The sequence below is a fragment of the Gorilla gorilla genome, chromosome 13 (genome assembly GCF_029281585.2).
Source record: "Gorilla gorilla gorilla isolate KB3781 chromosome 13, NHGRI_mGorGor1-v2.1_pri, whole genome shotgun sequence".
NCBI classification, from domain to species: domain Eukaryota; kingdom Metazoa; phylum Chordata; class Mammalia; order Primates; family Hominidae; genus Gorilla; species Gorilla gorilla.
The window spans coordinates 108,132,096-108,204,184 of record NC_073237.2 but is presented as its reverse complement, the minus strand read 5'-3'; the positions used below and the strand labels follow the sequence as shown (position 1 = coordinate 108,204,184).

The 72,089-nt window shown below is 41.8% G+C and overlaps 1 protein-coding gene across 1 annotated transcript; it reads right to left on the bottom strand.

Moving 5' to 3' along the window:
- Nucleotides 1-24,845: 24,845 nt before the first annotated feature.
- UGCG (UDP-glucose ceramide glucosyltransferase) lies at nt 24,846-63,460 on the bottom strand. The gene is made up of 9 exons (XM_019034091.4): nt 62,926-63,460; nt 45,123-45,264; nt 37,243-37,345; nt 35,319-35,420; nt 33,699-33,811; nt 30,514-30,692; nt 28,843-28,929; nt 27,855-28,044; nt 24,846-27,388 (listed from the first exon to the last, which is right to left on the bottom strand). The coding sequence occupies exons 1-9, from the start codon at nt 63,021-63,023 to the stop codon at nt 27,218-27,220; spliced, it is 1,185 nt and encodes a 394-aa protein (XP_018889636.1). The 5' UTR covers nt 63,024-63,460; the 3' UTR covers nt 24,846-27,217.
- Between the last annotated feature and the right edge of the window lie 8,629 nt (nt 63,461-72,089).

Here is a 72,089-nt window from a genome sequence, read left to right as displayed (position 1 = left end):
ACATTGCCTGAGCTGATGACTCAGGCTGAAGATCTCCCCCTCTAGCCTTGGGATACCTAGTGCATGGGATCAGACTCTTGCTTTGCTTCTTCCCTTGGGCTGTCATCACAAATTCACAATGCCCTGAAGAAAAGGAAGATGCTCAGGAAAACGTAGCCTCTGACCGAATCCTCCTCTCTAGATTGAAGGTTGCGAGTCAGATGTCTCTTTATCCTGCCTCTCCACCTACTACACAGAAACTCAGGTCTTGACAGTGACTCTGTGGCTCACAATCAGCCCCAGGATTGCTTGCTTGCATGGAGCCAGTGACAGACTGGAGCCAGTCGCTGGGAGCTACCAAGCAGCTGACAAACTGGGAAGCATGATCTTTGACTCATTCATCCATTACCCAACTAATCAGCACTGCATAGCTTGGGTGTTCACAGTGTGTCACCGCACACCAGAGCCACACCTCTCCATGGCTGGAACAGCTTGCCTTGCTGGCTCCTGAAGCATTTAGAGGATGTTTGTTGACTGGGAAGAACCAGTGCCTGGACTATTACCTAATGAGCTGTATCCACCAGTCATGTAACTCTCCAGTGTGAGAATTTGGTTGTGGGCTGATGTTGTGTCTTGGGCAATTACTTTGGATTTATCTGGAGCCACCCCTGTTGACAGTGGCTAGCACTCACACCTAGGATTAAAGTCTACTTATTATCAGAGGGCAAACACCTGTCCTCACAGTGAACACAACTACAATTACAGTCAGGGATTCATATCTCATTCTCTTTCAGCCTCTCAAGGGCACAATTTATTTTTGGCCTTGCTATTTTTCTGTCTGAATTATTTCCCTGCTATCCAGGCACTCCAGAACCCAACATTATTCTGTTCCATCCCACCACCACCATTATTGTCATGTCTGTAAATACACCATAGAACCATAAAAATTGGCACTACAGACAAGACAATGCACAGAAGGCTTGTCCATCATAAAACAGAAACTGCCATGATGTTTCAACTCAATATCATATCCTCCCCCACCTTAAATGAAGAGCTGTTGTAATGTGTGGCACAAACAATGGTAAGAAATTGGTAAAAGGCGGTACGTATCTTTATTTTTCTAGAAGATTCTAACATTGTCTTGGAATTCACCAACCTCAAAACTTTGTAAAGACATCATAATGAAATGCTGAAAGTGACTGAAAAAGGGCTGTACTACACACTAGTTAAAAAAACCCACAGTGAGGCCGGGCGCAGTGTCTTACGTCTGTAATCCCAGCACTTTGGGAGGCTGAGGCGGGCGGATCACCTGAGGTAAGGAGTTCGAGACCAGCCTGGCCAACATGGTGAAACCCCGTTTCTACTAAAAATACAAAAATTAGCCTGGCATGATGGCAGGAGCCTGTAATCCCAGCTACTTGGAAGGCTGAGGCGGGAGAATCACTTGAACCCAGGAAGCGGAGGTTGCAGTGAGCCAAGACTGTGACACTGCACTCCAGCCTGAGCGACAAGAGTGACATTCTGTCTCAAAAAGCAAAAAAAAAAAAAAAAAAAACCCACAGTGGATTCTGATCTCCAACTCCTGCTCCTCTTCAGATGATGCCAGTGATTACCCTAAACCAGTGGGGCAGGTTGGGTCTAATTGTTTGTAGGCAGCCCATGTCTCCTGGTCTCACACAGGATGCCCTGCACTGGGATGTCTGCCCGTTTCTGTAGGATCTTATTACTCAGCATCATCTTTCTGCACAAGCTGAAGCTGCAGTGTTTGGATGCTGAGTCTGAGAATAGCTGAGTGAGGCTGAATGCTCTGAATCTCCAACCCGAGGGCTGTGAGCATGTAATCTGCTGGGATTTTTCTCCTCTAGTGACTGTATTCATATATGTGGTGGCCAAGAAAAGGAGGTTTAAAGCCCCTCTGTCTGGAGGAGTTCCTTCCTGCTTGAGATCGGAACTGAAAATGACTCCTCCATTTGCACAATGCTCTGGTATTTCCTGGGCAACAGTACTACATGCTTCTGCAGCAAGAGTAACTTGAGATACTGCTTTTTAATCACTTCTTGCCCAATATCTCATATTACACAGTCATAATCCTCTCATACTCATTCATCAGAAAGCAGAACAGTTGGTGAATAGCTTGAGTTCTTCAACTGCAATCTGTAAGGGATATAGTGAGGTGGTATTTGTGTCGTTTTATTGGAGAAATCAGGGGAAGGTTTGATTGGGGAGATATCACCTACCTACATCATTTTCTTTCTTTCTTTCTTTTTTTCTTCCTTTCTTCCTTTCTTCTTTTCTTCTTTCCTTCCTTCCTTCCTTCCTTTCTTTCTTTCTTTCATTCTTCCTTCCTTTCTTTTTTTTTTTTGTTGAGACTGAGTCTCACTCTGTTGCTCAGGCTGGAGTGCAGTGGCACAATCTCACCTCACTGCAACCTCTACCTACCAGGTTCAAGTGATTTTCCTGACTCAGCCTCCCAGGTAGCTGGGATTACAGGCATATGCCACCACATCCAGCTAATTTTTATATTTTTAGTAGAGACAGGGTTTCACCCTGTTGGCCAGGCTGGTCTTGAACTCCTGGCTTTAAGTGATCCACGCACCTCGGCCTCCCAAAGTGCTGGATTACAGGCGTGAGCCACCGTGCTCAGTCATTGACTACAGCAGGAGACATCTCATATCGTGGGCTGCAGAGAATTCCAAAGAATGCTACTTCCTCATTAGAGCCATCTTTAATGGATATTTCCTGAAAGAAAAAGATTAAAGTTCAGTTTGCTACATGTACATCTGTAGAATGAACTCCTAGAAGTAGAACTGTTAGGTCAAAAGGCATGTGTATTTATTTATTTATTTATTTATTTATTTATTTATTTTATTTTATTTTTTTTTTGGAGACAGAGTCTGGCTCTGTCACCCAGGCTGGAGTGCAGTGGCACGATCTCAGCTCACTGCAAGCTCCGCCTCCCGGGTTCACGCCATTCTCCTGCCTCAGCCTCCCGAGTAGCTGGGACTACAGGCTCCCGCCACCACGCCCGGCTAATTTTTGTGGGGTTTTTTTGTATTTTTAGTAGAGACAGGGTTTCACCGTGTTAGCCAGGATGGTCTTGATCTCCTGACCTCATGATCTGCCCACCTTGGCCTCCCAAAGTGGGCATGCGTATGTATAATTTTCATACAGAGTTTGTGCCAATTTCTGCTTCCACCAGCAAATGTAGGAGAGTGCTCACTTTCCCACACTTTTGTAAATAAAATGGGCTTTCAAACTTTGCCAACTTTATAGGTGAAAAAATACGTTTGTGCCTAACTGTGAAAAATTCATCCTTTTGTCACTGGAGACTTTTTGGAAGAGAGGATTGGGTCCTGCCAATGTTTCCTTGTGGTTTACTCATACCTCCCAGGGTCCTGAAGAAAAATGGGGGTAGGCCAGGAGCAGTGGCTCATGCCTGTAATCCCAGCACTTTGGGAGGCCAAGGTGGGCGGATCACTCGAGGTACGGAGTTCGAGACCAGTCTGGCAAACATGGCAAAACCCCGTCTCTACTAAATATACATATATTAGTCGGGCATGGTGGTGGGTGCCTGTAATCCCAGCTACTGGGGAGGCTGAGGCATGAGAATTGCTTGAACCTGGGAGGTAGAGGTTGCGGTGAGCTAAGATTGTGCCACTGTACTCCAGCCTGGGTGACAGAGCGAAAAGCCTTCTTTTATTTTTCTCCAAAAGAAAAAGCAAAGAAAAGAAAAGAAAAAAGAAAAGAGAAGAAAAATGGGGGTAGAAGAGAGGAAGGAGATCAGGGAGAAGGAGAGAGGAGAGGAGTAGCAGAGAGCAGAAAAGGGGTGAGGAGCTGGGCACGGTGGCTCACGCCTGTAATCTCAGCACTTTGGGAGGCCGAGGTGGGTGGATCATGAGGTCACGAGTTCGAGACCAGCCTGACCAACATGGGGAAACCCCGTCTCTACTAAAAGTACAAAAATTAGCCAGGCATGGTGGCATGCGCCTGTAATCCCAGCTATTCAGTAGGCTGAGGCAGGAGAATTGCTTGAACCTGGGAGGCAGAGGTTGCAGTAAGCTGAGATTGCACCACTGTAATCCAGTCTGGGTGACAGAGCGAGACTCCATCTCAAAAAAAAAAAAAAAAAAGAAAAGAAAAAAAAAAGAAAAGAAAAGAAAGAAAGAAAGAAAGAAAAGGGGTGAGGAGGGTGAGGAAGTAGAGTAGAAGTAGGTTGGGGCAATCAGAGTGTAACTAGAGGTTATAGTTCCCAGCTAATCAGGTATGTTCTTGTTTTCTCTCCATTTGACTTATCTCCACCCATCAACACACCCATTTTCTACCCAGGTGCTTTACTTCCTGTGAGCAGAGAGTTGTGTTGTAGGTGCTCAATCATCTTGACTGCTCATGACATTCTCAGATCTCAAGACAGACACTAGACATGGATGTACCTACTGCCCAAGGAGTCCTTTCTAGGAGGGCCAGGGGGAAAAAAAGTGGAGGTAGTTGTTAGGGTAAACAGTGAGGCTTCTGACGCTGCAACACTGATTATTTGGGATGGGAGAAATGACCACAGTGAATTCTGGGCTAATCAAAAAGACCTCAGGTCTTACAACTGGGAGATAAAAACTAGTGGATCAAAAGTTTTAGTACTAATTTATACAGTTTGTGCAGAGTGCAATTGCCAGAGGAAAAGCTAATCTGTTAGGATCTTTGGGTTGTAAGGTACAGAGAGGTTTATCCAGATTGCTTTGAACATTGATGGTTTGTGAAGCTACACGTATAAGGCAGAGTGCTGGCCATACAGCCAGGTCTCTAATGAACCTTTATGCAGCTCAACCACTATCCTCCCCCATCCCCCGGGCCTAGAACATAGTTTGATAATGGGAAGATTACACAGCAGGGATCCCCAACCAGTACCAGTCTGTGGCCTGTTAGGAGCTGGGCAGCACAGGAGGAGGTGAGCAGCAGGTGAGCAAACAAAGCTCCATCTGCATTTACAGCCCTGCTCCATCACTCACATTACCACCTGAGCTCTGCCTTCTGTCAGCTCAGCGGCGGCATTAGATTCTCATAGGAGCGCAAACCCTATTGTGAACTGCGCGTGGGAGAGACCTAAGTTGAGCTCCTCATGGGAATCTAATGCCTGATGATCTGCCACTCTTTCCCATCACCCCCAGATGGGACCATCTAGTTGTAGGAAAACAAGCTCAGGGATCCCACTGAGTCTATATTATGGTGAGTTGTATAATTATTTCATTATATATGACAATGTCAGAATAATAGAAATAAAGGCTGACACAGTGGCTCACACTTGTAATCCCAGCACTTTGGGAGGCCGAGGGAGGTGGATCACCTGAGGTCAGGAGTTCGAGACCAGCCTGACCAACATAGTCAAAACCTGTTTCTACTAAAAATACATAAATTAGTCGGGCGTGGTGGCAGGTTCCTGTAATCCCAGCTACTTGGGAGGCTGAGGCAGGAGAATCACTTGAACCCGGGAGGTGGAGGTTGCAGTGAGCCGAGATCATGCCACTGCACTCCAGCTTGGATGGCAGAGACTCCATTTCACTAAAAAAAAAAAAAAGAAAAAAAAAAAAAAGAAAATGCACAATAAACAGAACGCCTTGAATCTCCCTGAAACCATGCCCCAACTCACCATCCCATCTGTGGAAAAATTGTCTTCCATGAAACTGGTCCCTGGTGCCAACAAGGTTGAAGATGGCTGTTATACAAGATTCAGTGTGGGTCTAGCAATTGGGTGATCACTCCCCTTCCCTCAGCAGCAGGAGGAGCCAATGGCTGCTTTAGCACCTCACCATCCTTTTGATTCAGCTTCTCCATCTTTTCCTCTGCTATTCACATCTTTACCTGAAAAATGTTCTCTTTTTTTTTTTTTTTTTTTGAGATAGTCTTACTCTGTCACCCAGGCTGGAGTGTGGTGGAGTGATCTTGGCTCCACCTCCCTGGCTCAAGTGATCCTCCCACCTCGGCCTCATGTATAGCTGGGACCACAGGCACACACCACCATGCCTGGCTAATTTTTTGTATTTTTTGTAGAGACAGGGTTTTGCTATGTTGCCCACATTGATCTCAAACTCCTGAGCTCAAGCCATCTGCCTGTCTCAGCCTCCCAAATTGCTGGATTATAGGCGTGAGCCACTGTGCCCAGCTGCAAAATGCTCTTTATCTCCATCTGACCCTATACTGTCTGCTCACTCATAGCTTCAGGTCGTCTTACTGCCTCTTCTGTGTGTCTTTCACCTTTTGTTCCTCTTACCAATTGTTCAATGCCCAATATCTCCTATTTTAAAATTCTCAAATGATCCCTGGGGTCCTTTGTGGCTCTGCTGATCTAATTTCATTCTGCCAGTCCCCAAATACCATATCTGCTCTTTCAGGCTACTTGTCTTCCCTCCTATATGATTGCCATGTTACCTACTATTCTAGAGAAGACAGCAAAGACCATTGTCTGTCAATGTTTAAAGGGAAAAAACGGTCCCTTCTATCCCATCTCCCATCAGAATGGATTGCACTGCCAGATCAGCTGATGGCCCCTGATAGACTCAGAGGATGTTGCAATGTGAAAGGCAGTGTGGAGAGCGAAGAAAGCTTGTTCCCCATTCTTCATACTGTCATGGAGAAGGGGAGAAAGTATGGGCAGACATGTTCACCCCCATTTTCCTCTTTTCCTTCACACAGTCCTCCAGAGGGAGGAAGAGTGACTAACTGGAAGAGTGAGGATGGGCATGTTCTCAGCCTACTCTCGGCAAACTCAGATTCTGTGCTCCTCCATGCAGAGAACTTACCCGAACATGGTCTCACTCTCAGAAAAGGAGGACTACGATTTTGGCAATAAACAGTAGGAAGCCTGGGGAGATTAAGCCATGGTCTCTTTTCTCAGTTGGAAAGCTAGTCTTTTGATCTTGAGATGGAGTCTTGCTCTGTCACCCAGGCTGGAGTGCAGTGGCGCGATCTCGGCTCACAGCAACCTCCACCTCCCGGGTTCAAGCGATTCTCCTGCCTCAGCTTCCTGAGTAGCTGGGATTACAGGCACACACCACCATGCCCAGCTAATTTTTTTTTTTTTTAAGATGGAGTCTCGCTCTGTCGCCCAGGCTGGAGTGCAGTGGCACGATCTCGGCTCACTGCAAGCTCTGCCTCCGGGGTTCAGGCCATTCTCCTGCCTCAGCCTCCCGAGTAGCTGGGCCTATAGGCGCCTGCCACCATGCCTGGCTAATTTTTTGTATTTTTAGTAGAGATGGGGTTTCACCATGTTGGCCAGGCTGGTCTCGAACTCCTGACCCCGTGATCTGCCTGCCTTGTCCTCCCAAAGTGCTGGGATTACAGGCATGAGCCACTGCACCTGTGCATTGACCTGTGTAACTTCTATGATGATGTTGCAGTTGCCCTGGAGTTGGCTTAGGAAGAAGGGATGTGGTTAATTAGCTCATTTCCCAATACAGTGTCATTCCCGGGCCTGGATGCTTGGGAAAGTACCCGGTGCAAGCTTTAAGTACAAAATAGGGTGGTTTGCTTTAAGAGTCCTAAAGCAACCTGAGGAACAATGCAAGATACCCTGCAGGGTTATCAGCCTCCTACAAGGGAGTCCCAGGCCCATGACTATCCAGAAAGATTCTCCATTCCTCATTTTCCTCTATGGCTACCAGTCAATTTCTGAGGTTTGACTGAATTATCAAATTCAAATCTGCCCAGATGTCAGTGTTATCATTTTCGTGTCTCCTGATGGAAATATTCTTTGATTGGTTACTAAGACCTCTAAACCAGCAGAGCCCATAGTTGAGGAAATGAGAATGAAAAACTATCTAAGTGGGTTATTAGATGTAATAATGAACGATGTTAACACTCATTTCTTTTCTTTTTTGAAACATGGTCTTGCTCTGTCACCCAAGCTGGAGTGCAATGGTGTAATCATAGCTCACTGCAACCTCGACTCCTGGGCTCAACTCTCACTTCAGGCACGTACGTGTCTTACCCAAGGCATCGAAAATACCTGGTATGTCTGGCCTCCAAGTCCTGTTAGCTTTTTTTTTGTTTTTTGTTTTTGAGACAGAGTCTTGCTCTGTCACCCAGGCTGGAGTGCAGTGGTGTGATCTTGGCTCACTGCAGCCTCCAACTTCCAGGTTCAAGCAATTCTCATGCCTGAGCCTCCCTGGTAGCTGGGACTACAGGCTCGTGCCACCACACCTGGCTAATTTTTATAGTTTTAGTACAGATGGGGTTTTGCCATGTTGGCCAGACTGGTCTCAAACTCCTGGCCTCAAGTGATCTGCCTGCCTCAGCCTCCCAAAGTGCTGGGATTACTGGTGTGAGCCACCACGCTTGGATGATATTTTGAAGACTTCATATAAAAATAAGTACCTCAATAAGTTTTATATTGACTACATATTGAAATGATACTATTTTAGATATCATGGATTCAGTAAACTGTGCTTTTAAAATTAATTTCAGCTGTTTCTTTTTACTTTTAAAAAATGCAGCTACTGCCGGGCGCGGTGGCTCAAGCCTGTAATCCCAGCACTTTGGGAGGCTGAGGCAGGCGGATCACGAGGTCAGGAGATCAAGACCATCCTGGCTAACACGGTGAAACCCCATCTCTACTAAAAATACAAAAAATTAGCTGGGCATGGTGGTGGGCTGTAGTCCCAGGTACTCGGGAGGCTGAGGCAGGAGAATGGCGTGAACCCGAGAGGCGGAGCTTGCAGTGAGCCGAGATCGTGCCACTGCACTCCAGCCTGGGCGACAGAGCGAGACTCCATCTCAAAAAAAAAAAAAGTTAGACATGTGGCTCACATTATTTTTCTGTTGGACAGTGCTGCTCTAAAGGCTTAATTTGCTTTTCTTACCATAATAGCCCTCATGACTTGGGTTAGAGAGTCAATTTGGAAATTATCCCAATTGTTGAACTTATTTATTCCAATTGTACACTCAACCACAAGATGAGTTTGGGGTCTTATTAGAGCCCAATGTGAGACTAATTGGAATCAAAGCTTTATAATCTTATCATGAGGCTGCCACTGACTGGTAATCCATGACAGTGTTCTAGTCTCCCATTATTTCAAAGCCGAAGGTTTAGATACTTTCCTTCCCTATGTGTACATCTACCCCTATGAATAGCTGTCTATTTGGAGAAGTTGAGGGGGAGGAGGCTGAATATATACCTGTCATGTTACCACAGCCTTTTTTTTTTGAGGATATGCACCTTTCCTTTTATTTAAGGGGCTCAGAGTCTCTGAAATTAATCAGACCTGGGAATTGAGTGAGGAGGCAGGATTCTACGGTGGTGGTTCAAGTAAGGCCTCTTATCACCAAACTTGGAGTTTTTTGGTTTCATACATCAAATAAAACCTTGTGGTGGGCTACCCATCTGTTTCAATTCTGGATCTTCTGTTTAGGTAATTAGGTACCACCAAAGAGTCAGACTATTCAGATGACTACGTAAGTATCTTTGGCAGTTATGACAACTGTAGATTCCATGCTTTCGAAATGAAGTGCTGATGTTTGGCCTTGCTTGTGTGTTCTACTCCCAATTCCATCACCCTTATTGGAATTAGGGAGACTATGTCATCCCATAAGGAGTGCAGTTCATCCCATTTGCATCCATGGCCTACAACTGCTTTACAGAGATTCTAGCTCTCCTTGCACCAATGCATTTCTCAGTGGTTTGGTGATGTGAATATATTGTTAGTCTTTACTGGAGGGGCATGAATTTTTTTTTTTTTTTGAGATGGAGTCTTGCTCTGTCGCCCAGGCTGGAGTGCAGTGGCATAATCTTGGCTCACTACAACCTCTGCCTCCCGGGTTCAAGCAATTCTCCTGCCTCAGCCTCTTGAGTAGCTGGGATTACAGGTGCCTGCCACCACGCCTGGCTAATTTTTGTAATTTTAGTAGAGACGGGGTTTTGCCATGTTGGCCAGGCTGGTCTCCAACTCCCAACTTCAGGTGATCTGCCCACCTCAGTCTCCCAAAGTGCTGGGATTACAGGCATGAGCCACCATGCCTGGCCTAGAGGGGCATAATTTTGAGGTAGGTGAATCACATATGATAAATCCATTCCCAAGTCCCCATCTTCCTGTCTTTGCATTCCTTCCTCTACATCGTAGGCAGAAATTTCTGGCCTCTTGGCTTCATTTGGTGTGGTCTATCTTTGAATCACAGTTTCCTGTCAGCCAACTGAGAAAAACAATTAGAATCACTCCTAGCTGCTGGAGCTGGCATTTTCATCCAAAATCTCTGGAAAGAATACCATATTAAAAAATTTAGCCTAACCTGCCAGGTGCAGTGGCTCACGCCTGTAATCCTAGCACTTTGGGAGGCCGAGACAGGTGGATCACCAGAGGTCAGGAGTTCAAGACCAGCCTGGCCAAGATGGCAAAACCCCGTCTCTACTAAAAATACAAAAATTAGTCTGGTGTGGTGGCATGCACCTATAGTCCCAGCTACTCGGGAGGCTGAGGCAGGAGAATCGCTTGAACCTGGGAGGCGGAGGTTGCAGTGAGCTGAGATCGAGCAACTGCACTCCAGCCAGGGTGACAAAGCAAGACTCCCTCTCAAAAAAAAAAAAAATTGCCTCAGCTTTATCTATGTCCCTCTTTCCTTGGTCCAGCCCTTATGCTCACAGGCATTCTCCAGGGTTTTGCTAATAAAAATGAGCAAATCCTTAACATCCTTTTGATGTTTTAGCTTCCTCCTTCGTTCTGGATCCCCAAGGGCATGCTGGCTGTCATCTGGAGGCAATCAGAGATGGTAAGAATGCCCGGTATAAAGAGAATTGGCAACGGTAACTCCCTGTAGCAAGGTGGGTTCCCTGACAGAAGAGGAAAAGGAGGGAGAGCTGCATTTGCTGGTAAGAGAGGCTCACTGGGACTTGGGATACTCTGAGTCACATGAATTCCCCCAAACCAATTCTTCTAGGCCAACTACTTCTTTCTGATCAATGCCATAACTTTTGCAATAGACCTGATGAGGCTATGGACTCAACTAATGTTTTAATTCAACATACTACAGAATGAAACTTTGAGTGTTAGGAAGCAGCAGGGAATACCAAGCTGGTCATCAAATCTGAGTGAGTGGGAAACTGGAGCAGGGAGATAAAGTCAGCAGGACTGAGAGCCAGTCATATGCAGGAACAGATTGGAGAGTAACGTTCTGGAGAAGTCAAGTGGAGGCAGGAAGTCAAATGAAGTGGGCTGTGATCCTGACATGGACTTTTTTTTTTTTTTTTTTTGAGACAGAGTATTGCTCTGTTACCCAGACTAGAGTACAGTGGCACGATCTCAGCTCACTGCAACCTCTACCTCCTGGGTTCAAGTGATTCTCCTGCCTCAGCCTCCTCAGCTATGATTACAGGCATGCACCACCACACCAAGCTAATTTTTTGTATTTTTAGTAGAGACGAAGTTTCACCATATTGGCCAGGCTGGTCTTGAACTCCTGACCTCAAGTGATCCACCTGCCTCAGCTTCCTGAAGTGCTGAGATTACAGGCGTGAGCCACTACGCCAGGACCGGACTTTTCTTAGGTGTCAGCCTTCTGTGACTTTGGGCAGCCTGCCCCTCCTAAGGAAGGCTTAGGGTTGGTATGAAACATTAAAGAGTTCCCACTGTAGAAAGTGAGAGTGGTACTTTCCCATCTGACCTGTACAAAACTAAAAAGAAAATGTTTCAGCCACATTTAGGTCTTAGGAATGGGGGAGAAACAGAATTCCTCACTAAGATTAGAGCGACAACCTTCCTGCTGGGTGCCTATGCCTTCAAGCTCATTCTCTCTAATCCATCCTCCACACAGCAGCCAGAGAAATCTTTTTTTTTTTTTTTTTTTTTTTTTTTTGAGATGGAGTTTTCGCCCAGGCTAGAGTACAATGGCGCGATCTCGACTCACCACAACCTCCGCCTCCTAGGTTCAAGCGATTCTTCTGCCTCAGCCTCCTGCGTAACTGGGATTACAGGCATGCGCCTCCACGCCCGGCTAATTTTGTATTTTTGGTAGAGACGGGGTTTCTCCATGTTGGTCAGGTTGGTCTCGCGCTCCTGCCTTCAGCTGATCCGCCCGCCTCGGCCTAAATGCTAGGATTACAGGCGTGAGCCACCGCGCTCGGCTCAGAGACATCTTCCTAACACACAAAACCTTCAATTACTTCCTACTGCCTTCACGACAAAGCCCACATTCTGGAACTGGACTTTGAAGGCTCTGAATGCCCCAGAGCTGCACAGAACCTAAATTTGCAATCTGTAGTTAATTTTCCCTGTGTAAAAAGTGAGACGAATATGGGTAGGAACAGAAAAAGGGGGAGGAGCTTGGAAGGTAGGGAAAGGAAACTTCAAGGCCAAAGAGAGAGAGAGATACTACTGCCAATAAGAAATCCTTGATGGAAGAACAGATCAAGGATTTTTAGAACAGCCATGTCTAAGGAGCAACTTTTTTTTTTTTTTTTTTTGAGACAGACTCTCACTCTGTCGCCCAGGCTGGAGTGCAGGGGTGCGATCTAGGCTCACTGCAACCTCTGCCTTCGGGTTCAAGCGATTCTCCTGCCTCAGCCTCTCAAGTAGCTGGGATTGCAGGCACACACCACAACGTCTGGCTAATTTTTGTTTTTTTTTTTTTTCAGTAGACATGGCATTTCACCATGTTGTCCAGGCTGGTCTCGAGCTGTGGGCTTTAAGCCACACGCCCGCCGGCCTCCCAAAGTGCTGGGATTACGGGTGTGAGCCACCGGCCCCAGCCAGGAGCAACTGTAAAGTTGTTTGTTGTGCACTGCAGAATGGCGTTGCAGCCCCTCCCTCACAATTCATAAACCTCAACAAAGCTTGAAAGCACTTTTACTTCCCCACTTTCTTCTTTCACACCCCTACTCCTGTGTTTTGAGATAATTTAGAATTTTAGCCAAGGCTATTAAATTTTCCTCCATAATAAGTCTCATCTGATTTAAAATTCTCATTATTCCATGTCACGTTAGCATCTATTCAGAGTATGACAATTACAAGGTTCATTATTCACCGTTGTTTTCTTGTATTCTTTGTCTTTCCCTGTTGCTGAGTTTTTTTAAAAAACGATTGTTTTAGGCTGGGCACAGTAACTCACGCCTGTAATCCCAGCACCTTGGGAGGCCAAGGCGGGCGGATCACCTGAGGTCAGAAGATCAAAACCAGCCTGGCCAACATGGCAAAAACCTGTCTCTACTAAAAATACAAAAATGAGCCAGGTGTGGTGGTGTATGCCGGTAATCCCAGCTACTTGGGAGGCTGCAACAGGAGAATTGCTTGATCTTGGGACGTGTAGGTTTAAGTGAGCCAAGATCATGCCAGTGCACTCCAGCCTGGGTGACAGAGCAAGACTCCATCTAAAAAAAAAAATTATTATTTTAAATTGACAAATAATAATTGTACATATTCATGGGGTACAAAGTGATGTTTTAATATATATAATTTAAAGTGATCAGGTCAGGATAATTAGCATATCCATCCTCTCAAACATTTATCATTTCTTCGTGTTGGAAACATTTAATATCCTCCTTCTATTTGAAACTGTGTAATATATTATTGTTAACTATAGGGATCCTATAGAATACTAGAACTATAGGAACTATGAATTCTATAGAACACTAGAACTTATTCCTCTTATCCGGCTATAATTTTGCATCCTTTTTTTTTTTTTTTTTTTTGAGGTGGAGTTTCACTCTTGTTGCTGAGGCTGGAGTGCAATGGCACAATTTCAGCTCACTGCAACCTCTGCCTCCCAGGTTCAAGCGATTCTCCTGCCTCAGCCTCCTGAATAGCTGGGATTACAGGCACCCGCCATCATGCTCGGCTAATTTTTTTTTTTTTTTTTTTTTGTACTTTTGTAGAGACAGGGTTTCACCATGTTGGCTAGGCTGGTCTAGAACTCCTGACCTCAGGTGATCCGCCTGCCTTGGCCTCCCAAAGTGCTGGGATTACAGGACTGAGCCACTGCGCCTGGCCTCCTTGCATCCTTATTTTGTTGAGTACTTTCTTGACTAATTTCCTCAGGTTGAATACATGGGTAGTATACTTTCTGAGGTCCTACAAGCCCCTAAATACCTTATTTTTGTCCTTATATAATAAGATTTTGGCTGGTTATAAGATTTTCCTATCACAATCCCCCCCAGTAACCTTCAGTATTGCCGATAGTCCAGCGATGGTCTAACTCCCTTTCCTTTGTCAATAACTTGTTCTTTCTGGCTGATGACCGTTAAATTTATCCTTCGGGTTAAAAAATTTAACCCTATTTAATTTTTCCCCATTTTCTTCTTTTACGACACTTCTTTGTCTGCAAATATGTCTTCTCATTTTACCCACCTGGGACTAGGAAGTCATTTAAATCTAAAGAAGCAAGTCTTTGGTTTTCTTCTGTCTCTTCCTTTTTCCTTCTGGAAATCCTATTATTAGACAATTTAAGTCTCCGCCTAAACGGTCCTCTCTGTCTTGTATCTGTGTATTTCTCTTAGTATTTAGTATATTTTGTTTTGTTTTGCTCTGGGTTATAGGGATCCCACTAAACGCTATTTTGATTTTCAGAAGTAATCATTCTCTTTAATTTCTACACTGAATTTCTAAATTTAGAAATCATACTTTTCAGTACCATAATTTCATTTTTTTATGCTCTAATTGTATCTTCTTAAATGTCCTCATTATGTTTCTCCTCCTCATTAGGTTTTAACTAAAGTTTACTTCTCTTTCTCTTATTAATTCTGCCTCTACGTTAGCCATATTTTCTGGTCATGCAATTTGGTCTGTCTCCGGGAAATTGCATGTTTCCTTTGCAAGTCAGCTGTTGGAATTCTTCAAGCCGTAGTGAACTGACTGCCACTGGATGGGCCGGCAGTAATGAGACAGGCAGCTGGGACTTTCTGTTGAGGTTTTTGGGGGCGTGGTATCTGTTCTCAGATGCAAGAAGTGAAACCTTTTTTTCTAGTGCCACTGAAATCAATGGAATTGATCAGTTTCTCCCAGATGATGGTCATAGCAAGGCAGTAAGGCAGCCAGATTTGGATCCTCATCTCTAGATACCAAACTATGAGCTCTGAGCTGTGTCTGGATTCTTCATTTGGTGGCTGAATTGTCCTAGTTGGGAGGGACTGAAAATCAAAAGTGATCAGCCAATACAGGTTGTCATTTTCCCTGAATTTCCCAAGGATAGGCAAATACAGCACTGTTGGCCTGAATCAGTGGGACTCTGCAGGACAGTGTTTCCTAGCTCCACTCGGCAGCTTTGGCTCAGTCTCAGTAGTCACAGCAATGGTACTCCTCCATTCATTTTTTGCCCCTTGGGCTAATCCATGAAAATAAAGTAAAAATTTTAAGTTCCAGCCGCCCTAGTGGCAAAATTCAAAATCCCAGTTTTTAGGAGAAAAATTATGAAAAGAAAACCTTTTGTTAACTTTTCAACAAGTTTTCCTCTGCCTTACTTTCTCTATCTGGTACTAGACCTCTTACTTGTGAGTCAACATCTGCTGTTCCATGTGGCCTGGCTTGTAGAGTCCTGTGTGTTGTAACCTCTGGTGATTACAGGTCTATTACGCTTTGCTTAGAGATCAACAGAGTGACATCCTAGGGTCTGAGCCTCAACCCTCCAGGCCGCAAGCCTCCCACTTCCACTCCACCATCCTTGACTTGTGGAACATGCATCCTCCTGGGGATAAACGTCTACCGAGATGTTCTTGTAAGAGTGGCTGGAAGTGCCTGCATCAGAACCTCAGGAAAGCTGATAAAGTTGCAGAGTCCTTGCTTTCCTCACGTGGGAGGGGGTGCTGCTGCTGGCATTTAAGATGATTCTGATTCATGCTACAGTTTGACAACCTACAAAGCTGCATGGAAGAAAACTCTCTTCCACATGGCCTGGAGAGACCTAAGCATCCACGTGCTCACTGCTCTCAGTGCTCAGAGAAGAGAACACCTGGGAAATTGTCTTTGAATTATATAGAACAAGTTGTCCACTAAATGAATAACATCTGGAAGCATTCCAACCTGGTAAAGCCCCTTGAATGTTGCCTATGATGTGGGTGCATCTGATTCCAGGTCATATGTGCAATGCTCTGCTGCAGACACTTTAGCTTTCAGATTTTGTGGAATATTGTTATAGGAACACAGGTCTATGCAATGAGGTCTTGTAGCTGCTTCCTAAGCTTTGCACGCCAATCCATCAGCTCTAACATTCTGGACAATATTATTGCTGGCTACAATAGTACTATTTATAATAGTTCAAATGAATCAGATTGATTTTCTCCTTGAGCACTAGAATATTTACTCTGAATCATCAAGGGCAAAAGGTCAATTCCCCTCAAAAAGATCATGCAACCCTCTCTATCAGAGGATAAACAATTCTTCAAGTATTGAGGAAAGAAAAGTGACTTTGGGCCAGGCATGGTGGCTCACACCTATAATCCCAGCACTTTGGGAGGCCGAGGAGGGAGACCTCACTTGAGGTCAGGAGTTCAAGACCAGCCTGGGTAATATGGTGAAACCCCATCTCTACTAAAAACGCAAAAATTAGCTGGGCATGGTGGCAGGAGCCTGTAATCCCAGCTACTTGGGAGGCTGAGGCAGTAGAATCACTTGAACCCGGGAGGTGGAGGTTGCAGTGAGCCACGATTGCACTATTGCACTCCAGCCTGGGTGACAGAGCGAGACTCCATCTCAAAAAAAAAAAAAAGAAAAGAAAAAAAAAAGAAAAGTGACTTTGTCCATTGGGTAGTTAAGCTTTCATTTTGCTTAGTGACGGAGTCTAGTACTTAAGATCCATATCGTAGCAACACAAAACTTCTATTGAGGATGTAGCTTTTCATATGCATCATTCCCTTCACTTCTCACATTGGTGTCCACTGAGGCATAGAGACACGGTACAGGATACAAATGGTGATGCTGGAAAGTGAACCTAAGTCTGGCTGTACAATCTACACACCTCACCACTGTGTGATCAGCTATAGGCTTAATACTAGTGAGACAGGCATGCTTACCTGTATTTGTTCATTAATTTGTTCAATAAAAAGGACTTTGTGTAAGGTTCTACATGAGGTGCTTGGGACACAAAGTCAAGTAATTTATGAACCCTCCCTGCCCTTGCCGTTTCCAATCTAATGACAAACACAAAGAACTAAAGGGGCAATTAAAATAATTAGTGTAAGTGCTAGAGCAGAAGAAGGGTGAGGCTGGGGAGGCACAGACACAGGGTACATAACCATGTGAGTGTCCGTCAGAAAAGCCCTCCTGGGGGAGTTGGCTTCTGAGTTGAGTCCCAAGGGCCGAGCAGGGCTTAATTAGAGGAACTGGGGGACCCAGGTGAAAGCAACATGCACCAAGGCCCAGAGCGGGAAAGGCCAGGCATCAGGAATCTGGAGGAAGTTTACTTTGAGGAGGGTTTATATGAACAGGTTAGGAAAAGAGTTGAGAGACAAGCAGGAGGGGTTGGCTGGGGCCTAACCTAAAATGGCCTCTCTGCTGTGAGAAAAGCTTGGGCTTTATCCTGATGGCAACATCAAGCCATTACAGTGTTTTAAGAGGAGGAGTAACAGGCTCAGCTTTTCTTCACAGGGGGAAGCTGCTGATAGACACGGGAGGGATGAACTTGCCTGCAGCTCTGTTCTTAGATCATAGAGGCCCAAGTTCAACCGGCACAGGGGCTGCAAACCTCCTGCTCAACAGCATATATGACCAGAAAAAGAAAACATCTGAAGAGAATTATGAACATGCTATATGCGTCTCTAAAGTATAAATGACTAAAACTGACTTTACAAACACAGAACTGAATATTATCAATGAAATAAATTGAAAATATTATCAAAATGCCAGACCCATAAAGTTTTATGGATACATTCTTTTAAACTTTTTTTTTTTTTTTTTTTTTGGAGACAGTGTCTCGCTCTGTTGCCCAGGCTGGAGTGCAATGATGTGATCTCTGCTCACTGAAACCTCTGCCTCCCGGGCTCAAGCAATTCTCCTGCCTCAGCCTCCTGAGTAGCTGGGATTACAGGCACTGAACACCATGCCCGCTAATTTTTGTATTTTTAGTAGAGACGGGGTTTCACCATGTTGGCCAGGCTGGTTTTGAACTCTTGACCTCAAATGATCTGCCTGCCTCGGTCTCCCAAAGTGCTGGGATTACAGGCATGAGCCACTGCTCCCAGCCTCTTTCAAACTTTTAAGGAATAGATAATTCCTAGCTAAGTAATTTTTTTCTGGAGCATAGGAATAAAAATAGCCCAACTGACTTTGCACGGTTAGCATATTCTAACTCTGAAGACTAGGAAATATATTATAAAATAATAACAAATGAAGTTCAGGAATGTATCTAAAAAACAGTACCCAAAGGCCAAGTCAGCTTTATTTCACAAATGCAGATATATACAGACTCTGAAAATATTGTTACTTCAAAGCTGAAAATGGTTTTATTTGAAAAGAGGGAGGGAAAGCAAATTTGGGAAGACTAATCTTTGATCTGGACAACTTCCATGGGCCATTTAGTTGCACAAATGCTAATCGATTATTTCCATGCCTACTCTATCTTACCTTGAGGAAACACCTTCCTAAATGCAAAGGTTCTAGAAGAGTGAAGGGCTCAGCTTGGCAATATAAAAGCTATTTTATATTGCTAAAAGGAAAAGATGTGGAACAAGCAATAAGAAAACATTTGGATCCTCATTTAAATAAGATTAAAGCCTGTAATCCCAGCACTTTGAGAGGCCAAGGCAGGCGGATCACCTGAGGTCAGGAGTTCAAGAACAGCCTGGCCAACATGGTGAAACCCCAACTCCTCTAAAAATAAAAAATTAGACGGGCATGGTGGTGGGTGCCTGTAACCCCAGCTACTTGGGAGACTGAGGCAGGAGAATCACTTGAACCTGGGAGGTGGAGGTTGCAGTCAGCCGAGATCGCACCACTGCACTCCACATTGGGCAACAGAGCGAGACTCGGTCTCTAAATAAATAAATAAATAAATAAATAAATAAATAAATAAGATTAAGAAGTGGAAGAAAATCCAATGACTAAAAATCATACATACAAAAATACTCAATCTTACTAGCCATTAAAAAGCCATATATTTAAAGAATGATGTACATTTTCATCTGTCAAATTTAGAAAGATTTAGAAAACAGCTATTCTGACTCCTAACAAGGATGACAAGTAATGAGAAACGCACACACCTTCTCTGGAAAGCACTTCAGCAGTATGTGCCAGAATGTGGGAAGGAAATAATACATTGAGAGTGATATTTATTTTTCCTTTGCAAACATTCTTATCACCCCAAAAGAAACCCTGTTAGTAATGACTACTGTTAGTAGTCATGCCTCATTCCTCCCATCCCCTAGCCCATGGCAACCACTAATCTACTTCCTGTCTCTATGGATTTGCCTGGTCTAGACATTTCATACAAACACAATCATACACTATGAGGCCTTTTGTATCCAACTTCTTTCACTTAACATAACATTTCCAAGGTTCGTCCACGTTGTGCATGCATCAATACTTCATTTCTTTTTCTTTTTTTTTTGAGACAGAGTCTCACTCTGTTGCCCAGGCTGGAGTGCAGTGGTGTGATCTCGGCTCACTGCAACCTCCACCTCCTGGGTTCAAGCGATTCTCGTGCCTCAGCCTCCTGAGTAGCTGGGATCACAGGCGCGTGGCACTACATCCATCTAATTTTTGTGTTTTTAGTAGAGACAGGGTTTTACCATGTTGGCCAGGCTGGTCTCAAACTCCTGACCTCAAGTGATCTGCCCGCCTCGGCCTCCCAAAGTGTTGGGATTACATGCATGAGCCACTGGGTCCGGCCGTTCCTTTGTTTTTTAGGGATAAATAATATCCCATTGTCTGTATATGATCAAGTTTTGTCTGTACATGCATCAGTTGATGGACATTTGGGTTGTTTCCACCTTTTGGCTATTATGAATAACGCTGCTATGAACACTCAAGTTTTTATGTGGACGTTTTGTTTCCAGTTCTCTTGAGTATCTACCTAGAAGTGCTTTTGTTCATTTCTTATGTTTCAGGTTTATAGTAAATATGTACTATTTTTATGATCCAAAACCAATGTGTGACTTAAAGAAAATAAAACACAACAAGAATCAATGGGCTTGTAGGATGTTGATAAGATAGACTTGACAGGGTCACCTCTTGATTCCTTCCAAAAACTGCTAGCTTCTCAAAGTTTAAGAAAAAAAACAGGCCAGGCGCAGGGGCTTAGGCCTGTAATCCCAGCACTTTGGGAGGCCGAGGAGGGCGGATCACAAGATCACGAGTTCGAGACCAGCCTGACCAACATGGTGAATCCCCGTCTCTACTAAAAATACAAAAATTAGCCAAGCGTGGTGATGTGCGCCTGTAATCCCAGCTACTCAGGAGGCTGAGGCAGGAGAATCGCTTGAACCCGGTAGGCGGAGGTTGCAGTGAGCCAAGATCACATCACTGCACTCCAGCCTGGGCGACAGAGGCAGGCTCTGTCTCAAAAAACAAAAAGCAAACAAAAACAAAAACCCAAAACCAGAACTAGAAGATTCTAGAAGGGGAAAACAAAATTTTAGTATTTTATTCATGTGTAGAGAAATCTTTTGTTTTAGTAGGGTGAGGGTGGGGGGGTTGGGAGCATGAAATAGCAAACACCTTACTAACACAATGAGAGGGTGGAAAGGTATTAAATGACATATGTGCCAGAATTAATGTTTTGATTCTGGCTTGACTGTCAACAATAGACCTTTCCCGAGTGACTATTACATGAATGCACTGGAGGGAAGGGTACAAAGAGAAAAAAGCACAAAAAAGGACTACTAAGATATGCAAAGTCCAGGCCCCTGAAAACTGGAAATGACCTGCAGACACGTAAGTGAAATGCCTGACAAAATGAAAGGAACAAAATGTGGGCACACACAACTCTGGAAAGGTCCTGAATTGAATGTGAGTTGAGGTTTAAAGGAGAGTATGTTGACCAGGCGCAGTGGCTCACGCCTGTAATCCCAGCACTTTGGGAGGCCTAGGCAAGCGAATCACTTGAGGACAGGAGTTTGAGACCAGCCTGGCTAACATGGTGAAACCCCTTAAAAATACAAAAATTAGCTGGGTGTAGTGGTGCACGCCTGTAATCCCAGCTACTCAGGAGTCGGAGGCACGAGAATCGCTTGAACACAGGAGGTGGAGGCTGCAGTGAGCAGAGATTGTGCCACTGCACTCCAGCTGGGTGACAGAGTGACACTCTGTCTCAAAAAACAATAAAACAATAAAACAAAAAAACCAACAATAAAGAAGGAGAGTATCCCCATAGGCAGGGAAAGTGAGGATGAAGGGAGAGAAACTTTCAGGGCAAGGAAACAGCATGGGAGCAAGGAAGCTCTGGTTCCACATGGAAAAGAGTCGGCTGGTGAGAGTGAGCCATTGGGTTGGGGGTGGAGAGCTCAGGCTGGAGAGATGGTGATGTGAAATGAGAATAGAAAATTAAGGACCACCTTTTCCTGGGCTTGGAGTAAGGCTGAGGAACATGGGGTCAGAGGAAGAAGCTGAAGTCAGAAGTCAAGCTCCAAGTCAATGTAGAGACAAAGCAGGAAGTAAAACAAGCAATATAACCAAAAATAAGCGAATCAGGACAAAATGAAAAAGGGCAGACTGTGGGCAGGGTTAGGGTGCCCACAGCTGCTTCCGGGATGCCGATTATGCTGTTGGGAGACAGTCTAGGATAAAGTCAGGAGACTGGAAGATGGGGATGGACAATTCCCCTTCATCATCTCTTAACGACCCAACTTCTTAGGACATTTCTCACAAATTCAAGTCAGGCTTAGTTTTTTGGCTTAGTATTACTGGGACCTTGGGTGGAAATGCATCGTTGTTGCAGTTTCCAAATATCTGTGCCCATCGCTTTCATGTCTTTTTCACACGCAGCCAAACCTAAAGCATCTGACTTCTGCTTCTTCCACTCTGATGAACTGGCTTCCTGGGAGCTGCCCTTCTTAAAATGTTTCCTTGGCATCAGAGTCATATGGGTGTTCTCAGGGTCAGGAGCAATTTCTGTCTTTGAAAGTCCCACCCCTTTGTCTCTCACTGTAGAAAATATATCACTGTGTAAAACAAGAAAAATCATTCATAAAGAAGCTGTATTACTCCCACGCAGACACTTCATCTGTCAACATCTGAGACAATTCACTATGGCGGAGACCCACGCTGGCAACTCTACAGGGAGTTTCCTGCCCCAGAGTTCACCAACCTCTTCTCATCCTTTACGGTCAACAGCCCCTCCCGTGACCACTTCCTTCTTGAAATCTCTCTTTCCAAGGCTACTGTGGCACTCCTTTTACTAATTCTTTCTTCTTTGGGAGGAAAAAGGCACTAACTGTCCCTATGCTCATGTACATGACCTCATCGAATCATCTCTACCACCTCAGAAGGTGCTTTAATATCTCCATTCTACATGGTTAAGAAAGCTTGGCTCAGAAAGATGAAGGAAGCTTCCTGAAGTCCCATAGCTACCAAAAAGCCCATTTGGACCCCAGGTTTGGCAGCCTCTTTTTCTAGATGTTTTTCTTCCATTGTCTCTCTAAATGGCACTTTGACTTTGGTTATAGTCACTGTCTCAGCCATCACCTCTAGGGAAATTACTCCCAAGTCACCACTTCTAACCCATTCCTTTCCCCTGCTCCAGAGCTGCACAATAAATAGTCTGCTGGATTTCTCCAGCATGTTCCTTAGGCTGGCCTGGTGTCCGTCAGTCATGAGGGGAAATGATAGAGGTTTCACGTCTGGTGACAAGGGCTGGGAAACAAAGGTGGCATGACTGCAATGGGAGGTGTGCAGGCAGCAGAGGAGGGGTGCAGATACTCTCAGTCCTGTAGAGGAATAAATGATATCCCTAAATTGCTTAAATTAGATAATTACAAGTCCATGCTATTAGCATGGATGTCTTAATGATGATTAGTCTAAACAGCACAACCACATGAAACCATTCCAGACACCCACAGTCTCTGCCAATTTCTCTCGGAACTGAGGAGGGGCCATGTGAAAGGCTTAGCACATTTTGGTTCTTAGGAAACTAGCTGCTTAGGGATCTCTTAAAGATATGTATTTTTGTTTTTAGAAAATACTAAGATAGTGATTTTAAACTTTTTTCTAGGTATCAATATTTTTAAAGCAAATTATCCAACTAAACACATATCCTTGCAGCTCTGCAGAGACAGGTGCTCACCATTTTGCGGTGTTTGCTTTCTTTTCACCGAAATGAACTTGATATGGTCGTAAACTATAACTTGAAATGAATAAATAAATAACTCAAGCTCTAGATCCTGATAAACTTCAGAAGGTCTGAACTATTTCCATTCTCATGAACACAGTCTTGTGGTATGCATCAATCTTATCAATCATGTATGTAAAGCATTTCACTTTATATGAGCTTTATAGTAATTTACATTCTTGTTCTACAGGTTTGAATCTGGTTCTCTAGAACAATTTTTGAAAGTTAGGATACAGATGGTTATTAAAACTGTGATATTTTTCCCCCTTAAGGTCTAGGTAAATTTTAAAGCTAGCGTAGGCATACATTTAAATGTGATCCAGTGGAGAAATATACCACACTGGGACCAGATAGAGGGGCTACTCCCAGCTCTGCCACCAGCACCATGCCTACTAACCCTATGATCACAGCTCTCACCGTTGGGTGTCTCAGCTTCTTCATTCTAAAATAAGGGTGAGGGATCCTCAAGATCCACCTAGCTATGAAATTCTAAGACATACTCAACTTTGTGTTGATCATTTCTTAAACTGTAGGGTTAGAAGTACACAAATGAGAAGGAATGTTTGTTTACTGGGCCAGATCCCTCTTAGACTGTGTCTTAGTTTCTTACAGCTCCGATAACAGAATACCATAGACTGGGTGGGTTATAAACAACAAAACTTTCTCAGTTTTGGAGGCTGGAATGTTTAAGATCAAGGCCCTGGCAGATTCAGTGGCTAGTAAAAGCTGACTTTCTGGTTCATAGCTGGTCACCTTTTTGCCATATCCTCACATGGCAGAATAGGCAAGAAAGCTCTCTGGGGTTTCCTTTATAAGCATCAATCCCATCCTGAGGGCTCTGATCACCTACCAAAGGCCTCATCTTGAAAGACCCTCCTCACATTGGGGATTAAGTTTCAACATAGGAACTATGGAGAGACAAAAATAGCTGAGAGCAGATTCTTTCTACCCCGGATTTGTTCTCCAGTTAAGAACATTCTTTTCTCATGGGATGGTGGTAAAACAGGCCTGTAAAGGCCTCCAGCTTGGGAGGGACCTGGCCTTGGAAAGTATGTAAGGTCCATCTCCCATCTGGGTCTCAAGGAATAATGCCACTCCATTCCTTCCTTTGGATTTACCTTTTCTAGCCATTAGAGTGGTAAGATCTAAAACGCTGAGTTCAAGCTGTGAGCCCGGGGGGAGAGGGGCCCAAAGGACCACTGGCTCTTTTCTAAAGGTCATTACGAGCCAGTCATTCTCACAGTAGAATCACGGGTAGAAGAGCTCAGGCCTCACCCAGAATGATTACACCAAAATCTATGTGGGCAGGGCCCAGGGGGTGTGTGTGCATGTGTGTGTGTGTTGTGTTATGTGTTGTGTACAGGGCCCAGGGTGTGTGTGTGTGTTGTGTACAGGGCCCAGGGTGTGTGTTGCGTATTTTTTTTTTTTAACAAGTTCTCCAGGTGATTTTAACAGGCAACCAATGTAGAAAAGCCATACTTAAGTCACAGGACTGCCTATGTCCTTATTTATTTTACCTATGGCTCAGGTAAAAGGAAGATTTCAAAAGGAATACTTGATAGAACTCTTCTAATAATTCTGATGTGAATGGTGGAACATGCTACTTATAAAAATACAGAAGAACAAAAAATACACTATTACGAACGTTTTGATTGTATTCAAATTTTTATTTTTTGAACAAAAATTTAAGACAATGATTTTAAATAATAAAACATGGTATATATTCTAGACACTGGTTTTTTTTTAAAGATTTATTAAATTTAGACTCCTATAGTTCTGTTGTGATGCTTTCTTCAACATTTATATTATTTCTTACCATTTTATCATCACTCCAAGCTTGCTAAACAAAGAATCTCTCTGTTAAGTGAAGCTTTACATTAAGGAAATACTCCACTAGCACACTGAACAAACCTACAGAACCGTCCTAGTTTATATTTACAAAACACAAGAAGTCTGTCCAGCCATTTTGGTTTTGTTGTTACACTGTCCATACTGAGATCAGCAGAAAGCTAAGTAATACACAAGATTACACTTCGGCAGTGCAAAGGATGGCATCAACCAAACTTCATTAAACAGACCAACAAGTACAAACATGGTGAGCAAAGTTCAACTCAGGTAATAGTGATTAAAAACAAAACATGTAGTGGGTCACAACCAGACTGGTTTTCACTGTGCAACTTCCCTCAGGGAACAATACCCATTCACAGAAAGAAAGGAATATGCATCCAAGCCTTTGTTCATAAAGAAAATGCCCTTCAAACAAATTCATCATAAGGCTAAAAAAAAAAAAAGAAAGAAAGAAAGAAAAAAGGATGAAGCAGTTTGGCCCAGAGAAAAGCTTAAATATAATGTGTATACATACTTATAGATATGTTGCCATTTAAACCATGGATATAGACATTTGACAATTAAATGAATTGGCTCAGTAAAGTGAAAAAGTGTTTTCTATAAATATGTAGTTATTGCTGATATGCTACACATTATGCTTTGACATGGAGACTGTAGTAACTCAGAATTTAAAGCTGCCATATTGCCAGTGTTAGCCCTGCAGTAGGCATTCCTGTGGACAACATGCCATCCAATCCTGAAGAAAAAGCAAAACACCACTACTTAACAAAGAAAAGGCTTATGCACTGTCCCTTACATTTTTTTTTTTTTTTTAAAAAACAAAACAAAACAAAACAAAATCAAGTCCAGTTCACCACAAGTTAAGCACAACCTGGCGAGCAAGTTTAGCGGCATGATGGGGAGAAAACAGTGAGGTACAGCATGCATTTACAACCAGCGCTGATCTAGTCTATTTTGTCATATAAACTGGAATACAAAAATCCAATTTAAATAAGACTAGACTTACTATAATAGTAAACAAACAAAAACAAAAAAACAAAAAAAAAAACACACAGTAGACTTAGTTTGATACTGATTAATTTTAAGAGTAAACTCATCCTGTCCCCTCTTAATACTCTACTGCAATTTATTGATGGCTAGAATATTTACTGACTTAAAAAAGATATTAAATACTTGTATCATGAAATTACATTCTTATTAACAATAAGACATACTGTGTAAGAAAATAGCTCATGTGTGAAATGTGTCTGAAATGCATTTTTTCCTTACAACTATCAAAACATCCACTCACACTAAAACGAAACCACTCCCAACCCCCCCTGAAAAAATGTTAAGGGAAGACGGGGTGGGCTGGGGGAGGAGCAAGGAAGGAAAAGATTTAGCTATACTAATTACAGCACAGTGATTAACAATGGTTCAAGACAGAACCAACAAGAGTTGGTCAAAAAGATGCCTTCAATACATGGCTACAATTAAAAACCAAACTCAGCCGCTTTTGGTTCATTGCAGTGAGACCAAAAAAATTATCTCTCACAGATTCATATAAATACTAGACTCCAGCTCTTATATCATTTTTTTTTAAGTTTTTCTGTTTGTTTCTGCAAGGCCTAGCTATCTTATTACAATTTATATTTGCTCTGCAACAACTACAAGAGGTAGGCATAAAGCATGAAAAAGTTTCTCAGTTAGTACCTCGCCATGTGTTGTTCACTGCACAAAACCATTCACTTTGGACATGAATAGTCATTCCTTCTATTATCTTCTAAACTCTAAAGCAAAGCTGCTGCCACCCGTAAACGTTGTAAAAGAGTGTACTCACAAATAAGAAACTTTCTCTACTGAAGGATACTGTCATAGAGTTTGTTACAGAGCATCTATATATATATTTATTTATTTTAAAAAAATAAACAACAATGATGAACAAACCCAGGTTCCTAGAACCAATTCTCTTGATTCTCTACTTCCACAAAATAAAGTGTATCATTTGGCCAAGACTACAGATGTGTTTTTTTTTTTCACAGATGCAAGTGCCATGCAAAAATAAATTAAAGAACAGATACCAAAACATACATGTGATAAAACTACAGAAGGTAGATTTTTAAAAGCATTTATATAAACATAATTTATAATACTTCTCTTTTTTCCTTTATATACAGTCACAAAGCTGTAGTTATACATCTAGGATTTCCTCTGCTGTACCCCCACAGCGTAATCTGTAGCGACCAGTTCTCCAGCTTATAGTTGGGTCCCATAATGCAGACAAAAAAATGTATATTGTCATGGATTCGCGGATGAACCAGGCGACTGCATAATCAAGTTTTGAAAAACACAGTGTGCCACCCTAGGAATGGAAAAAAATTTTTTTAATTTCACTCACTGTCAAACTAAAGACAAGGTTAAAAAATTAAATTCTTGGATTTCACTTTTCTAAGTATACTATGTAAAATCAAGTCTGCTTCCTTATGTAATTTAACTGCCATGTTATACCGTTCAAGAAAATGCTAATTGTTAATGAAGCATTAAAATAACTGCTATCTTAATGTATTATTAGTTTGAATACTCACTGATTTAATTAACTTCATGTTTTTGGAAGCTTAGTAAAAGTGATTATATAACCAATAGAAAGTTGCAAATCAACTTAAGTTTTGCGTCAACATTCCACTAGAGAAAGTAATGTTCAAACCTGAGACTAACCTACAATGGGAAGCTGAAGAATGGCTCAGATAGATTTCCTTCAACTTTTTCTAAATTGAAATAGCTCTAGTTCCACCAAGGGACTGCCAACCTTTTCATGCCTATCCACATACCTGGACACCCCTGAGTTGAATGTAGTCAAATATAAACCATGCCAGGCAATGACACATGAAAAATACCATAATATCCCATCTGAATACATGGTGGGCTGCCCATCCAATAATTAAACTGGCAACAAAGCATTCTGAAATTGGCTCACAAATTATTGTAGCAGGAAGCATGTTAATTCGTAGTTTGGTCCACCTGGAAAAACAAAAAGGATTTTCTTTAAAACAATATCCTGGCTACAAGACGAATCCTTTTTTTTTTCCCTCAAATAATCAATTTTTTTACCTTGTGATAGAAAGACCATTCTCTTTAAACTTTTTTTGTTTTTTTTTTTACTTGAGATGGGGTTCTGCTCTGTCGCCCAGGCTGGAGGGCAGTGGCACTCACTGTAGCTTCAATCTCCCAGGCTCAAGCGATCTTCCCACCTCATCCCACCAAGTAGCTGGGACCACAGGTGTACACGCCACCACACCTGGCTAATTTTTGCATTTTTTGTAGAGACAGGATTTCACCATTTTGCCCAGGCTGCTCTCAAACTCCTGGGCTCAAGCAGTCCTCTCGCTTTGGCCTGCCAAAGCGCTGGGATTACAGGTGTGAGCCACCACACACAACCTAAAAATTTTTTTTAATGACTCTCTTTTCTATTTTTGTCTAGGATGTCAAAGAAAAATGTCTTTAAATTCATTTGTATGGCCTACGCTCTGATGAATACAGATTATAAAATTTAATCAGCACAGAAAGAAAATAAAGATCAGCATATTAAAAAATTCAGTCTCAACATTTCTCTATTGAGTGCTTTCAGTGTCATACAGCAAATAAAATACATTTAGACATTATATTTATCTTAAACACAGACGTTAAACTCTATTTTCTGCAACTAAACAAAAATCTTCAACCTTTAGGTACATTCACTGAACTACATTAAACCTGTAAAAATTACCACCCCCCCCCCCCCCCCCACTTTCCTTTTAACGAAGTATAAAAAGGATTTACCTGATCATTCTGGATTGAAACTGGGAAATTGAATATGAGCCAGAGTTTTGCATTGCAACTTGAGTGGACATTGCAAACCTCCAACCTCTGAAAATTAAGATAATTAGAAAATAAGTTATGATGATGAACACATGCAAGCGTAACTGGTTATGCATTCAGTAATCATTATAAAGACCAGGCAACTGCCGGTATTCAGGGTGAGCCCAGCTTTCATGATTAGCACATGACTTAAGGTCTACCATACGTATGGATGGTTTAGCAATTATGCTGGCCTGTGACAGCACCATCTAAGAACTAGAAGAAACTGTGCCCACCTTACTTTACAATTTAAGAAACTTAAAATGCAGTCATTTTGAAAAAAAATGGAAAGGGCTCCATATTTAATAGATTAGTCTCTGATGACTACTAACCAAACAACAAGACATGTAAACAGAAAGTGGCATTATGGATCTCATGGGAGACACTAGGAAACCATGAACCACATGAACACAATCATGACAGAATTTGTATTTAAAACACACTTCAGTTTTTAAAAAATTTAAAAGAATTCTCACACAAGGCAGTGATCTCCTTTAAAAACAAGTATTTTAGGCTGGGTGCAGTGGCTCATGCCTGTAATCCCAGCACTTTGGGAGGCTGAGGCGGGCGGATCACGAGGTCAGGAGTTCAAGACTAGCCTGGCCAACATGGTGAAACCCCGCCTCTACTAACATACAAAAAAAAGTAGCTGGGTGTGGCGGCGGGCACCTATAATCCCAGCTACTTGGGAGGCTGAAGCAGGAGAATCGTTTGAACCCAGGAGGTGGACTGCAGTGAGCCGAGATTGCGCCACTGCACTCCAGCCTGGGTGTCAGGGCGAGACTGTCCCCAAAAAAAAACACAAAACAAAACAAGTATTTTGTGATAGAGAAATGCTAAGTCAGTCAAATGAATCTTTCAGTGGCTTCTTAGCAAAGTATCATATAATTCACTGACAAATTTCAAATTTTGAAATGATAGTCTTTAAATTTTCACCTACTAGTTTATGACTGCACTGATAGTTTTAATTCCTCTAAAACACTGAAATTTGTATCTATATAGTAAAAATTCTAAACACAGAGAAACTTACTTTTAATCACTTTAAAACACATTAATTTGAAAAATGTAGGGGAATCAGAACATTTACTTTCTTCATTAGTACATATCTACAATTCTATAATTAGAATATGAATTACTCTCTAAAATTATTGATCTGCTGGGTGTGGTGGCTCATACCTGTAATCCCAGCACTTTAGGAGGCCGAGGTGGGCAGATCACTTGAGTTCAGGAGTTCAAGACCAGCCTGGCCAACATGAAGAAACCCCATCTCTACTAAAATTACAAAAATTAGTGTGCATGGTGGTACATGCCTGTAGTCCCAGGTGCTCTGGTGGCTGAGGCATGAGAATCACTTGAACCCGGGAGGCAGAGGCTACAGTGAGCTAAGATCGCGCCACTGCACTCCAGCCTAGGTGACAGAGCAAGACTCTGTCTCAAAAACAAACAAAATAATAAAATTATTGACCTATTCTGTACTTACTAGCAAAAAAAATAAAATTAAATTAAAAAGCCCTAATCTATAGGTTGAACAAAAAGAATAAACCAACAGAAGTTAGGTAATAAAAATACTATGGTTTCATTTAGTTGTCTTACCGGTCAGCTATCGCTTTGGCCATAAAGTAATCTTCGGCAATGTACTGAGCAAAAGCTATAAGTCCTCCTGCTTGATCCAACACATCTTTTCTCATTAAACAAGACATTCCTGTCACACATTTGAAACCAGTTACATTGGCAGAGATATAGTATCTTGGATGTGAAGTTCCAAAATATACCTGCCCAAAAAACCACAAACGTGTATGATTAGAATTTCATGTTAAAAGCATGGTGTTTACGAACTGTTTTTCCCAATGGTTTTTTTATAAGTATGATTGAGTGAATATCCTATTATTCTTACATAGACTACCTGAATAAAAAGTGGTAGACAATATTGCTTTCATAGAGCAAGCACAGTTAGTAAGCTAAAAATGCATCCAAATAAAACTTAATTTAGATACAAAATAAGGTAAAAATATCACTCATTGATATATAAAATATTAACAAATATTCAATGTATCTTGTTTTTAGGGTGTTCATGTAAATAATACACACACATCTACTTTACTGGGATCAATATACATATTTGTATGTTACGTATATGTGTGTATATATACATGCATGCATACACACACCACCCTTAGGTATATCAACCTTCAGGACAATCCTATTTTTTGGGGGGTGGGGGGTGGGGAGGGGACACAATCCTATTTCTTAATTCCTTTTCTTGCATCCTTTTGTAGCTAGCTGCTCCCTCTCCCTTAGTCACTAAGATTCTTCCCAATTTCTCCATTTTTTTCAATGTATTTTTCATAAGGGGGATACTAAAATTCTCTCATCCCCTACTGCCATTTCTCTGCATATACTCTGAAGTCATAAGATATATAAGCTGATAAATCAATGGTAGAAAAGGACTGTTATTACCCTACTTAGCAGACATAAAATCCTATTTATTATTTACACCTCAGATATGTTGCCTTTTCTAATTAGCCTGAAATAAAGAGTAGTGATCTTTCTTAGGAGTTACACACACAGTGCAGAGCAAGAGAATTCTAAGGGGCAATTATGATTACGATTCTTGCTACCTACCCTGAACCCAGACCCCAGTGAAGCCCTAGTGTTTGTGGGACTGAACTGAACCTGACTTCTAAGAACAGAGGCACATATCTTAATTCCTTAGTAGTTATTGAGGTCTTAGGAATGAGATGTTAGTCACTGAGCTGAATGTGCTCTTTACAGTTGAGAATGATTAATTCTAAGTATGGCAGAGTGACTTCCAGAGATTAAACCTACACTAAGGGAATGGGTGTATTCTGGGAGATGTTTATTGACATATACATCACGGAGATGTTATTGACATCTGTATCAATTTAGATATTTCTAAGACAAAAATACAATTTGGTATATTAGAATACATTGTATTTTATTTTAAAGTGGCTACTCAGTTTCTTTTTCTAAACAAAAATTCTGGTATTTAAGACTAACAATTTCTTGCAGTAGGACAAATATATTTACAGGCAATATGAAGAAAGAGCTCATGGTTCAAACTGCCAAAGGCCAGATGCAAGTTCCCACAATGTACCTTTACCCCTTCAGATATGTGGCAATCATAAGACTGCAATTCAAAAGAATATAAATGCAGATATGCTTAAGAGCAAGTTGACATATTTAAAGACTGAAATCACGTTATCTGTCCTTATAACATTACAACAAATTTTTCCTCCCAAATGTTTAACAGTACAGGAATGATTAACTCAAGCATAGGACACACATACGATGGCCTATGATACAGCCAATAAAAATTACTTTTATGAAAAGCTATTAATGATATGGGAAAAGCTTACAAAGTCACAAAAATAAGATACAGATTATTTTTAGAATACTATCTCAACAATGTTTTCTAAAGGGCCCAGAAGGAGGCAGTGGGGGAAATAAAGACTCCAAAGTGTCCAAATGATACAACAAACCTTTATTTTTAAAAACAGAAACTTCCGGCCGGGCGTGGTGGCTCACGCCTGTAATCCCAGCACTTTGGGAGGCCGAGGAGGGTGGATCACGAGGTCAGGAGATCGAGACCATCCTGGCTAACACGGTGAAACCCTGTCTCTATCAAAAATACAACAAATAAGCCAGGCATGGTGGCGGGCACCTGTAGTCCCAGCTACTCAGGAGGCTGAGGCAGGAGAACGGAATGGCGTGAACCCAGGAGGCAGAGCTTGCAGTGAGCCGAGATTGTGCCACTGCACTCCAGCCTCGGTGACAGAGCGAGACTCCATCTCAAAAAAAACCAAAAAAAACCCAAAAAAACCCCAGAAACTTCCTGTAATTGTTAGGGTTCTAGGTTGTTGGTTTTTGTTTTTTTGCATCTTATACTTTTCCATTATTTATAGTTTCCTATGGATGTTACTATTTCTAAGTTGGAGAAAAAATAAAATGAAAACATAAGTTTCTCAGGTAATTATTAGAAATATGTTTTAAAAGTATATCAAATAGGTTTTATAAGGACTTGTATGAATACATTTTCTTTTCTGTATATTTGAAATACTTTGTGATATTTTAAAAAGGTTCTTTTGAGGGCTGGGTGCAGTGGCTCATGCCCGTAATCCCAGCACTTTGGGAGGCTGAGGCAGGCGGATCACTTGAGGTCAGGAGTTTGAGGCCGGCCTGGCCAACATGGTGAAACTCCATTTCTACTAAAAACACAAAAGTTAGCCAGGTGTGGTAGCACACCTGAAATCCCAGCTACTTGGGAGGCTGAGGCAGAAGAATCGTTTGAACCTGGGAAGTGGAGGTTGCAGTGAGCCGAGATCGTGCCACTGCACTCCAGCCTGGGCAACAGAGCAAGGCTCTGTCTCAAAAAAAAAAAAAAAAAAAAGAAAGCTTGGGGAGGAGGGGGCCAGCGGTTCTTTTCAGATCCAATGTTTGAAAGAACAATATAAAGAACTGAACTCTAGAACTGGAAGTGAATACTACAAGGCAAGAGGTTAGACTGTGTTCAGCCGGCAATAAGACCACAGGCATTTCCTGCGCACAGCTGTTCACTGCCAGGGTACAGTCAGGGTCCCAAGAATTTCCTCACTAATGAAAACAGCTGCTCTCAACTCAGGGCTTCCAGAACACAGCAGGTTCCCAAATGGACTTAATACAGTTAACTTGAGATACCTAATTCCAGCTCCCATAGTCTCAAGCTTCTGGGAAATGAGGGGTCTGATACCATGAACATGATTTATAACCACCATACTCACCTGCTCTAAGGTGGCAGCAAAGCCCTGTCTGTCTGCTACGTAAGGCAGCCCGTGAACCAAGCCTACTTTTTCTGTCATTTGATTCACCATGTCAGTAAGCGTATCTGGAATTACTACAATTTAAAAAAAAGGCAGAGAGGGGGAGAAAAGAAAATTTGTTTTTAGTAGAATGCCCATTAATACAAAATATATTTTGTGAATTGTTATTACATTCTTAATAAAATACATTATTTTAAACATATGGATCTAATAAAATGAATCTCAACCACCTTTCTGAGGAGAATACAAAATTTCAAAAGGGCCTAATTCTCAAAAGCTAATTTATACATTTTTTAGCCCAGTATATACCTACTATGTACCAGAGGCAGAATATACTTTGAAAAAGTTACCCCCTGTTGGAACTTCTAATTTGGAATAAGGACAATGTGTCCTAGTGGAAAAGGCTCAGGAGCAGAGGCTAAAGGACCTCAGTTCTCGTGCTAGCTTCTCTACTCTCCAACCATAGGAAATGAGACTATTTTCTCTGTGAGTATCAGATTTCCACACAGGAATGGAACGTGATTATATTGAACAGAGATCTGTACACTGAAAAATGTATGATAGTAAATAATTTAAGATAGCAAATATGAAGAATGAACATCATCTCTGACCAGCTGATAGATTTGTAATGGTCCTGATTAACTCATAGGAGTACAACATTTATGTTCATTTTCTAATTTGCATTTTAAGCTAATAAAAAATTTAAATTATTGCCCAGTCTTTAGCAAACATCTCACATCATTTTTACATGACCTTATTTTTCATTTCCTCCAAGTCTTTAAGAACTAAATCTACTGTATAAAGAAAAGTTGTATTTGGACCTTAAATACTCATATTCTAGGTCAGTGCTTCTCAACTGGGGGCAATTCTGCCCCACAGGGGACATCTGGCAACATCTGAAGATATTTTTGCTTTTACTACTGAGAAGGGGGTACTACTGGCATCTCATGTTAGATACCAGGGATGCTGCTAAACATCCTACAAGACAGCTCCCACAACAAAGCCCAAAATGTGAACAGTATTGGGGTTGAGAAACTTAAGGCAATTAGAATATAAGAAAATATTATAGAACACTGAAACTATTATGAGTGTTCAAAAATGCAAGTTATAATTTCAGTATATGAAAGGCTTCTTGCTAAAATCATTTAAGTAAAAAGTCATGTGTATAGTCCCATAAGTGTATGTGTTTTAGTAAAATATGCACCTATTAATTTCTGTCCCTTTGTGAGACAGCGTATTACGCAAGCCGAAACACATTAAAGATAAGTGTCAGGCAAACAAGGGAAAAGTTACACCCATGGGAAAGCTTGCAGATTATATAATGAACCACAATCATTTTTAATTTAATGGTTGAAATTTTCTCTTCAAAATGAAAACATTTTAATACATGTAACATTCTAGTTTAGGATTAAAAAAATCAAAATCTTAGTAAGCATAACTGGACATATTACCATGAAATGATGATGAAATAAATTACTCTTTTAGGCAAATAAAAAGAACTCATGAATGTATCTGAGACTGCTTTTAGCATTTTATCTTCAAAGTAATAGTTTTATAAAATAAATAAGAAAAAAACCTCACCTCTTATTCCACTATCACAAATCCATATAAGATCATACTTTGCAACTTCATATCCTGGCATTAAATTATTAATTTTAGGATTAATGCCAACTTTTTTCCCACCTAAAAATGTAAAGGTATAGTAGTAAAAGATTTATGCAACATTAAAAATATTTTATAGTATAAAGATACATGATAGAAATGAAAATACTTGCATATTTAATAATTAAAATAAACATACTTTCATATTATTTAACATTCTCTATTATTCATAATAATATATTTAGGAAAAAACTGTCCATTCTCAAAAGGAAAACTGTATCATTTATCTTTGAAAATTCACTGTTTCACTTTTTCTAATTCTTAAGTCCTTGCCTTAGTAGTTAAGTATGAGTCAATATTAAACGGCAATTGCACAACATGGCAAGTATAGGTAACAACAATGTATGGTATACTTGAAAATGACTAAGAGTAGATTTCTCACCACAAATAAAGTCTAAGTACATGAGAAAGTATATAACAACATGTTGTTTACTTGAAAACTGCTAAGAGAGATTTCCCACCATGAATAAATATGTGTGGTAATACATATGTTAATTAACTTAATTTAGCTATTCCACAATGTGTGTATATATATATATTTCAAAACATCATGCTGTACACCAAAAATATATACAAATTTTATTTGTCAATTTAAAAAATAATCCTAACGGAAAGAGCTATAGGCGTTATTTTGAAGCTATAATTAAAACAGTATAAATTCATAAATACAGTGAGATTATATTTAATAAAGGTTTATTAAATATAAACACACATGGCCAGGTGTCATGGGCTCACGCCTGTAATCCCAGCACTTTGGGAGGTCGAGGGGGGTGGATCACCTGAGGTCAGGAATTCGAGACCAGTATGACATGGCGAAACCCCATCTCTATTAAAAATACAAAAAAATTAGCTGAGCGTGGTGGCGCCTGACTGTAATCCCAGCTACTGGGGAGGCTATAATCCCAGCACTTTGGGAGGCCGAGGCAGGTGGATCACCTGAGGTCAGCAGTTCAAGACCAGCCTGACGTGGTGAGACCCTGTCTCTGCTAAAAATACAAAAAAATTAGCTGGGCATGGTGATGCACGCCTGTGATCCCAGCTGCTCAGGAGGCTGAAGCAGGAGAATCGCTTGAACCCGGGTGGAAGGGGTTGCACTGAGCTGAAATCGTGCCATTGCACTCCAGCCCGGGTGATAAGAGCAAAAAATCCGTATCAAAGGAAAAAAAAACCAAAAAAACCCCATAAATATATGACAGTAAATAATTTAAGATAGCACATGTGAAGAATGAGCATCTCTGACCATGAGTTGATAGATTTGTAATGGTCCTGATTAATTCGTAGGCATGCTACACTTATATTAATTTTCAAATTTGCATTTTAAGCTAATAAAAAATTTAAATCATTGCCCTATCTTCAAATAGCAAAGATCTGATATCATTTTATACAACTTACTTGTTTTTTAGAGAGACCACATCAGCTCTATGTTAAAAAAAAATTAATGGCAAACACACCTCTACAAGTCTTTCAAATAAGCCTGTAGGCTTTTGGAAAAATACCCTTCTTGTAATGTAATAAAAGTGAATTCTATCATTCACTCCAATTATAGTCAGTAAGATATAGAAAAGGCCACACATTTAAAATATTGAAGAAACAAAAAATAACAGACCCTCATGTCTGATTAATGGGAAAAATATTATTTTGTGTGTGATTTTGTTCATCTCAGATATGAAAAAAAAACCTTTGTTTTTATAACTTTTCTCAAAAGGACGTAAACACCTTTCAGTACTCCAACAAACATGTTTAAAACAAACATGGCTAACACCTTAATCTTCAGTTCAATGCAGAGATTACTGATACTTAATACTATCAACGGAAAATGGTTACTACAGAATTTGTTACTTACCTATAAACAATCTAGCATCAACATTTGGATATTTTCCAAGAAGCTTCTTACATACATCAATGGCTGGATCATCATGATCTTGTACACAAAGGAGCACTTCATACTAGTCAAAAAGCATTGTATGTAAATTAAATTCTTTAAAAAAATAAGCACTTACTAGCATGTATTGATTGAACAAAAAGCACAGGAAAAAACAAGCAATTGTATTATGCAAAGTTTTAAAAGAGAGCATTCACAATGGATGCAAACACTTATGATAACAAGTGTTGCTTTAATGGAGTGAAGCTTCTAATTAGGAGCCTATCTGCAAGCAGAATAAATAAGGAAGAGACTGGCAGTGCCGGCAATTGCAGTCTTGCCATTCCCAGATAGGAATCTCCTAGGAATTAACTGGATCTCAAGCTTGTCCATGGCCATCACTACTGAAGATTTACTAACTGCTCACAGGGTGCCTAGCAGAGTAAAAAGTGACATCAAAAGGAAGCAAAATAAACACAACCTCTCTCTAGAAGCTTTGTCTCTATACTTAATATTATTTCATGAAGGTGCAACAAATTTCATATAAAATCCCATTATAATAAATTTAAAGGGCCCTTCCAAATTCATCACATGAAAAGGACAAAGTAAGATTACCCTTTTTTGTTTCGTAACTTTTTGAAACAAAACAGAATTTGATTTGAATGGACATTTACGATCTTGAAATGCATGCTTAGCCTTGTAACTACGAAAATACCTACAACTTTATTTTGCCCAGTGCTATGTTTAGATTTTTAACAGTAAATTAAGAAAGGCATTTCTTAACACTTGCCCAGCTGTGACAAAATTACCCTGGGGCTGGGCACGGTGGCTCATGCTTGTAATCCCAGCACTTTGGGAGGTCAAGGTGGGAAGACTGCTTGAGCCTAGGTGCTCCAGAGCAGCCTGGGCAAAAAGGCGAGGCCCTGTCTCTACAAAAAATTTTTAAAATTAGCTGGGCATGGTGAGGCATGCCTGTGGTCCCAGCTACTTGAGAGGCTGAGGTGGGAGGATTGCTTGAGCCCAGGAGGTTGAGGCTGCAGTGAGCCGAAGACTGCGCCACTACATTTCAGCCTGGGAAACAGAGTGAGACCCTGCCTCAAAAAAAAAAAAAAAAATCACCCTGGGGCATTTATTTTAAAAAGAGAATTGGACCCTATTTTAGACTTTTGAGTCAGAATCTCTGGGGTGATCTGACATGCAGCCAGATTTATAAAATCCTGAACTGAACCCCTAAATTTCCATTAACAACTCAATTTTTTTTTTTTTTTTGAGACAGAGTCTCACTGTCACCCAGGCTGGAATGCAGTGGCATGATCTCAGCTCACTGCAACCTCCACCTCCCAGGTTCAATGGATTCTCCTGCCTCAGCCTCCCAAGCAGGAGTAGCTGGGACTACAGACGCCCGCCACCATGTCCGGCTAATTTTTGTATTTTTAGTAGAGACGGAGTTTCATTGGCCGGGCTGGTCTCAAACTCGTGACCTTGGGATCTGCTTGCCTCTGCCTCCCAAAGTGCTGGGATTACAGGCGTGAGCCACCATGCTCAGTCAACAACTAAATATTTTAAGTATTTGTCCTTAACATACAAAAATACTACTCTATTATTTGTAGGATATGTATTCTAAGTAGTGATTTTTTTCCCCAGAAGTGGTAATAAATTCATGTTGACTCAGTGAAGAAATTTCCTACCAAATCTTTTCTAAAACTGGTTGAACGGCCAGGCACGGTGGCTCATGCCTGTAATCCCAGCACCTCAGGAAGCCAAGGCTGGTGGATCACTTGAGGTCAGGTTTTTGAGACCAGCCTGGGAAACATGGTGAAACCCTGTTTCTTCTAAAAATACGAAAAATTAGCCAAGTGTAGTGGCACGCGCCTATAATCCCAGCTACTTGGGAGGCTGAGGCAGGAGAATCACTTCAACCCAGGAGGTGGAGACTGAAGCGAGCCCAGATCACGCCACTGCACTCCAGCCTGGGCGACAGAGCAAGACTCCATCTCAAAAAACAAAACAAAACGACGACAACATAAAACTGGTCGAACATTTTTAAGCACAGAAGGGAGGTTGATTATGTCCATGAAAACATAACAAAGCTAACTAACTCAAGAGAACGACAAAGTCTGTTATATTTACTTCCACTGATAAGCATACACGAGTAAAAAGCAGAAATAAAATGTTTATAGTGCCTGTGAGCATAATAACAATTGTTTGCCCACTACCTATAATCTCAGCAAAAACTGCCAATAAAAAAATTTGTGGGCCAGGCGTGGTGGCTCAAGCCTGTAATCCCAGCACTTTGGAGGCCAGGGCGGGTGGATCACCTGAGGTCAGGAGTTCGAGGCCAGCCTGACCAACATGGTGAAACCCCGTCTCTACTAAAAATGCAATAATTAGCAGGCATGGTGGCACACACCTGTAATCACAGCTACTTGGGAAGCTGAGGCAGGAGAATCGCCTGAACCTGGGAGGCGGAGGGAGGTCGCAGTGAGCTGAGATTGCGCCACTGTACTCCAGCCTGGGCAACAAGAGTGAAACTCCATCTTGGGGAAAATAAAAATAAAAGAAATTTGCAGTTGATCACAAAAGAACCAAGACTAAGGTTAATGAAGAAGGTTTAGCTAATAAGATTTTTTGTCAAATGAAAAACATGTTTTCTTAATAATTACGTCGATGAGGAAAACAATGTATATTTTCCTCATACTTTCTACCTACCTACTGCTGTTATTATATATTCTATCCAATATCTACCTCTAATGATGACTGACGAAAATTGCCACTCAAGAGGTACTGAAACCAACTTGACAGTTACCTGGTCTCCAGAGACCAGATAAAAATCTGAAAATGGAAAGGGCCCTACTTCTACCATCCTCCTGAGATTTCCTTAAGAGCTGACTCTAAGTCACAGAAAGTGTCAGTCAGCCTCCCATCCAGACTCTCAAAACAATGTTTGGCTGAGCCACCAAAAAGGCAATGACCTTCACAATAATGATTAGAGAGGTTAAGTGACTTTTCAAATGGCAAAAGTAACAACGAGCTTTCCTACTATAGGAGGCTGCTCAGCCAGGCTTGCTCTAAAGAGTTCCTTGTTTTTCCAAACATAGCATAGTTTCTTTCTTTCTTTTTTTTTTTTTTTTTTTTGAGATGGAGTCTCGCTCTGTCACCCAGGCTGGAGTGCAGTGGCGCTATCTCAGCTCACTGCAAGCTTGGCCTCCCGGGTTCATGCCATTCTCCTGCCTCAGCCTCCCGAGTAGCTGGGACTACAGGCACCCGCCACTACGCCCGGCTAATTTTTTGTATTTTTCTTTAGTAGAGATGGAGTTTCACTGTGCTAGCCAGGATGGTCTCGATCTCCTGACCTCGTGATCTGCCTGCCTCGGCCTCCCAAAGTGCTGAGATTACAGGTGTGAACCACCGTGCCTGGCCAGCATAGTCTCTTTAATGGTTTTTTTTGAGACAGGGTCTTTTACTGTCACCCAGGCTGGAGTGCAGTGGCGTGATCTTGGCTCACTATAGCCTCAACTTCCCAGGCTCAAGCAATCCTCCCACCTCAGCCTCCCGAGTAGCTGGGACTATGGGTGTGCAGCACCACACCTGGCTAATTTTTGTATTTTTAGTACAGACGACGAGCTGGTCTTGAATGCTTGGGCTCAAGTGATCTGCCCACCTCAGCCTCTCAAAGTACTGGTATTACAGGCATGAGCCACTATGCCCAGCCTTTAATGCTTTTTTAATGCTATTTTGTGAGTATGAGTACATATGATGAAAGGAAATGTTTATAAGTAATGCAATTCCATAAAGTACAATAGAAAACTAATCTTAGCTTTTATTTTCCCCAGCAAGAGAAAACTTTGTAAAAATATAGTACTAGAAATATACTCAATGGGAAGAAAAATGCTATACTAGTGTTAAGTAGGGAGGTTATAAGTAAGGGAGGTACAGTCTGCCTTTATCCTGATGCAAGGTTTGAAGTTTTAATTTTTATTGATTACACTGCTTAAACATAATTTTTAATTAAAAACAAATACTTTCTGATTAGCCAGAGTGTAAATGAGAGTCATATTCATATTATCCAAAAAAAAGTTCAGACTCAAATACATAAGATTCATTTGTTTTTGATATTGGAAATTACACCAAATTGGAGGCAGCATTCCAAGTATTTTCTAAAGTATCAGATTTTAACCAGGAATCATTTTTCAGCTATCAGCTCTGTGTCTTCACAATTTGATCAGATATTTTATTTGCTAAGAATCCCTGTATTAAAATTGTTAAATCAGGCCAGGCACGGTGGCTCACACCTGCAATCCCAGCACTTTAGGAGGCGGAGGCAGGGGAATCAACTGAGGTCAGGAGTTCAAGACCAGCCTGGCCAACATGATGAAATCCTCTCTCTACTAAAAATATAAAAATTAGCCAGCGGTAGTGGCATGCGCCTGTAATCCCAGCTTCTCGGGAGGCTGACACAGGAGAATTGCTTGAACCCAGGAGGCGGAAGTGGCAGTGAGCCGAGATTGTGGCACTGTACTCCAGCCTGGGTGACAGAGCAAGATTCTGCCTCAAAAGGAAAAAAAAAAAATCAATTCTATAATTGCAAAAAAGAAAAAAAAAATCATAGTTATGACAGGTTCACTGTTAATAACTCTGATAGTTGATTTAGGTATTCTTCACATGGCCAGAATTTACTGAAGTAAAGCCAGCAAGCCACTTTAGACGCAGATTATTGACTATTCCTGCTACTGCTTAATCTCTCCCCAAATCCCTTCTACGCTGGTGACAAATGAGTGTTCAATGTTGTGGAAAATGAACTGCATCACCTTTTCATTCTTTTATGTCTTCCCAAGGAATGAGTATCAGTATAAAAGTAGATTTGTAAGATGAATACAGCACAGAGATCTTTCAGAGCAACTAGTCTAGTCTCACCAAAATTGAAACCTAGAAATTCAGAGCAAGTACCAGTAGCAGTAAATTTTCTTGCACATGTCCAAAATTAAGTAAAATTTTAAAACTTGAAGATATGTTTTATTATTTTCCCCCAAATGGCCTATGATAGTCCCAATCGAATATTAGAAGAGAAAGTTATGTCCAAAATGAAAACATTTCCATACTCTGGTAAAACAATGTTCACACCAGGCAAAATGCAAATATGAAAGGGCACTGCGCCTGGCAGTCACGTAAATGTTTATTTTGGGTCTCCTTGACTTCTTGGTGACACAAATGCCTTGTCTGTTCACGCTCAGATATGCGTGATTTCAGTGGTTTAACTTTAGTCTCCTGTGGAACATTTGCCATTGTATTTGGTTTTCACCAAGTAAATAAAATGCTGTGAGATCAAATATTTCCCTTAGATTGCAGGTACTTTGCACTTCTCCTCTGCTTTCCAAACTTCCTATTTATACAGCTAAATATACTTTTATAATTAGAAAATAAAATTCTGTACTAACAAAGAATAAAATAATCTGCAGATGCTATTCTTCATCTTACAATGAATGTCAAAATAGCTTTCTCCTCAACCCACTTAAATGATATAACTAAATGGAAAAAGAGCTACTACTCTAAGTGAAAACAAGAGCTCTTGAGATCATTCTAAACTGTAATTTCCAAAACAATTTTTTATTTCAATTTTTTAATTTTTATTTTTTTGAAGGTGGGGGTCTCACTGTGTTGGCCAGGCTGGTCTTGAACACCTGGCCTCAAGCAATCCTCCCGCCTCAGCCTCCCAAAGTGCTGGGATTACAAGCACAAGCCACCACGCCTGGCCAAAATGTTCATTCACAAGAAATCAGTTATGGGGTCATTAGAAATGCTCATAATCAATGGATACATATAACCCTGGGGTTACTTTTGAAAATTCTTTCAGTAGGGCATGGTGGCTCATGTCTGTAATCCCAGCACTTTGGGAGGCTGAGGTGGGGGGATTGCTTGAGCCCAAGAGTTCAAGACCAGCCCCGGCAACATGGCAACACCCTCTACAAAAAATACAAACATCAGCCAGGTGTGGTAGCACATGCCCATAGTCCCAGCTACCAGGGAGGGTGAGGTGGGAGGACTGGTTGCGCCTGGGAGGCCGAGGCTGCAGTGAGCCACGATTGTGCCACTATGCTCCAGCCCAGGTGACAAAGCAAGATACTGTCTTAAAAACAAAAACGAACACAAAAAACCATTCTTTCTACAACTAAACCCCTCACTGACTTCCTCAAGTATTTAAATCCCATGACTATCATCTCACAAGCACTACAACATAAAAATTCCATGACCAATTTTAAGAGTGGTTAAATGGGGAAAGTGAAAGAGGATGGTTAAAAAACTGAAATGTGAGATTAAGTTTCACAATGATAATGCATATGACTCTAAGCTATGCTCTAAGATTCATTCATAATCAATAGAAAATTTCTTTCATTCGTAAACATTAATTATCCTTTGCATTTACTTTTATGGAGCTTGAAAATCTCCCATTTTTCTTACTGCAAAGCTTATTTTACAATTAATTTTATTTATATCTTTCTCAATTACAAAAGGCTAAATTTTACCATTTTTTAGTTTGAAAAAACAAGTATGTACAATTATATCTTATTTAAAAATTATATATTTAATTGATTGAAGTTAACACATGTATTTAATTCAAATATCTAAAATTATTAAGCATATAAACACACATAAACTAGAACATATAATTTTTTTGCTTCAGAACAGCTTCCAATACTCCAAAATAGGCTTCTAAACTCCAAAGCTCCAAAGCAATAATATAAAAACACTAAAAATACAACTGAATGATACTCATGTCTACCTACTTAATAAGTGCTGCATTAAGGCTATCACATCTGTGTCTTCTCTATTCTTTTCATTGGTGCTACCGAGAAAAATAAAGGCTAAAAGAAAAGAAATAAGAGCATGAAAACCAGTCACCATAAGAAGTGTAGTGCGCATATCATCTTCCTTCTGATTATTTGAGCTACCCTGTCCAAAAAAATTAAGAGGGACGACTCTCCCAGTAGCAAAAACAGCTATGGAAAAACTACGGCAATAGGGTAAAAATTGAGGCAAGTGAATAGAGACCGCAAAGGGAAAACTAAACTGTACTGAAAGTCAAGTGGGTAGAGTCTTAAAGACACATTCTTCTCACAAGTGATCTGTTACCACCAAAATGCCCTTTCAAAAGCAGTCTCAAGCAATTTAATACAAAGCTGCTGTAAAGCTAAGTACAAAAATCAAAGAATATGAAGTTATCCTAAGAAACTACAGGTGGACTACTAAAGCAAAGTGATAAAAAGAATACTTTCATCTCAAGAAAACTGGAAGTTCTCCAATTAAGGGAGTACACTGAGTTTACAGATATACAGATTATATAGATAAATGGTATAAGCAACACAATTAGCTATTAAAATCAGAACAGTAAGGAAATTAAAAATGAGGTAAGATGAAACCCTACCGTACCACTAACTGTAATCTATTCTTGGCTCAAAGCCAGTTTCTCCGGAGAAGTCACGTTTAGTTCTGGCTGTACTGCAACCCATTTCAGACCACTAACACTGCTTTCTCCCTCTCCTTGTCTCCTCCTCCTATTGTTCATATCCAGCTCTTATGGAAGAAAATTTTTATTTTCAAACTACCAGGCACTTGACAATGTCTGAGTTTCAGAAGGTTTACTCAGGGATCTCTACTTCACACGGACATATAGGTGGTTAGAAAGGGAATTTACACCCCTTCCTCAACCTATTTCTGTTCTGTGATGACTACTACTAAAGGTTATATTTTATGAGGCCAATATAGTCATGAATTTTTAATACCTTCACCTTATACAGTGTTAAAATCCCTAAATGTTTACCATGAGGGGAACAAAACAAAACAAAAAACCGTACCACTGTACTTACTTTGGGATAATCTAATTCAAAGAATGTTTCCAGGTTGTTGATTAAGTTAGGATCTACCCCTTTCAGTGGTTTCAGAAGAGAGACACCTGGGAGCTTGCTATAAGGCTGTTTGTCAGTTGCCTTCTTGTTGAGGTGTAATCGGCTAAAAAGCAAATGATATAAAAATTATTTCTATAGAATACATTAGTGTCAAATCAAAGCACTGACAAGCTATCAATAAATCACTAAATTCTAAGTTAAGATTTTTAAAACTTGACATCTTTCTAAAAGAGGATCTAAACATGAAGGGAAGTAGAACCAGGTAAGCATGGCTTTGAATGCGGTCCAACACAAATTCATAAACTTTCTTAAAACATTATGAGATTTTCTGCGATTTTTTAAAGCTCATCAGCTATTGTTAGTGTATTTTATATGTGACCCAAGACAATTATTCTTCTTCCAATATGACCAAGGGAAGCCAAAAGATTGAATACCCATGATGTACTACTCTCTGACTACTGCTATACTCACAGAACTATGCCAGGCATAGCGCAGGCATTTCAATAAAATACATGGTGAATAAATGAATGGCAGTGTTAGCCCAAAGATTAACTCCTCTTCCTCTTAAATTGCCACTGAAGTGGCCACAGAACTATAAAAACAGGTAAAAATAAAACACCGTCTGCAGCAGAAAATTACGAAAGGATAACCAGAACTTTCTGAGAAATTTCTTTGCAGTGGGATAATACACAGTTAAAAGAAGTGTCAAGCAGTCTCCATGGCAAGCAAGATAATGGGACAACTGGAACTCCCAATATTAATAAGGTCAGAATGGCAGGGGTAGAACAGAAGGAAACTGAAAGTAAGAAAAAAACTCAATGATGAGAAAAATGTCTATTAATGACACTGGAAGATATACCAGTGCCACCAGTTCATAGATAAGTGACCAAATGGCCAAAGTTCTCACTGCTGGTCCATTGCAAGGATGCTGCAGCACAGCAGGGCTCCTAATGAAAGAAGTAATGCCACACAGGTGCGGTGGCTCACGCCTGTGTAATCCCAGCACTTTGGGAGGCTGAGGCGGGTGGATCACTTGAGGTCAGGAGTTCGAGACCAGCCTGGCCAACACAGTGAAACTCCATCTCTACTAAAAAAAAAAAAAAAAAAAAAAAATTAGCTGGGCGTGGTGGTGGGTGCCTATAATCCCAGCTACTCGGGAGGCTGAGGCAGAAGAATCACTTGAACCCGAGGGTGGAGGTTGCAGTGAGCCAAGATTGTGCCGCTGCACTCCAGCCTGGGCGACAGAGTGAGACTCCGTCTCAAAAAAAAGAAAGAAGCAATGCCAGAGAAGACAGAACGTGCCCCAGTTAACATCAGGCTGTCGCAACAAGATGCCATTCAACACAGTGGTGAAGTTTCTAAAGGAAGCCACTGAAGCCTTCCTCCTACTTCTCGTAAATATGTGACAAGTACTTCTCATAAACAAGTCTCCAAGTATTCGACAGTAATTAGGCACTAGAACATCATGGGTCCATCTGCAAGATATTCTAAGACACATGTTCTTCCACATTTTAACATCTCTGACATCAATGGTACCTTACAATTGCTGCCAGGCAGATGGCAGCTCTGACTTACTGTGAAAATCAACCAATGAGAACTTCTAGATGATCAAAAAATACTTGCATCAATGCATCTTGATTTGATAAAATCCACTATTAAACTGGGAAAGACTTTTGGAGGGACACCAGTACCACCACCCAGACCACTTAGCCACGGGCTTGGTCTCTAACTAAAGCAGGTGTGTGCTGTAGCAAACATCTAACGTTTTAGATAAAGCCATACAGTTTTACACACACATGCACACACGCACGCACACACACACCAGGTTTACAATGGAAAAACTTTAAAACCAACAAGAAATTTAAAGAACAGGGTGGTATCAATTTCTGATACACCAAGTACCAGAAAATACTGGAGCACCATCTATCGCAGTGCTACTCAAAGTGTGGTCTGGTCCAGCATTGCTTTTTACTGGTTTGCAAGTGAGAAACAATTGAGTGAAACCTTTTAGAAACTTGTATAGCAATTTAACATTGCCATGACATCAAGCATGTGATCAGCAATTTATTTTTATTGTAGTTTACCAAAGTATTGGCTCATGGCAGATTGGAATTTTTTTTTTTTTTTTTTAAGACAGAGTTTTGCTCTGCCACCCAGGCTGGAGTGCAGTGGTGCGATCAGCTACTGCAACCTTCGCCTCCCGGGTTCAAATGATTCCCCTGCCTCAGCCTCCCAAGTAGCTGGGATTACAGGCATGCACCACCATGCCCAGCTAACTTTTTGTATTTTTAGTAGACACAGGGTTTCACCATGTTGGCCAGGCTGGTCTCGAACTCCTCATCTTAAGTGATCTGCCCGCCTCGGCTTCCCAAAGTGCTGGGATTACAGGTGTGAACCACTACACCCAGCCAGACTGGATAATTTTAAAGAACAACTGCTTTGCCATAGATAGTTTGGAAAATATTGCTCTACAGAGTTCATCTGGAGGACTAGACAGGTAAAACCATGATCTAAAACGCATATAACCACAAAAGTAATCACTATTCTATTTCTAACAAAATAGCAGACTAGATGCCTCAAACCCACCGGGTAAAGAACATCTAGACTGCTGGGGAAAAAAGTTTATATTACACAATTAATTGATTCAACATGATATATATATATATATATATATATCCTGTTGAATATATATATATATATATCCTGTTGAATATATATATATATCCTGTTGAATATATATATGTATCCTGTTGAATATATATATGTATCCTGTTGAATATATATATATATATATATATATATATCCTGTTGAATATACATATATGAGATAGGGTCTTGCTCCGTTGCTCAGGCTGGCATGCAGTGGTGTAATTATCTGCATCTCCCAGGCTCAAGCGATCCTGCCACCTTAGCCTCCCCAGTAGCTAGGATAACAGGTACACTCCACCACACCAGGCTAATTTTTTAATTTTTTTATGGAGATGGGGTCTCACTATATTGCCCAGGCTGGTCTTGAACTCCTAGGCTCAAAGAATCCTCCTGCCTTGGCTTCTCAAAGTGCTGGGATTACAGGCATGAGCCACCACGTTCAGCCCCTGAAATGGTAATATACTGATATGGTTCAAATCACTAAAAATATTAAGAGGGTCTGATAAAAGAAATCTGTCACCACTGGCCCCCCAACTGCCTGTTTCCATTACTGCTTCCCCAGCATTACTAGTTTCTTGTCCTTCCAGAGGTTTTAAAAATGCATATACAAGTCAAAATATATACAGACATTTATGGTATATATGAATTATATATGTACATATTCATAAACTTTTCTCTCTTCCTTTTTAATACAAGTGTAGTAAAAGCACGTTTTAAAATACATAATTGAACCGTTAGGACAATAAAGAAGAGTCTCTAAGGTCAGAAATGAGAAAAAAACCTCTTCAGTGACTGAGTGCTAGAGTCCATGCTTGCCTCCTGACCATCTATTGGTCCTTGGTGACCTGGAGATGGAGAGAAGCCTGAGATAAGAATGACAGGACAACTGTTCTGAGAGCCTTGGGTAAATCTGGACTCCCTGAAAGGCAAGCAGAAAAATCCTGGTCCATAGAGGGAAGATGCGGATGCTCTCTATCTTGGATTCAGTCCTCAGCGAAATAGAATAAAAGAAAAAAGTCTTGGCCAGGCACAGTGGCTCACGCCTGCAATCCCAGCACTTTCAAAGGTGGAGGCAGGTGGATCACTTGAGGTCAGGAGTTTGAGACCAGCCTGGTCAACATGGTGAAACTCCGTCTCTACTAAAAAATACAAAATATGGCCAGGCATGGTGGTGTGCACCTGTGGTCCCAGCTACTTGGAAGGCTGAGGCATGAGAATCCCTTGAACCTGGGAGGCAGAGGCTGCAATGAGCAGAGATCGCGCCATTGCACTTAAGCGTGGGCAACAGAGAGAGACTCCATCTCACACAAAAACAAAAACAAAAAAGAAAAAAGTCTTCTTGGAGAACACCTCACCACGTGGGTTTGGGCCAAGAATGCAACCTCCCTGTGTACCTGAACAAAACCCAAGAGAAGAGAAGGAAATGAGGGAAATCATTATACATGACCACAAATAATATGAAAAGAACCACACAAGTTCTAGAAATGACAGTTACAATCACTGACATCAGAAACTCAAAAGACAAGTAATACAGAATCTTGCATACTCACAATTTACGAAAGAATTGGAATCTAGATTAGAAGAAGCTACCCAGAATGCAGCCCAGAGAGAGGGACAGGTAAAGACACAGAAATCATGAAAAAGTTTGAGATGTGGATGACAGAATAAGAAGGTCTAAAATCCCAGTGATTTTTATCTGTTGGTCCCACTGTGTGATCCTTAAGTGCTATTAAACTACCAAAACATGCAGGTCAAGTGCTGGCCAAGTAGCAGAGAGACCTGGCCCACTAATAATCTCAGTGCCTGTGGCAAGGCTTTAGATCAAAAACAGCAGCAACAAAGATCATCTAAGCTGTACTGAACAGTCTAGAGGCGATTACATTTTGGTGAAGTTTAGAGTAGATCCTACTTCTCCCTTCTCCCAAGATGTTTTACTTTAAATATCATTAGACACACCTCCTCCTTTGAAGAACTTTTCGTGTTGAGAATGCAGTATTTTATCATAGATTCATTCTGACTCTCCCAACAGCCACAAAGCCCTCTCTAGGTTTATGGATGAAGAGAATTGTTAAGTACTATATCTGAAATTTCTACTCAAAATAAGCCAGACTATATCACAGGGCCTTTAAAAAATGTATTTGTACCTCCCCTCTGTCCCTGTCTCTCTCTAATATTTTCTTTCCAAAACCCAACAGGTCAGTTTGTTGTGTACCCCTAGGGTATGAGATCCTACCTTGCAGAATACTGTTTTGACTTACATAACGCAACCAACAAAGCCACGTGGTACAAATTACTTGAAATGTTTGTCAAAACAATAAAAGAATATCCATTAAGTCACCAAATAAACAAAACACCTCTAGCACTAGGCTCAGCACACAGTGGTACTCCATGACTACTTTGCAGTCACTTACTGAACAACATCTTTACAGCCCCGAGTGTACACTAGTCATTATCATATGCACTGAAATGCAACAAGCAACAGGTGAATTCCCTACTGTCAAGGAGCTGTGGCTTAATGGGGAAGTTGGGTTGCACATGCCCAGAAGCTCTTCTCCTTACAAAACTCTTAAAGATGACAACAAAGCTTTGCTCTGGAGAATCGTTCCACAGGCGGAAACAATGCCTTTGGCCATGACCAGTGTGTTGGAAACCAATCTACAGATTTCTACACAGAAATCATGAAAGAGTTTGAGATGTGGATGACAGAATAAAAAGCTCTAAAATCCCAGTGATTTTTTTCAAAAAAATTTTTTTAAATCCCAGTGATTTTTTTTCAAAAAAATTTTTAACTCCCAGTGTGTTTTTTTTCAAAATAAAGAGTTTCCAAGGTCAGAAGTAGCCTTGTGGGCTGGTGCAGTGGCTCATGCCTATAATTCTAGCACTTTGGGAAGATGAGGCAGGCGGATCACTTGAGGTCAGGAGTTCAAGACCAGCCTGGCCAACATGGCAAAACCCCCACCTCTACTAAAAATAGAAAAATTAGCTGGGCGTGGTGACACACGCCTATAATTCCAGCTACTCGGGAAGCTGAGACACAAGAATGACTTGAACCTGGGAGGCAGAGGTTGCAGTGAGCTGAGATCGCACCACTGCACTCCAGCCTGGGTGACAGAGAGGGAGAGAGGGAGGGAGGGCACTGTGATCAATTGCCTAGTGTTTCAAAAGTGGCCTCCATGGTGGAGCCCTTAAAGTGGGGCAGTATTATAAGTGGCTCGGACAGGGTCTTACAAGTTTTACTGGTTTCTAACTAGTTTTTCTTTTAGTGTCTCAGATCAGGGTTTCTGCATTTCCTAGACAGTATGAACTTGAGCCTATGATTCCTACACGTTGCACAAGCTTTCTCATGGGTGTCCATTTCCACCCTCAGCCTAGGGCAGACGACTTGCTTTCTAGGTTCTATACTGGGAATCCAGTTCTTACCTTCCTATAATGCATCTGGCTTGCAGCCTTGACCTTTTTGTTGGGGAAGTGGTGTGGGGGGTACTTTTTATTGATACATAATGTACATATTATAAAGTCACATGTAAGTACACAGCTCAAAGAATGTTCTCAAAGTGAAACTCTCATGTAACCAGTACCCAGATCAAAAAACAGTATTAGCAGAACCCCAGAAGTCCTCTCGTGTCTCCTTCCACGTACTATGCTCCCCTCAAGGGTACTCACTGTCCTGACTTCAGACTAGTTTTGCTGGCTTTAAATTTTTATATAAATGGAATCCCATAGGATGTATCTTTCCTGTCTGGCCTCTTTGGGTTGCGTTATGTTTGTGAGAATCATCCGCGTTGTTACATTTAGCTATCATGTATTCACTCTTGTTACAGGATAGTTTTACTAATATACCACACTTTATTTCCTTTCTGTTGATGGATGTTTGGGTTGTTTATAGTTTGAGGTTATTATAACTAGTGTGCAGCACTGACTCTGTCCTCGCACTAGTACTAAAAGCCCTACTCTTCCCACCACCCACCCCCCAAGCCTTCAACTTTTGGACAAGATGAAGAAACGCTAACTGGATTTACTCTCTCCCACCTGAAACAACCAAAAAATCAGAAAAAAATACAGGAGACAACAGTTTTGAAGATACTGGACATCAAGCAAAGGAAGATAGTGATTCCTACGACACAGAAAATAAGGTAGGCTGGGTGCGGTGGCTCATGCCTGTAATCCCAGCACTTTGGGAGGCCAAGGCGGGAGGATAATTTGAGGTCAGGAGTTCGAGACCAGCCTGGCCAACATGGTGAAACCCTATCTCTTCTAAAAATACAAAAAATAATTAGCCAGGTGTGGTCTCACGTGCCTGTAATCCCAGCTACTCGGGAGGCTGAGGCAGGAGAATCACTTGAATCTGGGAGGCGGAGGTTGCAGTGAGCCAAGATCGCACCACTGCACTCCAGCCTGGGCAACAGAGGAAGATTCCATCTCAAAAAAAAAAAAAAAAAAAAAAAAAAAAAGAAAATGAATTGAAGAGCTGGAGTCAAGAGTCCAGAAAAACAAAAACATCCAGCACCCAACATGGTGAAATTCAAAATGTCTGGCATCTATTAAAAAATTTCCAGGCATGCAAAGAATCAGGAAAATATACCAATGAGAAGAAATATCAATAAATTAAAACCCCACCGGGATTCAAATTAGCAGACCAGACCAACCCACTGTTTTGCATTCCCTCTTGGTTTCTGGAATATGCAGATTTTCCTTTCATATTTTCAGGCTCTGGGTGTGTAAGTGTCTAATCATTACAGCATTTCCATGTGTTAATAGGAGAGCTGGTTCTCACATGTGCACAGGCCACCTCTCATTCAGAAGTAGAGTCTATACGGGATTCTGCAAATGCAGTGTGATACAGGCTATCATCAAAGTATGTTTGGAACACTTTGAGAGAAGAGAGATGGAAGCATCCAACTACTCCTAGGAGGCAGTCTTTCCAGACTTTCATACTCCAAGTGTGGCCCATGGACCAGCAGCATTGGCAACACCTGGGAGCTTTTCAGAGCTTCAAAATTTCAGGCCTCATCCCCCAAAACTACTGAAACTGAATCTTCAGTTTAACAAGATCTCTAGGTGATTCACAGGCACACTCAAGCTTGAGCAGCACTGCTTTAAGACTCATCTCTGCTATAAATTCTTCGTGACTTCACAGACAAGGCTGAAAAGGCCTGGAGCTCATCGTCTAGGCAAGAAATAACCATGAAAGACTAAAAGGAAGCAACCAGGATCATTTTTGTATTTATAGAAGTTAAGAGAATAAAGTACAGGCAGGGGAGATGGAAGGCAAGGGAAAAATATTGCAAAGGTCCAAAAGAAAGAGACAGGCACACAAACCAGAAAGGCGTAAGAAACAAGTGAAAGGCTGGGTGCAGTGGCTCATGCCTGTAATCCCAGCCAATTTGGGAGGCTGAGGCAGGTGGATCACCTGAGGTTGGGAGTTCAAGACCAGCCTGGCCAACATGGTGAAACCCCGTCTCTACTAAAAATAGAAAAATTAGCCAGGCATGGTGGCGCACACCTGTAATCCCAGCTAGTCGGGAGGCTGAGGCAGGAGAATCACTTGAACCCAGGAGGCAGAGGTTGTGGTAAGCCGAGTCCGTACCACTGAACTCCAGCTTGGGCGACACAGCGAGACTGTCTCAAAAAAACAAACAAACAAACAAACAAAACACACACACAAAAGAAACAAGCGAAGGAAGCAAAGTCAAGAGAAGGTGAGAACTCAGAATCAAGGAGTTTAGCCAATAACTGATGATGGTATTGCTGGAGGGGGAATGAGGGAGAATGAGGGGTATACCTGGGTCAGGCTATGGTAACTAGTGGTGCCATTCATAAAATCTAGGCACAATGAGAGATGGGAAAGAGTAATGAACTTTTGAACATACGAACTTTAATTTACTCTCAAGACATCAAGTGGTGACGTCTCATCTAGGAGACCAGAGGTTTGCAATTTGTAGTATAAATAATGCCCACAGGTAGAGATCACAAGTGAATAAACCAGATGAAGAGACTAGGAATCTGCATTTTTCACAAGCATACCAAATGATGCAGGCTGGCAGTAAACTACAACTGGAGAAACACTACAGTAGAATATCAATTCTCCAGAGCCCAGCAAAGCAATAATACACAGTATGTTCTCAATTTTTAAAAATAATTTTGAATAAATGAAGAGTAAATAAATAAACAGATACAGAGAGCTCAGCAGGTAAGGTTAGCCTAGAGATAAAAATACAGAAGCCATCCACCGTAAGGTAAATACACAAGCTCTCTGAGGCACAGCATTCTTAGAAGATGGCCAAGAAGGAATATATTATCATTGAATCAGTAATGCATGAAGGAGAGGCCGGGCACAGTGGCTCATGCCTGTAATCCCAGCACTTTGGGAGGCTGAGGCAGGTGGATCACCTGAGGTCAGGAGTTCGAGACCAGCCCAACCAATATGGTGAAACCCCGTCTCTACTAAAAATACAAAAATTAGTCGGGCACGGTGGTGCGCCTGTAATCCCAGCGACTTGGGAGGCTGAGGCAGAAGAACTGCTTGAACCTGGGAAGCAGAGGTTGCAGTGAGCCAAGATTGTGCCACTGCACTCCAGCCTGGATGACAAGATCGAAACTCCCTCTCAAAAAAAAAAAAAGAGTAATGCATGAAGGAGACTAAAAGTGGGGATCAAAGAAGCAGAAAGACAGCCAGGATGCAAGTAAAGTGACAGAAGGGTTTATCTGGCCAGGCTGTTTTCTTTCTCAAAGGGTTCAAGAAAGAATAACACTGAATGCTGCTGGAGAGACCAAGGTAAGAATGGTAATGTCCAGTAGATTACATATGTACTTGCTGCTATCTCTGAGCACTTCTGGCAAGAATTGGGGCAGTTCATGGAGGATAAGGGTAGACAGCTAAAAATGGGTTAAAAAGTAAATGAATGGGAGTTGAGATGTGATAACAGTAAACAAACACTAGTTTCTACTGAAACCTGACAGTGAGTGAAAGGGCCAAAGAGTGGAACAGAGGGCTTCTAGTTTAATTTTTCTAGTTTTTTTGAGATACAATCTTGCTCTGTCACCCAGGTTGGAGTGCAGTGGCAATCACAGCTCACTGCATACCACTGCCTCTGGCTAATTTTTTAAAATTTTTCTGTGGCGATGGGGTCTTGCTATATTGCTCAGGCTGGTTTTGAACTCCTGGCCTCAGGCGATCCTCCCCACCTTGGCTCTCTAGTTGAATTTTTTTTCCTCCGAGACAAAGTTTTGCTCTTGTTGCCCAGGCTGGAGAGCAATGGCACAACCTTGGCTCACTGTAACCTCCACCTCCCGAGTTCAAGTGATTCTCCTGCCTCAGCCTCCGGAGTAGCTGGGATTACAGGCGAGCACCACCACATCCGGCTAATTTTTTGTATTTTTTTTTTTTTTTTTTTTTTTTTTTTTTTTTTTTTTTTTGAGACGGAGTCTCACTAGGTCGCCCAGGCTGGAGTGCAGTGGCGCGATCTCGGCTCACTGCAAGCTCCGCCTCCCGGGTTCACGCCATTCTCCTGCCTCAGCCTCCCGAGTAGCTGGGACTACAGGTGCCCGCCACCAGGCCCGGTTAATTTTTTATATTTTTAGTAGAGACTGGGTTTCACCATGTTAGCCAGGATGGTCTCGATCTCCTGACCTCGTGATCCGCCCGCCTCGGCCTCCCAAAGTGCTGGGATTACAGGCGTGAGCCACCGCGCCCAGCCTAATTTTTTGTATTTTTAGTAGAGATGGTGTTTCCCAATGTTGGCCAGGCTGGTCTCAAACTCCTGACCTCAGGTGATCCACCTGCCTCGGCCTCCCAAAGTGCTGGGATTACAGGTGTGAGCCACCACGCCCAGCCTCTAGTTCAATTTTTTAAAGACTACTTGAAATTCTTTAAAAATTCAAGAAGAGCTAGCCGAAGGGCAAAGAGAGAAAAAGAAAAAACTAATTTAAGGCATGATGGGATCCACAGTATGAAGTAGGAGCTAAGGTCATCTACCAAGAATGCGGTAGAATGAAGATTTAGAAGAGGTTTTTTTAAGTGATGGATGTCAGAGCTAAACACAGAAAAAAAACTGCCAGGCAGCACCGCAATGCAGGTTTAGCTGAGCCCCGAGACTACCAATGTGTAGTAGTATTAGTCCACATGGCTGTGTGATTACCCTCTGTAGGATTTTCAAAGTTGAGCAGCTATAATTATTGGATGGATTCAACATAACAGGGCAGACTGATACGAGGTGAGGCAAGAGGCAAGATAATGAAGAGATGAACTGTGGGCTCTAGGCTAAATGGAGAATTAGATGAAGCCAAGAGGTGGCAGGTGCTGGACACAACTGTGGGCAGACAGCCTGGGGCAATCATTCTCAGCCTAGGCTGCACATCCATGTCACCTATGGAGTTCTGAAAATACTGATGCCTGAACCAATTTAACCATGTCTGTAGGGGTGAGACCCAGGCAGCAGTCGTTTCTTTTTTTTAAGCCCTCGATGTGACTCCATAGTGCAGTCAAACTTGACAACCACAGGTCTAGAAAGACTGGGTGACTGAAGAATGGAAAAGGCCTATAATCCCAGCACCTGTGGAGGCCGAGGCGGGCAGATTGTTTGAGCTCAGGAGTTCGAGACCAGCCTAGCCAACACGGAGGAACCCCGTCTCTACAAAAAACACAAAAATTGGCCAGGCGTGGTGGCATGTGCCTGTAGTCCCAGCTACCCAGGAGGCTGAGGTAGGAGGATTGCTTGAGCCTGGGAGGTCAAGGCTGTGGTGAGCCATGATCGCACTACTGCACTCCAGCCTGGGTGACAGAGCGAGACCCTGTCTCAAAAAGAAAAGAAAAAAAGCCAAGGTGGGAACATTTTTTTTTTTTTTTCCTGAGGCAGAGTCTTGCTCTGTCACCCAGGCTGGAGTGCAGCGGCACGATCTTGGCTCACTGCAAGCCCCGCCTCCTGGGTTCAAGCGATTCTCCTGTCTCTGCCTCCCAAGTAGCTGGGATTACAGGCGCCTGCCACCACACCCAGCTAATTTTTGTATTTTTAGTAGAGATGGGGTTTTGCCATGTTGGTCAGGCTGGTCTTGAACTCCTGACCTCAGGTGATCTGCCTGCCTCGGCCTCCCAAAGTGCTGGGATTACAGGCGTGAGCCACCGTGCCCGGTCTGTCTCATTTTTAAATAACTTCTTTTACAGTTTTGTTTTCAAATTTGGCTTTTGCAAGAGGAAAGCCTGGGATGCAGGGAAACCCACTGGAGACAGGTAAAGGTTAAACAAGGAGGGTGGGCTCCCTCCCCTTCAGATGGCGGGAAGCAGCCTCTGCAGCAACCTTAATACAGCTCTTCACAAGTGAGGCACAAGAATTTCACTCGGCTGGGTACAGTGGCTCATGCCTGTAATCCCAGCACTTTGCTGGGCTGAGATGGCGGAATCACTTGAGGCCAGGAGTTCAAGACCAGACTGGCCAACATGATGAAACCCTACCTCTACTGAAAGTACAAAAATTAGTGGGGTGTGGTGGCACGTGTTTGTAGTCTCAGCTGCTTGGGAGGCTGAGGCACAAGAATCACTCAAACCCAGAAGGCGGAGGTTGCAATAAGCCGAGATCGCACCACTGCCACTCCAGCCTGGGCAACAGAATGAGACTCTGTCTCAAAAAAAAAAAAAAAAAGAGAGAATTTCACTCTAGGTTTCTAAGGAAGAATATGAATTCCACAAGGGCAAAAGTTCACCTTGCTTAACAACTCCAGAATGTGTTGTTTTTATAATTCCGCTGTGTGGTTCTGCTGAACTAATTTATCTGACTCTAGGAATTTATCTTCCCTGCTCCAAGTCACAAAGCTTGTTAATATTTCGTGTAAAATTAGGTTCACTGCTATATCAGCAGGTCCCTAACTTCACATAGTCCATGCCAGCAATTTCCAGTGACTAATGACCTTTGTTATTGTTACCACTCATGACTATATTACTGTCTGTTTATAATCGGTATGTCATGACCAATTTACTACATGTATCACTTATTTCAAAAATGGTATTGCTTCAAAATGGGCTTCATAAGCAATAAAAAGCACACCTTCTTGTGCAAGCTTAACTTTGCTAACACAAATTCTCTCACAGAAGGTAAAATAACCAATAGTGAGTTAGCTCTATAGGAAAACACAAACTCTGCCCACTGGACAATGGGCTTACTACACTATAGAATGTAGAAGATTCCACCACCATAGAAAACAAATAGGAGATGGCTGGGTGCCATAAGGGGCACCTAACCCAATAAGGAACTAAAGTCTAAAATGACTTGAATGAGTAGGAGTTAATTAAGCAAGATTTTTGGAAGGAAAGAAGGAAGAGAAAGAAAAAAGAAAGAAAGTAAAGACAATTCCAAAGAAAGCACATTGTACATTTGGGGAAATGCCAGTAATACAACGTTGCTGGTTCAGCTCCTACAGAGCTGTGCTTGTCTCATTAAGGAGTCTGAACTGTAACCCGGAGGCAATGAGGATTCATGGTAAGATTTTAAGCTACTGTGATCCAAGATTAGTAATCCAGAAGGATAAAGGCTGCAATAAGAAATATAAAATCGAGGGGGCACAAGGCTGCAGCTAGAGATACCAGCGAGTAGACATAGCTTCAACATCTAGGATAGATATGAAGGTGTGCTGAACTAATTAATGTCAGAGAGAAAGGGAGGGATAATGAATCAATAGAACCATCACTGAATATTAAAATCTTGCAATTTCCACTTTGCTCTTTTTCTTTTCTTCAACTTTTAAGTTCAGGGGTACATGTGCAGGATGTGCAGGTTTGTTACGTAGGTAAACATGTGCCATGGTGGTTTGCTGCACGGTCATCCCATCACCTAGGTATTAAGCCCAGTATCTATTAACTATTCTTCTTGATGCTCTCCCTCCCCACACTGCCCCTCACTTTGGTCTTTAAAGCTATCACACTATAGTCTAATTCTGTATCTTCCCAGGCTCAGGTTAAAGGGGCTGAATTGCTGGACTGCCTTATTCATTTCCCTGAAAGGAGCCCTGTAGCAATGATCCTGACTGATGAACGTTTGACCACAGTCCAAGGGCATTGGCAGGACTAAACCCAAAAAAGACGTTCTCAATTTACATTCCACTAAGGCTCGGAACACCAAGTATTCATGAATTTAAGCAAAGATCGTACTAACTAAAAATAATATCCCAAATGCTAAAATTTACATTAAAAACATAACCAGTTTTTGACAGGTAGTTTATCGCAGTTATCCTGACACAATGAGTAAGCAAATTCCATTCAAAAACTATGCATCAGGTATTGAAGTTGCTGTACATTAGAAATAGCATATTTGGGTTGGGCGCAGTGGCTCACGCCCGTAATCCCAGAACTTCAGGAGGCCAAGGTGGGGGAATCACTTGAGCCCAGGAGTTTGAGACCAGCCTGGGTAACAAAAATTAGCTGGGCGTGATGGCATGCACCTGTAGTCCCAGCTACTTGGGAGGCTGAGGTGGGAGAATTGCTTGAGCCTGGGATGTGAAGGCTGCAGTGAGCCGTGATCGAGCCACTGCATTCCAGCCTGGGCAACAGAGAGGACTGTCTCAAAAAAATAACAATAAACAAAATAAGGGAAATATGTTTGTAGAAAGCAGAAATAACTTTAAAAAAATCTTAAAAAATCTCCAGGGGGCCAGGCATGATGGCTCACACCTGTAATCCCAGCACTTTGGGAGCCAAGACAGGTAGATCACTTAAGTCCAGGAGTTCAAGACCAGCCTGGGAAACATGGCAGAACTCTGTCTCTACAAAAAGCACAAAAATTAGCCAGGCATGCCTGTAGTCCCAGCTACTTGGGAGCTACTTAGGAAGCTGAAGCAGGAGAATCATTTCAGCCTGAGATGTGGTGGTTGCAGTGAGCCAAGATCGTGCCATTGCACTCCAGCCTAAGCAACAGAGCAAGATCCTGTCTCAAAGAAAAAATACACACACACACACACACACACACATACATATACACCTCCAGGTAAAAAAGGACCTCTGTTTTACTTGAGGGTAGCTAATATTTAAGGACACATAAATTATTTCCACACTAGCCTAGCACCTCCAGTCGAAAAATAAAGCCTGATGCTAAACATTAGGACCTTATGTACACAGGGAAATAATAATAATATGAGGTGGATGGGATAGGGAAGAGAGCATGAAGCAAGGTTTCTGCTTAGATCACTTCATCACGCAGCAACGTGGCTCCCAAGGGCTAGAAGAGAAACACTACCACCAGTTCTAGGCTTTTATACAATTTCACCTTAGGCCCCAACCTATGAAGCCACACTAGCACTCACCATTAAAAAAAAAAAAAAAAAAAGTTAACCCATAAAGGCTATTTAACTTGCCAAGGCTATAATCTTTAGTTATTTTTAGGAAATCTTCAATCTCAACAATAAGACTCTTGAATTTGAAATGTCTCTAATCTGAATGTTACCTTTGACATTGTTGGCAGAAATCCTACAAACATCTGCCATCTAAAATAGGTTAAGAAAGGGCAATAGAAGCTTTGAAACATACCCAAGTATAAAGCAGAATTTAGTTTATAATAAAAACATTTCAAAACAGTGGAATAATCAAATAATCATCTGGTAAGTAATTCTGGACAAGTCTCTAAATATTTAGAAGAAACTATAATTAGGGCTCTAGCTCTCATATAACGAAGTAAAATACTGGGTGAATTCAGGGTAATATGTGAAAAAATTAAGAAAAAATACTAAGAGGAAGCAGAGACTAACATATATAATAATTTGGAGGAATAAGGAAGATATAAAAATTATAACAGAGTTAGAAAACGTAAAAGAAACGGAAAGACCTATCTACCTAAAACACACATGCACACACACTTTTCTCCATGTCAAATATATGTACAAAGTTAAAAGACAAAAAACAGACTGGGGAAAAGAATGCTACATGTGACAGAAAACAACCTTTATATCAGAAAGATGAATTCAGCAACAGATTGCAGCACAGGCAAAGGATTATGAGTATGTAATTTACATCTAAATGTAACTAGCATGTAAACATATTTTAAAAGTGCTCAATGTAACTTTAAAGGAATGAAAATAGAAACAGAAAACAGTGAAATGCCTGCTATTTAGTGTTTGTAAGGCAAAATGGGGCCATCATACAATGTTACCAGGACTGTGAATATACATAACATTTCTATGGGGCCAATATGTATCAAAGTTTAAAATGTGCACCACTTCTGGCCCAATAATTCCTCTTTCGGAAATATAACTTGAGATCATTTCTCAAAGATGTATGCATATAAATTCATCACAGTGTTGTTTGTAATCTAGATAAATTGGAAACAACCTAAACATCCATCAATAATAATAAATAAATCTTGGTACCTGGTAAACTAAAATATCATGCATCTATTACAAATGATGTAGAGATCATACAGATATTGACATGCGAAAAACGGTCAAGACATTTTACAGGACAGTTCCATGTGAACAGGGGCCTTGTATGTTTGTTCTTCACTCTTCCAGCAACTAGAACAGTGCCTTGCACAAAATGGCTTTTCAATAAACATTTATTAAACAGATGAACTTTAAAGCAGGTTACAGAACAATAATCATAATATAGTCCTTTTCTCTCTTCCCTCTTCCCCTCCCTCCTTCTCTCTCTCTCTCACACACACACAGACTGGAAGGACAGTCACAAAAGGTTAACAAGGTAATGTAGTTTTGGTGTGTGCATGTTTTAATTTTCTCCATCTCTCTCTATTGCATAAATTCCTTACACAGTAAGCATTTTTTACTTTTATGACTGTAAAAAGTAACAATTTTTTTAAAGAAAAAGAACTCACATATTTTAAATGAACTCCAGAATGTGCTGTGACTAAGCTCGCCAACCCCAAAAACTAAAGTCAACAATATCCAAGTGGCATGTTTTCTTTCACTTTCAAAGAAATATCAGTATAACTTGTACCAGCATCATCTTTCTCAGTACCAGGAAATGCCACACTATACTAATAAAATACAGTGTTTCCAAAAGCAAAGGCACACTTTTTCCGCAGTAAAAAGGAAAAAAACAAAAAACAAAAAAAAAAAAAAGTAATTTCTTAAAGTCTCTTCCACTAACATACACTCTATTCTAGTTCATGGTAACGATTACTATATACAATTGCTCTTTTCTCCCCCCAGACTAAAAATCCAAGTGAATCGATATCAGTAATGTGCTCTATATAATTTTTTCATTTCTTTACGGAGGCAGATTTCACCTTAAACAGTGGATATACCAAACTAGCCACATACCCCATGTCTCTATTCACGCCATCACCCAGTTCTATTTTACTTACACGCTTCGTCACAATCTCATAACCTTATTTAGATTTTATCTGCTCCTTCCTTCTAGAATGTAAGTCCCATGAGGACAGGAATTCTGTCCTGCTCACCACCATGTCCCCTGGCCAATAACAGTGAATGGTATCTAGTAGGCCTCAAGAAGTATTTGTTAAACAAAAATGAAAAGATGTGGCCGGCACGGGGAGAGTACAAATCTACATAAGACAATAAAACGAGGAACTGAAAAAAGGAAAGAAAACCATGCTGAGATGTACAAGCTGACAGGACTCAAAGCTATCATGCCAGCTCGGAGGTTTGGTGGACATTTTTCAGGGTGGACAGGTGCTTCACACCTATCTAAGCGCATAGAGCCCTTCCAGGAAGAAGAAAATCCACAGGGAGGTGTCCAGATAGCTGTGAGCAGCTCCCAGAAAAGTGGACACAATCACCACCCTAACAGAAACGTGGCCCAGGTCGGGAGAAAAAAACAATACACCATACATCTCGGCCCAGATGAAAAATCACACGAATCCCCAGCACAATCAAACCAAGCCACCACCTTCAGCCTGACACGTAAGAGCAGTCTCCTTTAGCTTGGCTGGGCAGTCGCCTGCAACCCAGCAAACCCTTCCCACGCCCAACACTTTTCCCTCGCAAAGACCACCGCCACCGCCGGTCCGAGGGGCGAGGGAACGGGGGGAATAGCCTGACGATCAGCTTTCTCCACCCCCGCCCGAGCCCAGTCCCCTTCAAAGCGCAAACGTTTCCCATTCTCGCCTGTCCCCGAGGCCCGGACCCCTGCCCCGAGCCCCTCCTGCGGTCCCTCACTCACGTGTAGATGATAGCCATGAAATGCATCAGCCACAGCACCAAGAAGAGGACGAACCCGAAGACGGCCATTCCCTCCAGGGCCAGGTCCAGCAGCGCCATCCCCCGGCCCGCCGGCCCGGCCCGGCCCGCTGCGGCCGCCAACACGGACAACGCTCCCGCAGGAGGAGGACAGGGTGGGCGCCCGGTGCGGGGGCGCGGGAGGCGAGAGGAAGGTGGGGAGAGGAAGGGGCGGAGGGGGGTGGGGACGGAAGGGGCGGGCAGGGCCTGCGCGCCCCCGCCCGCGCGCTCTCGCCTGCGCGCTGTTTTCGGCGCGCTAGCGGGCGGCTGCGGGTGCTGCGGGTGCTGCGGTCTCCCGGCTCTGGTCGGGGCGACCGCGGCCCCGCGGCCCCGCGCTCCGGTTCGCCTCTCCCGAGCCTCGCGGCCGCCGACCAGACCCTGCGCGCGGACACCTCCGCCGCCTCTCCGTCTCGCCGCCGGACTCCCGGCCGAGCAGCTCCGCCGCCGCAGCTCCGCGCACTAATCAAAACCGGCGGCTCGCGCCCCACTCCTCGACGCGTCCCGCCCCCGGAACCGCCGCGCCCGCCTCTCCCAGGGGCGGTGCCCCCGCCGGTCCACGCCCACCCTGTCGCCGCGCGCCCGCTGCGGCGCCGGCGAGAGCGCGCCGGGGAGATCGTGTCCTGCTGCCCGCAGGACGCAGGCCGGGCTTCCTCCGGCTCCTCGCACCAGCTGCAGCCCACCTAGGCGGAAAGCGCTGCAGCCCTGGGCCGGGCTCCCTCGGTGTCGGTGGCAGCTCGGGACCCTGTGCCTGGCTGGAGGCTGCTCTCTCTCCGTCTGGCCCTGCTGTTCCTGGGTGCCCCAGAAAAAGACACGGGTTCCGGGCAGCTGCCGGAGCTTGTCTCGAAATCCAACTTCCAACGCCGCGTCTGCAGCCTCCCCGCCGGGCACTGCTACTGCTCGGAGCAGCCAGGCCCTCCAGGCCACGTTCCTGGGCGCAAGGGATGCCCATTGCCTTCCCTCTTACTGCTTTTAATGCTGTGGGATCTTGGATCAAAAGGGACCGGAGAGTAAAATAATCTCCATGCGCCTCACAGATCTCTAAGCGCCTTAGCGACCGTGTGTATTATAAAAAGAAATTCTCAAACTCAGAATTAAAGAATCAGTTGATATTGAAATTCCCTAAGACTGCCATCCAATACGGTAGCCACATGTGGCTAAGTGAGGGTTGGAAAGGCAGCTTGCCACTCTGTGGAGTAAACAGTACACCAGATGTGGAAGATCATCTCGTTAGTAAATTTTATATTGATTGCATGTTGAAAAGATAATATTTTGGACATATTACATTAAATTAGGTAAATTATTAAGTTAATTTCTCTTTTTAAATACTTTGGCTAGCTACTAGAAAATTTTAATTGTACGTGTGGACAGCACAGCTCTAAAATGGGAAGAAATGTCACTTTGGGTAGTAAGGTAACTAAGTATTTGTCCTAATTTTAAGTCATCCCAAGAAGATGCTAGTACTCAATGTTTGTGTTTCTTCAATCTAGATGAGTTTATACTATTTCTGCATTGTTTTATGTTTATTGTTGCAAGTGATTTCCTTTTAAATAATCCATGACCTCCCTTGAGATATTTCAGAATTGAATTCAATTTTGAAAAGAAGTTGTGGCTGGGCGCGGTGGCTCACACCTGTAATCCCAGCACTTTGGGAGGCGGAGGCAGGTGGATCATGAGGTCAGGAGTTCAAGACCGGCCTGGCCTAGATGGTGAAACCCCGTGTCTACTAAAAATACAAAGAATTAGCCGGGCGTGGTGGCAGGCGCCTGTAATCCCAGCTACTCCGGAGGCTGAGGCAGAGAATTCCTTAAACCTGGAGGGGCGGAGGTTGCAGTGAGCCGAGATCGCGCCACTGCACTCCAGCCTGGGCGACAGAGCGAGACTCTGTCTCGAAAAAAAATAAATGAATTTAAAAAAAAGAAAAGTTGTTTATTATTGCTGTTTATGGTAGTTAATAGTCACTGAATGATCTACCTCAATCTGCAATTAAATGACAAACTACAACTAGAAGAGTTAATGTCCGAACCATTCCTCGATTAACATCCTTGGCTCCACTGGTACAGAATCAGTGGGAAAGAACAATGCTTCAAAATCAAATTCCCACTGTTGAGAGTTACTGGCTGATAAAAATAGCAGGATGGAGGGCCAGGCGCAGTGGCTCATGCCTGTAATCCCAGCAGTTTGGGAGACTCAGGTAGGAGGATTGCTTGAGGCCAGAAGTTTGAGACCAGCCTGGGCAACATGATGAAACCCTGTCTCTACAAAAAAAAAAAAAAAAAATTAGCCAGGCATGGTTATGGCACCTGTAGTCCCAGCGACCGGGAAGGCTGAGGTGGTAGGATCACCTGATCCTGGGAAGTGGCGGCTGCAGTGAGCTGTGATCGCGCCACTTAACTCCAGCCTGGGTGACAGTGAGTCCCTGTCTTAAGAAAAAGTGGAATAGAATTCTAACATCGAAATAACGTTCCAAACAAAAATTTACTATTGTAGTTAATTCTAAGGCACACTTCAAAAAAACACTTAAACAAATTTTAATTTCTCTGAAATGGGAATGCATCTCACAGTCAATGCCATCTTAGAGTTAATTGGCGTTTTTTCTTTTTTTTTTTTTTTGAGGTGGAGTCTCGCTCTGTCGCCAAGGCTGGAGTGCAGTGGCGTGATCTAGGCTCACAGGAACCTTCGCCTCCTGAGTTCAAGCAATTCTCCTGTCTCACCCTCCCCAGTAGCTGGGACTACATTTGCACACCACCACACCCGGCTAATTTTTGTGTTTTTAGTAGAGACGGGGTTTCACCATATTGTTCAGGCTAGTCTCGAGCTCCTGACCTCGTGATCCACCTGCCTCGGCCTCCCAAAGTGCTGGGATTACAGGCGTGAGTCACCGTGCCCAGCCAATGGCTTGTGGTTTTCTTTTACTCAAATATAAAATAATAGTGCATCTTAGTGATATATAAAATAATGCTGCATCTTATAATTAAATGCCCTCTTAGATTTGAGGAACACCAATTGCTTAATTTAAGCATTGTTTTATATTCTGCATTTTTTCAAAAATGTTTTCTGGAATCTTACAACAAAGGATTTTATACAGTATGACCAATAACACAAAAAAAGAGGCCAAAGAAATGTGAAAGTAGATATTCTTAAGAGTTAACAAATTTGCTAAATTGAGTATAATCAGCAGATTAAAGATCAGTTATACTTGACCCTAGTTAAACTATGTTTATCCAAACTTCATTTTAAAAAAGCTTTAGAAAAGGGAAGAGTATGAAGACAGTATAAAGATCTGTGGTTGCCATGGAGCAGAGGAAAGAGGGACAAATAGATGACAGGATTTTTAGGGCTGTGAGTGAAACTATTCTGTATGATCCTATAATAGTGTATACATGTCATATATTTGGCAAACCCCGTAGAAAATACACCACCAAGAGTGAACCCTAATGTAAGCTATGGACTTTAGGTGATAATGGTGTGTTAATGTAGGTCCATCAGTTGTAACGAATATGGTGCTCTGGTGCAAGATGTTGATAGTGGAGGAGGCTGGTGGAGGGAATGGCAGTGGGTATATGGGAACCTTCTGTACTTTCTGCTCAGTTTTGCTGTGAACCTAAAACTACTCTAAAAAGTAAATTCTTAAAAAAAATTAGTGAGTGTTCCACTAAAGGTGTTCTACATATATATTTATACAAATATGTGTATAACATTGGAAATGCTATAAATGTCTGAATAAGATATACCAGTTTGCGGCTGGGCGCGGTGGCTCAGGCCTGTAATTGCAGCACTTTGGGAGGCCAAGGTGGGAGGATTTCAAGCCAGCCTGGGCAACATGGCGAAACCCTGTTTCTACAAAAAATAGAAAAATTAGCTGGGCATGGTGGCAGGCAACGTGGTAAAACCCTGTTTCTACAAAAAATACAAAATCTAGCCGGGCATGGTGGTGGGTACCTGTAATTCCAGCTACTCGGGAGGCTGAGGCAGGAGAATCACTTGAACCTGGTAGGCAGAGGTTGCAGTGAGCCAAGATCATGCCACTGCACTCCAGCTTGGGTGCCAGAGCGAGACTCTGACTTAAAAAAAAAAAATTACCAGTTTGCCATCAGATCCCAGGATTTAGCACCTTGTGGGCACTTAAATATTTGTTGACTGAATGAATAGATAAAATGTTTATTTATCCATTGACAGAAGTCACTGGAAAAATTTCAGTGACTTCTGAAATTTTCTGGAAAAAAATTTCTGGAAAAATTTCTCAGCTTTCTCCTTTGTCTGTAAAGATTTTTAAATGGTTTTTCGTTGTGAGAAAAATACACATTAACTTCCATACCTCCTCCTTTATCTTATAAAATTAAGCTAAAGAGTTAGAGTAATTACATATTAGTTCAACTAATCACGTCCTGAAGACCTACTCCAAAGCCCATACTCTACTTGACAGTCAACAACATAATTTTCATCTCAGTATCACATATTTTCCATCTTTGTCATTGTTATAAATAATTTTTCATGTAAACATTTTAAAGATCACAATCCAGTTTTCTATGGTGAGTGTATTATTATTTTTAAAAGATAGGCATACTATAAATTTTCAGCCCTATAAAAACTTAAAAAATAAGGTGAAAACAAGGTGATCCTCCAGAAATTGAGTAAATTTGAAGTTTCATAAACAAAGAATCAATTGACATGAAATTTGTGGTGCTAATGCCAAGAAAAAAGTAATTCTTGTCTTTTTTCTAAACATGTTTAGAATTAAGTAGAAAAATACCTTAACTATCAGCTCAGGTGATTAACTTACATTGGTTTGTTATGCATGAAATGGTAACTTTGTAAAAGCCTTCAGATCCTAAGATACTGTGTTACTGTAAATTGCCTTTAAATGATACAAAGATTCCAGGCAAATTATCAGTTCAGGGCCTGATCTTGATAAACCACTGGTATCCTGTGTTTATATATGTGGGTGTGGTCCAGGGGAGTGACTAGAGTTTACTAGAGTTATGTTCTTCTCTTCTCAGCTGCTGTGTTCTTCTCAGCTGCTATGCTAGCTCATATCCAAATGCCTAATTAAAATTTTTTTTTTTTTTTTTGAGGTGGAGTTTCACTCTTGTCGCCCAGGCTGGAGTGCAAGTGGTGCTATCTCAGTTCACTGCAAACCTCCACCTCCCGGATTTAAGCGATTCACCTGCTTCCGCCTCCAGAGTAGCTGGGACTATAGACGCACGCCACCACGCCTGACTGGTTTTTGTATTGTTAGTAGAGACGGGGTTTCACCATGTTGGTCAAGATATTCTTGATCTCGTGACCTTGTGATCCGCCCGCCTCAGCCTCCCAGAGTGCTGGGATTACAGGCGTAAACCACTGCACCAGGCCTAAAATCTTTTTTTTAAAATCACATACTCGGCCGGACACGACTGTAATCCTAGCACTTTGGGAGGTCAAGGCGGGCGGATCATGAGGTCAGAAGTTCGAGACCAGCCTGGCCAACACGGTGAGAGCCTGTCTCTACTAAAAATACAAAAATTAGCCAGGCATGGAGGTGCGTGCTTGTAATCCCAGCTACTCAGAAGGCTGAGACAGGAAAATTGCTTGAACCTGGGAGGCAGAGGTTGCAGTGAGCTGAGATCACGTGCCACTGTACTCCAGCCTGGGAACAGAGTGAGACTTTCTCAAAAATAAATTAATTAATTAAATTAAATCACATATTCATTTTCTTTTAAAATTTCATGCTTAATCTTGTTTTAATCCATACTTTCCTAGATCGAACCACTAATGTTTATTCTTAACGGAAGCTAAATTCAAAAGATGTTCAAATATGCCCCATGTAAATATCAACTGTTTTTGTTTTTTCGTTTTGTTTTTTTGAGACAGGTTGCAGTGAGATCACACCACTGCACTCCAGCTTGGGTGACAGAGCAAGACTCTGTCTTAAAAAGAATTACTAGTTTGCCGTCAGATCCCAGGGTTTAGCACCTTGTGGGCACTTAAGTACCTTCTGTCACCCAGGCTGGAGCACAGTGGCATAATCACAGCTCACTGCAGCCTTGACCTCCCAGGCTCAGGTGATCCTCTCACCTCAGCCTCCCAAGTAGCTGGGACTTCAGCCACCTGCCACCACACCAGGCTAATGTTTTTTTTTTTTTTTTTTTTGGCAGAGTCTCGCTCTGTCACCCAGACTGGAGTGCAGTGGCATGATCTCGGCTCACTGCATACTTTTTAAGTTATTTGTAGAGATGGGGTTTTGCCATGTTGCCCGGGCTGGTCTCAAACTCCTGGACTCAAGGGATTCACCCATCTTGGCCTCCCAAAGTGATGGGATTCTAAGCTTGAGCCACTGTACCTGGCCTTAACTATTATCTTTTTAAAAGTGTTTTTGGAAATTTCTTTATTTTTGGATAGATAGTTATGACTCATTCTAGTTTATTTAAGCTCATAATGCTAAAATCTTCACCTAGACTATGTATGCAGCTTGTGCGTGTGTGTAAACAAACTCAGTAAGTTTATTGTGGAGAGAGATTGACTAATATTTACTGAACAAGGGAACATAAATGACATGCTAGGGAAATTATTTAACTATTAACTTGATTTTCACAACAGTCATAAACTGTACAGTAAGCCAAAAAGATTAAGTTAAATGCCCAGATGACATTCAATAAGTGACAGCGATGGAGTTTGGACCCGGCTTTGTCAGACTCCAAAGTCAATGCTATTTAAATAAGCAAGTACAGTATTGAGTTAATTTAAACAACATATAGTAGATGTTCAACTCTCAAAATTCAGTTTGCAAAGTAGATTTTGGTCTAGCATTATTTAGTTTAATAACCAATGTAATGTATACATCACCATCTGAGATTTAGGAAAGTCAATTTCACCATCTGAGACTTAGGAAGGTATATCATGTTTTTCTGCTAAGATGCTCTGGGAATTTAAACATCTTGCTCTTTCCTTCCACCATATCATTTGCTTCAGTTAAGAGGAATTTTATGAAACATAATGTCATTGCAGAACAGTTCATTAAGAGCACAAACAAGTGGAAGAATTTAAGGCCAGGCGCGGTGGCCCACGCCTGTAATCCCAGCACTTTGGGAGGCCGAGGCGGGAGGATCACGAGGTCAGGAGATCGAGACCATCCTGGCTAACACAGTGAAACACCGTCTCTACTAAAAATACAAAAAATTAGCCGGGCGCGGTGGCGGGCGCCTGTAGCCGCAGCTACTGGGGAGGCTGAGGCAGGAGAATGGCGTGAACCCGGGAGGCGGAGCTTGCAGTGAGCCGAGGTCGTGCCACTGCACTCCAGCCTGGACGACAGAGCAAGACTCCGTCTCAAAAAAAAAGGAATTTAAAAGAACAATCTTTTTCAAGTGCTTTTTTTCTCACACAATAATTCAGGAAAATTCCAACAAAATCTGTTTCTTATTGTATCATTTCACAGAATTACCAACAATATAATTAAAACTTGACTTTAACATTTCCTTTTTTTTTTTTTTTGAGACGGAGTCTGGCTCTGTCGCCCAGGCTGGAGGGCAGTGGCGTAATCTCGGCTCACTGCAAGCTCCGCCTCCCGGCTTCACACCATTCTCCTGCCTCAGCCTCCTGAGTAGCTGGGACTACAGGCGCCCGCCACCGCACCCAGCTAATTTTTTGTATTTTTAGTAGAGACGGGGTTTCACCGTGGTCTCAATCTCCTGACCTCGTGATCCGCCCACCTCGGCCTCCCAAAAGTGCTGGGATTACAGGCTTGAGCCACCGCGCCCGGCGACTTTAATATTTACTAAGAAACAAAGGTTGTTAAGATAAACTAGACCTCCTGACTTTAGAATCTCTACAAAATACCTTCCCTATCTTAAGAATGCTTTCCTTTAGGTTACAGTATAAACTATTGGCTAAGCCTGAATACTGCGAAAGTCAGACAGGCTGAGTTTGAATTCTGGTCCACCATGTGACCTAAGCAAGTCACTTAACCTCTCTCGCCTCAGTTTTTTTATTTTTATTTTTATTTTGTAGAGAAAGGGTCTTGCTATGTTGCCCAAGCTGGTCTTGAACTCCTGACCTGAAGCAGTCCTCCTGCCTTAGCTTCCCAAAGTGCTAGGATTACAAGTGTAAGCCACTGTGCCTAGCCACTTGCTTCAGCTTCTTTGTCTATAAATGGACTGTTGTGAGGACTAAACAAGTTAACATATGTAAAATATTTATAACAATTCCAGGGAGGGAAATGGATATAAAGTTTTATTATTATTCCTTAATTGAGAAAGTACATTCATTTTGTCTCATTTCATCTACATTACTAACTTTTGCTTTCTCTATTTCTCCATTTACTCTTTCAACCCATAAAAAATAAAATTACCTATTAGAAGGATTTATCTTTGGCAAATTATTCCTTGTGACAGAGCATGCAATACTTTATAATTCTTAATTATTACACAAACCAGAGTATATTGTAGATCTCATCTTCTTGCTAATATACCTGGTGTAGTCAATCAGAAACAAATGCAATTAGGTGACAATTGTAGGAAATAGGAGAAATATAATTGAATAGTAAAGAGCAAACAAAGATATTTTTATTCCATGGGAAAAATAAATTTCAGGCCTTGAAAGAAAATATTCGTTACATGCCAGCATAATATTAGAAAAGTACACAAATTGGCCTTGTGATGTTAAGAAACAGTGATATCAAATAGTCTTTAAACTATTTTTGGTAATTTTTGGTAATAAATACCTCATAAAATATAATTAAATGCATCAGGATTAACACGAGAGAAAGTTTTCAGAGTCAAGTTTACGTAAATATATTATTTTTTGAAGCTCAGAATTGGCAAAAGGTGTTATAGCATTTACACAAATTGGTACCAAACTAACAACTAATTTGTGAAAAAGATGCATCCTCCCCTAGTCTAGTAATTTTATAGTTTGGAAATCATATCTGATTGTTTTTAGCCTTTTATATCATTGTAGGTATAAATTTGAAGTGTTGTCTAATACCTGAAAAAGCACGAAACAAAGCATTTTGCAATACAAGGAGATAGAAGCAACTATTAGGGCCTTCCCTATCACATAAGCTCATGCCTTAATTCAGTTGCCAACCCACCTTAAATATTTTGGGATCCCTCATTAACAGTCATCAACAGTTAA

What these genes read in the sequence shown, in the direction of transcription:
- UGCG (XM_019034091.4), bottom strand. Translation starts at nt 63,023, where the DNA reads ATGGCGCTGCTGGACCTGGCCCTGGAGGGAATGGCCGTCTTCGGGTTC. An exon ending in GCCAAAGCGATAGCTGACCG is followed by an intron (nt 28,930 to 30,513) that starts GTAAGACAACTA and finishes CTTAATTTTCAG; the next exon opens with AGGTTGGAGGTTTGCAATGT. An exon ending in TTTCAATCCAGAATGATCAG is followed by an intron (nt 28,045 to 28,842) that starts GTAAATCCTTTT and finishes TTGTTTTTCCAG; the next exon opens with GTGGACCAAACTACGAATTA.